This window comes from Hibiscus syriacus, unplaced genomic scaffold, assembly GCF_006381635.1.
Source record: "Hibiscus syriacus cultivar Baekdansim isolate YM2019G1 unplaced genomic scaffold, ASM638163v2 tig00117048_pilon, whole genome shotgun sequence".
In the NCBI taxonomy this organism is placed as follows: domain Eukaryota; kingdom Viridiplantae; phylum Streptophyta; class Magnoliopsida; order Malvales; family Malvaceae; genus Hibiscus; species Hibiscus syriacus.
The window spans coordinates 8,266,153-8,338,241 of NW_024063538.1; the positions used below are offsets into that span (position 1 = coordinate 8,266,153).

General features: G+C 33.3%; 2 protein-coding genes across 3 annotated transcripts; one reads left to right on the forward strand and one right to left on the reverse strand.

Moving 5' to 3' along the window:
- The first annotated feature begins 19,770 nt into the window (after positions 1-19,770).
- LOC120197611 (protein NDL1-like) lies at positions 19,771-21,662 on the forward strand. The gene is made up of 6 exons (XM_039199080.1): positions 19,771-19,863; positions 20,407-20,506; positions 20,737-20,834; positions 20,941-21,029; positions 21,345-21,405; positions 21,501-21,662. The coding sequence occupies exons 1-6, from the start codon at positions 19,771-19,773 to the stop codon at positions 21,645-21,647; spliced, it is 588 nt and encodes a 195-aa protein (XP_039055011.1). The 3' UTR covers positions 21,648-21,662.
- Positions 21,663-26,174: 4,512 nt separating this feature from the next.
- On the reverse strand, positions 26,175-29,530 carry LOC120197549 (homeobox protein ATH1-like). Of its 2 annotated transcripts, none has more exons than XM_039199044.1 (5): positions 29,459-29,530; positions 27,393-28,639; positions 26,831-27,180; positions 26,689-26,749; positions 26,175-26,580 (listed from the first exon to the last, which is right to left on the reverse strand). In XM_039199044.1, exons 2-5 carry the CDS (start codon positions 28,494-28,496, stop codon positions 26,416-26,418), a joined length of 1,680 nt encoding a protein of 559 aa, XP_039054975.1. In that variant the 5' UTR covers positions 28,497-28,639; positions 29,459-29,530; the 3' UTR covers positions 26,175-26,415. The 2 variants fall into 2 exon arrangements, with proteins under 2 accessions (XP_039054975.1, XP_039054976.1); XM_039199045.1 differs by lacking the exon at positions 29,459-29,530 and adding an exon at positions 28,796-28,833.
- Between the last annotated feature and the right edge of the window lie 42,559 nt (positions 29,531-72,089).

Consider the following 72,089-nt stretch of genomic DNA (forward strand, 5'->3'; position numbering starts at 1 on the left):
AATCTTTCAAAAATCATTTTTAATCCTTACTCAAGTGTAAAATTAAGTTTTATTCTTAAAACAATTTCAAAATAATTTTATAAAGTATTTCAAACCATTTCAAAGCCAAAAATTCCAGATTGCTCAGAGGGAACCGATTCCCCCCTGAATGGTTTGGTTCCGAGAATTCCAGTATGCTCGGAGGGACCCGATTCTCCCCCAGGGGGTACCGATTCCCCCTTGTATAACGGTCGAAATATTTGAATTTTACACTTAGGGAACCGATTCCCCATAGGGGGTACCGATTCTTCCCATGCTCCAAGCTGTTTTATTAATTGTTTTCACACTAAAACGGCTATATGATCTTCACTAATCATCCCCAATGTTCAAAAGTGATTCAAGGTGTATTTAAACAAGTTCTGAAGCCTTTGAAAGATAAGAAATTATAGAGAAACAAGAGTGAAAGCATCAAACACCAAGTTTGTGCAAATCAAGCCAATTTTCCTTTCAATATTCATTTTGCTTTGAAAGAACACCATTTGTGCTCATTTGTAATTATTTGTGAGTGTTCTAGAATTGTTCTAGAATTGTGCAAACATCTTACCTTGTGAGGTTTTCCTTGTAAGTTTGCAAATTTGTAATCTTCTCTTTGGGAAAGAGTGTTCTCAAGAATTGGGGTATATTCTTGAGGGTGTTGTAAGGTTATCTCTTTGGCCTCAAAAGAAAGAACAAATTAGTGAATCTGTTGGAAAATCCTTAGTGTGGATAGCTAAGGTGGACGTAGACTTTGATTGAGAAAGTCGAACCACTCTAAATCGCTGTGCAATTACTTTCAATTTTCTGCAAAAGCTTCCACCAAATTTTTAATTGCCAATTCACCCCCTCTTGGACAATTTCGTCAATCGATTAACTCAACAAAAACTTTTCAAAAAAATTATTTTTGTCGTCAATGAACGGCGGCCGACGAAGCGGCAGCCGGCGAAGTGAGGGTGGCTGATTTCTGGTTTCATCATGAACCCAGGCGGTGGCTATTCATCAAATGGATGAACAATTGAGAGTAAACATAAAAGGGGGCTTTTGTTTGGCAAAAATGAAAAAAAAAATGAAATGTATAGGGTTAATTTTTGGGTTTTATACGACCCTTAGGACCGACCCACAACCCATCCCACGTGCTTTTGAATAAAAAGGGGAAATCCCCATTTTGGTCACTCGTCATTTTTACACCCTCATTTTGCCCTATAAATTCTCATTTTAACCTCAATTTTCTTCAAAATTTACCCCCAATTTGTATTTATTTTAATTCAGTACTCTATTACTAATATAATTATATATATATATATATATATATTATTTATCTAATTTAGCATTAATATTTATATATATTTTGTCTATTTTTTATTTTATTTTTTATTAATAATATGTTTTATGTTGTTTTTTATTATTTTTGTTTTTTGTTTCCATTATTTGTTTCTGTTGTTTTAATTTTTGTTTTATTTAATGTTGCTTTATTAATTTTATTAATTTTGTTTTATTTTATCTTTATTTATTTATTTATTTAATTTTATTTTTATTATTATCTTTATTTTATTTATTTTAATATCTTTTCCATTTTTTTTATTATTTTATTTTTTATTCTTTAATTTATTTAGCTAATTTTTAGAGTTTTTTTATGTTTTCTATTTTTCCCCTTTTCTTCATTATGGTATTTGTTTACATTTAATTTTGCAATTAGTATTTGCATTTTCTATCTTAATTCGATTATGCACTTTATTACAAATCTAACATTTCTATCTTTTTAAAGGCATTCGTTAAATCGATCGGGGGTAAGTAATTAGGATCATATTTTACCTTTTAATTTAAATTACAATTTTATTAATTAAAGATAACTGGAAATTAATTAGTACCGAAAGGGCAGTTCAAGGGTGTTAATCCTTCCTTGACTGTAATCGACTCTCGAATCCAACATATCTTAGGTAAGATGCAGATCAGGTAAAAAATCAAGGTATCCGACCCATTTTGTTTTTAAAATAATGATCGGTGGAGACTTTAACACTTTCATTTCAAGTCGAAGCCTAATTTTGGGCCTACCTGAAAAACGGTTCCGACAAAGCTTATGTGGACCGAGTTAAACTCGAGAGGAAACGTTCTCTTACGTCTGTACGAAGCATAAATTTACACGAAGACATAAGTTATATGAATCTCGAAGGTTACTTGCTAGACCTATACGGAGAATAAATTCCCACGAAGGCGTCGGTTTTACCTCCATTTACGAAAGGGTTTGGAGATCAGGCATATAGCCTGGGACGAATTTTTGAAAAGCTGAAATCATTAGAAAACATTAGTACGACTATTTATTTGAAAAATAATAATCAAAGGTAAATAATAAGGATCGAAAAGTTAGATTAAAATTTAAACTTACAATTTTCGCTTAAGAAGACAACCGGAAATTAATTTTAACCTTACTTACCTATCCCTAGTGGAGTCATCAAGCTGTCGTAACTGTCCTTTGGGTGGGCCTGAAATCAGGTTTTAACTTAAATCTGATGTGATGGATCCTCCACTGATCATTTAAAACCAGGTGATTAGATACCTTAATTTACCATTTTACCTGATCTGCTTTTTTACCAGAATTGAATCGGATTCGGGAGTCGATTACAGTCAAGGAAGGATTAGTACCCCTGTACTGACCTTCCAGTATTAATTTAATTTCTCGGTTATCTTAATTGTGAAAATTAAAGGTTAAATTAAAATTTAAAAGTTCGATCTGAATTCTTTCCTTTGATCGATTACAGTTATTCCTAAAAGAATAAAAAGGTTGAGTAATAACATAAAAGAGTTAGTATTATGGTTAAAATAAAGTAATTAAAATAAAAAAATATATAAGTATTAAATATATAAGATAAATAAAGAAAATTTAAATTAAATCACTTAAAATTAGAAAGAATAAAAATATTTGAAGACCAAATTGAATTAATTGAAAGTTGCAAGGAGAAAAACAAAGGTTAGGGGGTTAAATCACAAAAGTACCAAAAACAAATAAGACTAAATCGAATTGATTCGAAATTTCAGGGTAAATTTACAATGAGTGACCAAAACAAATTTCACTTCAAAGTTAGAGGGACTGCAAAAATAATTAAAATATTCATTATTTACACCCAAGCATCTCTAAAAATACCCCAAAATAACAAAAAATCTCAATTTAACTCATAACCCAAAAAAAGGGTTTTCTTTCCTAAAATGCTCTCCCTCGCTCTTCAATTGCCCTGATGGTCGGTCACCACCTGGTGGCTACTGAGCACCACTCCAACCACTATCGCTGGTGGCCGGGAGAACTCGAAACACCCCGAAGTGCTCATCTCACCCTCGAGACCCCAAATTCAAACACCAGAACAATAAAAACAAATCCTCTCAATGTAGATCTAAACTAAAAGGTCTCATTTTTTTACCTTTTATCTCCGGTGACCCCTCGATCTTTTGAATGGTCGTTTACTCCTCCACGCGGCTTTGCAAGATGTTTTTTTTTCTTTGGCTTGGTTTATGCTATATTTTGTTGAGTATTACTTTGGTAACCTTCGATTATTGCTTTATTTTTTGTTTGACGCTCTCTTCAGTTACTACGGATACTCCTTGTTTGTGTTGTTCTCTGTGTTGTTTGTTGGGTTTTTTCTGTGGCTATTGTTGTTGTTCTTGATAGATTAAGTGGGGTATTTATACCCCATCGCCAGTGATTGTTTTCACTCCCAACGGGGTTGTTTCCCTCGTTCCCGTTATTTTCGGGCCGTTCGGTCGTTCATGTGACCAGCCATCATGGGATGGTTCAGTCCCGGGTCGTTTGGCCATGTAACATCCCAAAAGTCAGGTAAATGACCAAAATAGAATTTTTGGTAATTTAGTGACCAATCTCAAAAAAGATTGAAAGTTTAGGGACTTAAATGAAAAGTGTTGAGGTTGGATTTAATAACAAAGTTTGAAAGTAATAAAGGTATTATGGTCATTTTTTAGGAAAGATTTTTATTTCCCTTTATAAAGGGTAATAAGCACGTGCAAAGGAGATAATCTCTCCAGAGCATTCTTCAGTCTTCTTCTTCCTCCTCTCCACCGTTAAGTCTTGTATAAGGTAAGTGGGTCTTCAGTTGGTTAATTCTTTCGTTTTAAAACTTGTTTTGATTCTTGGGATGTTAAGAAAGATTAAGGAAAGCTTTAGGTGGCTTAAAACTCAAAGATTAACAAGTTATGAGAAATTAAGAAAAATTAGTTTTAAGTGAATATTTGAAATAGAATGAGTTAATAGATTTTGAAGTTGAATTTGACTTGTCAATGGTTAAATTAAGAAATATGAAGTGTTAGAATTAGAATTTGTACATGTTACAAAGTTGGTGTAATTCTTGAATTACATATGGATGATAGAATTTTTAAGTTAAAGATGTGTTGAATAAGTATAAATGGGCTTAAGTAGGTGTATTTGAGTTTAGCATATGAAGGAGGAGGAAATATGAAGTGTTTGAGAAGAAATAAGGTAATTATCGTACTGAAAATATGATTTCTGAGCCAGGGGTATCGGTACCCACTCAACAGGTACCGATACCCTCTCAAACGAAAAGAATCACATAATACAATGAGGGTACCGATACCCTAAGAAGGGTATCGATACCCCCTAAAGGAAAAAAATGAATTATAGTTCGATAAATTAGTTTAAGTTATTAGCATCAAATTATAATGTTTAGGCTTCTAATAATCGTCTTGGAAATTATATTTTTATAGATTTTGAGCCTAAACAAGTTCCGGAACATTTCGCAAGTAAGATCGATTAAGGGAAAGATGAGAGATCGGTATTGACTAGTGAGGCCAGGTGAGTGCATACTCTTAGAATATATTTATTTCTATATGGAAACCAGACTTGTGATAAGTCTGTTTCAATATTTTGAATATATGATAGTATAATTCAATGCATGATTAGGATTGTGTAATATGTGAATATGCTTTCCTTGTATTACATATTATGTGATCTGCATTTATATGATATGTAGTGTATGATAATGATCTAGGAAACATTACAAGAATGTTACATGAGCTACTTGATAATAAGTTGTAAAATTATATGCACATGTAATATAAATTACAAGATGAGAAAATATATGAATGAGAAATAAGTCATGTGATATGTGAATATGAAAATGATATATGTGTATATGTGATATATAAATATATAATATACGGGAAACATATGTGAACAAGAGATGGAAATGATATACATGTTATATGAACACATGGGAAGTGCTATAAGATAAGTAACATATGAATATGAAATCATATGAATAGTGATATGTACATGTGAATATGTGAAATGATAAATAATAATGCCTATGTTATATGTTATGAGGGCTAGAGGTATAGTTGGCATGCCAAGAGTCGAGGGTTCATAGGTCCTTCGGGACATACAGAGGTCCTTCAGGACATACATAGGTCATTCAGGACAAATTTCTTATGCCACTCAGTGGGACTTATACGAGCTGTGGTGATAGCATAGTGCACAACCTCAATGTACTCGTATATCTATAGTTCTCACATGTGTACATGAGCTAATAAAGATATAATAAGTAAACTTGAGATGATTGTTATATTTGATTGAGCACTTGAATATGAGTATGTTGGTTGGATGTATTTCATATGTTATATTATTTATGTGGAAATATGTTTGTGTGATATATTTGAATATAAGAGAATGAAATGAACTTATATGATGTGTTACACGTAATTACATGAAAAATGTTGTGAACTCCATAAGTATAGGTATATGTAATGATATGATGAACTATAGGATTATATGGATAGAATAATTATGATTATACTACTATAATATAATTTGGGAAGGAAATCGTATAATGGAATTATATTAAAATCGAGATAAAAGAAATAGGATATCAAATAGGAAACATGTATATGATTAAGAATAAGAATATACGAGTTAATTTGTAAAGGAAGGGTTATATGGTTCAATGAAATTATGATCTAAAACCTGTTAAATTCTTAGTTGATATAAAATATAGTACAAGGATCTAGGAAAGGAAGTCATGAAAATTTCATAAGAATTAAATTATGAAAAGTGAATAAAATATATGTGTCTATGTGACAAATTAGATGAGAAATGAACTAATAGAACATATAACAAGAATTTATGGGTTATATGATAAATAAGAGCACATGGAAATAAGGGATAAATTATGTAAATTTGGGATATAAATTATATGATTAAGAATTTTATAAAAGAAATGATTTAAATGATAATAGGAAAAATATGATATAAACTGAGTGGTGTAAATATACAGGATTATATGGAAATGAAAAAGTATGCAAATATATGTATGATATGATGATTTGTATGTATATATAGGTTCATTATGTGGAAGTGTATTGTATATGAGGTTGCTTATTATAATAGTAGAAAACATGCATTCATTGTTAGAAGTCATGGTTACTTTATAAGTTTTATATGCCTCACTAAGTCATCGACTTAGCGTGTGAGTGTGTCACACGTAGGTTCCAGAAAGCGAGAAGCGAAGCAATGAGGAGCAAGACAGGTCAGATTCTCCTTGCCATAGATCAGATCATAATTGTTGTTGAATATATGCATTCTGGTATATAAAAATCTAGTTGCCATGTATATAAAAGAGTATATTACATAAGCTCTAAACAATTTTGTAAACGTTTTAAGTAGTTATATATAAATTATTTATTATGTTTATATTGAGTTGAAAATTCATTTTCTATTTGATACAAGAAAATGTTTTGAAAGGTTGATGTGACATCTCGGACACATATCAGGGTCGGATACGGGTTGCGGGTGTTTCATTTAATGATATCAAAGCTAAGGTTTAGTCGATTCTAGGCTTAAACCGAAGTCAAAGAAGTTTTAGAATAGTACATGCCAACTTAAAGTAGATAATTTCTGATATAATAGTGTGAGGAGTATGTTGTCTTGCTAATATAATAAGATTAGTATAATATAGTATAAATTCGATTATTAGAATTTTTTAGGAATAGTGAGAGGTGATAAACCTGATGGTGATAGTAATTCACCTGCCCTGGCCAGGAAGGATGGAGAGCGGACACCTCAGGAAGTATCTCATAAGATCAAAGATTGATTTCAGAAAGTTGAAATCATATCATAATAGTGATAGAAGGTCTTCGCTGTTTTGAATCAGAAAATCGATATGGAGTAGTTTTATTATTATTACGTGGATAAGATAGAATATGGTGAACAAGTGTCAACATAAGAATGATAAAAGATAAAAGGATGTGGTGAGTATTTGTATAAGAGTTTAAGAATAGATGCATCAGTGACAAGTGTATAAGAGATATGGAGATAGAGTTTATGAATTTAAGACAAAAGGATAGTATTATGCTTTAGCAAGAATATGGATACGATAAGGGTTTGCAATCTAGATGGGAAAGTTAGTGTTGGCTAACAAGATTATGTGATAAAAAGTGTATTGGAGTTAAAAGATTTGAAGATATTATTAGAATAAGTTAACCAAATATGAAACGGATATGGATATAGTTGTGTATCTCGATCATGTAAATATGACGTAGTGAATGAGATAAGGATTCATATGTTTAAGAAAAGTTAAGGAGTAATAGAAAAGTTTAAGAATTAATATATCAGCAATCAGTTTATAAGACAAAGAAAGTTAGAATGCTTGAGTTTGGAAACAGAGGAATCGTAACATGTAGGGATATGAATGTAGTTTGATAAGTTGAAGAAATTGTTGTTAAGTTATTCAAAGGAAAATGATGTATGTAAGTGAGGTATAGAGGGCTTGTGCCTAAACTAAAGGAATATTATTGGTGTTAAAATTGTTCTTTTCAAGAAGTGATGAATTGTGTTAAAGATCTAGAGGGATCTCAGAGGGATTAAGAGAATTCGTATCTCACAAAAATCAACACTATCGAAGAGATACAGAGATTATGATTTTCAATTACATACTCGGTTTGAATTAGTTGTATTCCATATCAAATGATCAAATTTGATGAAAGAAAGATACACTTGAATAGTAGAGTTTGGTACTGGATGATTAAATAAGGAGTTAAGAATGAATATGAAATTAAGTTTAGAAGGGAAAATAATGGATTGGATTAAAATTGCTGCTAGAAAATAGGTAAAGTAAAATTATTTTAAAAGGATCAAGTGATATAGGTACTATTTTGCAAGGGTTTAAAATGGGTACATTGATGATTGATTTATAAGATAAAGGAAGTTGTAATGAGTGAGTTTGAACCCAGGAAAATTGCATTGTGAATGAGTAAGAATGTGAGTTGAATGAGTCAAATAAATTAATGTTGAGTTAGTTTCGACCGTAAAGAGTGTATATGATTGGAGGAACTGTTGCTGACTGACAAGGTTAACTGATGAAGAATGTAGTTAAAAGATTAAAGATGATATCAGGTTAAGCTAACAGAGTATGGCGTAAATTTGTAAATGGTTATGTATTTGATTATGTAAAGGTGATGTAGTGAAAGAGTAAATGATTAATATGTTTGAAGGAAGTCAAGGATATGTGTATTGTGATTTGAATAAGGACTTTACGAAGAATAAAATTTGTGCAAGGAGTATTTATTATCAAAGTTATGAAGATGTGATAAAGATCAGTAATCAGAAATGAGCATAAGTGAGGAAAAAAGTATGTGAGCATGAAAGAAAAGATATGATTTGTGTATAAGGAGATTTTGCTTTTGAATGAATAAAGGAATAATGGAATAAGGAAGTGAAAGGTTAAAGTTTAAAGAGTCAGATATGATAAAGGTTATGTTTCTTGGTCAAGTAGATTTAGTCAGAGAAATAAAGAATAATTTATATGTATTAAGGAAATTTAAGAAGTAATTAAGTGATGATGGAATAAAAGTTGGTTATTATTGCAAGGTAATTAAAGATTGCTAAGGAATTTGATTGATTAATGATTTTGAGTGATAAGAACTGATGCTACTGGTTATATGATAAGTGACATGATAAGGATGTATAAAGGAAAAAGATAGTTGAAGAACTAAAGAAATGAAAGATTAAGTAAAGGAAACAACATAAAAACATTAGAAGAAATGTTCTTATTGTGTGTGCAGTTTCTTTAAATGAGGGGAGATTTGTAACATCCCAAAAGTCGAGTCAATGACCAAAATAGAATTTTTGGTAATTTAGTGACCAATCTTAGAAAAGATTGAAAGTTTAGGGACTTAAATGAAAAGTGTTGAGGTTGGATTTAATAACAAAGTTTGAAAGTAATAAGGGTATTATGGTCATTTTTAGGAAAAAAACTATTTCCCATTATAAAGGGTAATAAGCACGTGGAAAGGAGATAATTTCTCTAGAGCATTCTTCAGTCTTATTCTTCCTCCTCTTCACCGTGAAGTCTTGTATAAGGTAAGTGGGTCTTCAGTTGGTTAATTCTTTCATTTTAAAACTTGTTTTGATTCTTGGGATGTTAAAAAAGATTAAGGAAAGCTTTAGGTGGCTTAAAACTCAAAGATTAACAAGTTATGAGAAATTAAGAAAAATTAGTTTTTAAGTGAATATTTGAAATAGAAGGAGTTAATAGATTTTGAAGTTAAATTTGACTTGTCAATGGTTAAATTAAGAAATATGAAGTGTTAGAATTAGAATTTGTACATGTTGCAAAGTTGGTGTAATTCTTGAATTACATGTGGAGGATAGAATTTTTAAGTTAAAGATGTGTTGAATGAGTATAAATGGGCTTAAGTAGGTGTATTTGAGTTTAGCATATGAAGAAGGAGGAAACATGAAGTGTTTGAGATGAAATGAGGTAATTATTGTGCTGAAAATATGATTTTTGGGCAAGGGGTATCGGTACCCACTCAACAGGTATCGATACCCTCTCAAACGAAAAGAATCACATAATACAATGAGGGTATCGATACCCTAAGAAGGGTATCGATACCCCCTAAAGGAAAAATATGAATTATAGTTCGATAAATTAGTTTAAGTTATTATGTTGAGTTAATTGATCGACGGAATATGCCAAGATGGGGGTGAATTGGCAATAAAAATTTCAGTGGAAGATTTTGCAAAAAATTGAAAATATTTGCACAGCGATTTATAGTGGTTCGACTTTCTCAACCAAAGTTTACGTCCACTACCTTAGCTATCCACACTAAGGATTTTCCATAAATTCACTAATTTATCTTTCTTTTGAGGACAAAGAGTAAGCTTACAAATCCCTCAAGAATTATACCCCAAATTCTTGAGAACACTCTCTCCCAAAGAGAACAATACAAATTTTACAAACTTAAAAGAAAATCCTCACAAGGAAAGATGTTTGCACAATTCTAGAACAAAGAAAGAACACTCAGGAATGATAAAATTGAGCAAAACAAGTGTTCTTAGCCATAATCCAATATTCATCATTTAATGCTTCTTTGATATTCTTAGGCTCTATGCATGAAATAAATGCAATATAATTACATATATTTCTAAGAGAAGATCGAGTTGTTACCCCTTTGGATGGATCACCTATTATTTCACCATCCTTGACATAGTTGTATTCTCTTGGATAAGAGACTTCCCTTTCTTCAATAGTTGGATTCTCAAGAGGATCTTGAGTTTCCTCATCTTTTGTTTCTTCCTTTGATAATGGTTCTCCAACGTCATGTCCAACGTCATTTATGTTTATAATACCTACATCATCATTCACACAAGAATCCTTCCTCGGAAGGGAATTATCGTCGAAAACAACATGTATAGACTCTTCTACAACTAAAGTTATTTTATTAAATACTCGATAAGCTTTAGAATTTAAGGAATAACCCAGAAAAATTCCTTCATCACTTTTAGCATCAAATTTGCCAAGATTTTCTTTACCGTTGTTTAAAACAAAACATTTACATCCAAAAGGATGAAAATAGCTAATGTTAGGCTTTTTATTTTTGAAAATCTCATATGGAGTTTTCTTCAAAATAGGCCTAATCATTACTCGATTTATAACATAACAAGCGGTATTTGTGGCTTTCGCCCAAAAATATTTTGGCAAGTTGTTTTCACAAAGCATGGTTCTAGTCATTTCTTCTAAAGTTCGATTTTTCCTCTTAACAACTCCATTTTATTGAGGGGTTCTAGGTGCTGAAAAACTATGGCTAATACCATTAGAATTACAAAATTCAGTAAATCCAAGATTTTTAAATTCAGTTTCATGATTACTCCTAACACTAGTTATAGAGTAACCTTTTTCATTTTGGATTACTTTTGAAAATGTGACAAATTTTTCTAATGCTTCATCTTTAGTACTTAAAAATAGAACCCAAGTATATCTAGAATAGTCATCTACCAAGACAAATGCATATTTTTTTTCCACCTAAGCTAGTCGCTCTAGATGGCCCAAAAAGATCAAATGGATCAATTGTAATACTCTACTAGTTGATACATCAATAATAGATTTAAAAGAAACTCGCTTTTGTTTTCCTTTAGCACAAACATCATAGATTTTATCATTGTGAAATTTTAGTTTAGGCAACCCTCGAACTAAATCTCCTTGAATTAACCGTTGCAAAACAATCATACTAGCATGTCCTAGTCTCCTATGTCATAACCAACTATCATGCTCATCCTTAGCAACTAGGTATAAATTAGTCATATCTATAAAATTTAGATGCACCATGTATATGTTTCCTATTCTATGACATTTACAACCATTAGTTTCAAACATGACATTGAATCCCTTATCGCACAATTGACTAATACTCAATAGATTATGCTTTAATTCATTCACATATAAAACATTTTTAATTTGTATGGAAGAGGTATTACCTATTGTACCTATACTTTCAATGTGACCTTTAGAATTATCACCAAAAGTCACCTCTCCTCCATTTTTGGCATTAATCTCTATGAACTGGCTCTTGTCTCTGTCATGTGTCTTGAGCATCAACTATCAAGGTACCATGAGTTTGAATTTGTTTCCCGTGCCTTATAGCAATGCTCATTTTCCTACAAACATAGATTAATTTTTTATTTTTGGTACCAAAATTCTTTTGGGTCCATATTCATTAGTTTCCAAAATCCTAGTCCCTTAAGGTATCCATTTGTGTAAGATATCTTTATCTTTAGTAGTAATGAGTTCTTTAGGAACCCATATACTTCTAACGATTTTTCAATTAGAGATTCTTCGGGGACCTCTATGATTGTAGTTTTTAAAACTTTTTCTAACAAAGTTGGATTTTGAACTTTCTCCATTTCCAAAACATTTCGTTCCAACTTTATCAAAAGAAGCTTTAAGATCATCAATTTTCTTTTGATGATCATCATTGACCTTTGAAAGTAAATTATGCAAATCAAAATTTTTCTTTTCAAACTCTTCTAGTTTGATTTGCAAATCTTTGATTTTACTTTCAAGCTCATTGTTGGTCTTGGATATGAGATTATTTTCATTTTTAAATTTTGTAAAAATAATTTCTTATAATCTGAAGACAACCCAGTATATTCCTCTAATAGCTCATCAAATGAATAATCTTCAAAATTAAATGCGCTAGAGGTTACCTGAGAATCTTCCTCAAATGTCATCAAGCACAAGTTTGCTACTTCTTGTTCTTCTATATCATCATAACCTTCTTCATCGCTCCATGTAGCCACGTGAGCCTTGTGCTTATTCTTTGATTGACCATTTTTCTTCAATTATGGGCAATCATATTTGACATGCCCCAGCTTTTTGCATTCATAGCAAATGATCGGGTCCTTCTCTTTTGGTTCATTCTTGAAGCCTTTATTTCGTTTGAATTTTCTTCCTCGGTTGGGCCTCATTAATTTTCTGAACCGTTTGGTAAACAATGGCATTTCTTCGTCATCATCATCTTCATCCGAATAACTCTCATCTTTTTGTTGATTTAAGAGCAACTCCCACGTTCTTCTTCTTTTTCGGCTCCTTCTTTGGCTCTTCTCTTTTCTCGAGGTCTTCCTCTTCTTTAAGCATCATTTCATGCGTGAGGAGAGAGCCAATAAGCTCATCAAGGGTCAAGGATTTTAAGTTCTTAGCCTCGATGATTATCATCTTCTTTGATTGCCAAGCTTTTGGAAGAGAGTAAACTAACTTCCTTACAAGCTTGTCATTTGGAATAATTTCTCCATATGATTTGAGACTATTGACAATCATGGAGAATCTATCCCTCATAGCTTTGACATCTTCATCCGGTTTCATCCTGAAATTTCCATAGCTATAAGTTAGAAGACTAATTTTAGATTCTTTTACCTCGTTTGTTCCTTCATGGTTGACATGTAGTTTATCCCATATCTCCTTAGCGGTTGTACAAGATGAAACTCTCCTGTATTCATCCGATCCAAGAGCACAAAAGATAATATGGATAGCTTTAGAGTTGAGCTGGAACATTCTTGTCTCTCCTTCACTCCACAATCTTGGATGTGTTGAAGGTTTGATGTATCCGTCTTCTATGATATTCCATTCTCCCATGTCACTTGCTTGAATGACGTACATCATCTTATTCTTCCAATAAGAATAATTAGCTCCATTGAAGAAAGGAGGCTTATTGACGGGCAATGAATCAAGACCGAAGTCGGAGTTTGAAGTGGAGGCCATTGATGACTTGATTATCGATGTAACAATTCCCAAATCGACTCAAGAGGCGATTAAACCTTCAAATGAGTGAGGCTCTGATACCAATTATTGAGTTAATCGATTGACGAAATAGGCCAAGAGGGGGTGAATTGGCAATAAAAATTTTGGTGGAAGCTTTTACAGAAAATTAAAAATATTTGCACAACGATTTAGAGTGGTTTGACTTTCTCAACCAAAGTCTACGTCCACTACCTTAGCTATCCACTAAGGATTTTCAACAAATTCATTAATTTTTCTTTCTTTTGAGGAAAAAGAGTAATCTTACAAATCCCTCAAGAATTATACCCCAAATTCTTGAGAACACTCTCTCCCAAAGAGAACAATACAAATTTTGCAAACTTACAAGAAAATCCTCACAAGGAAAGATGTTTGCACAATTCTAGAACAAAGAAAAAACACTAAAGAATGATACAATTGAGCACAACAAGTGTTCTTGAAAGCAAAGATGAATATTGAATGAAATAGGCTTGAAAATGCTCAAACTTGAGGTTTGATGCTTTCTCTTTGATTCTCTCTTGATTATTGTTTCTTGTTTTTGATCAATGGCTTCTAAGCTTGTTTAAATACTCCTTCAATTGATTCTAAACGTTTGGGGTCATTAATGGAGTCAATAGAGTCGTTATTGTGTGAAAAAAATTAATAAAACAACTTGGAGCGTGGGGGGAATCGGTACCCCCTCATAGGGAATCGGTTCCTGCAGTGTAAAATTCAAATATTTTGACCGTTATGAGATGGGGGAATCGGTTCTCTCTGAGTAATCTGTTATTTCTCAGAGCCAAAACCATTCAGGGGGAATCGATTCCCTCTTTGAGGGGGAATCGGTACCCTCTGAGTAAGGTGTAATTTTTTTTTGGTTTGAATAGTGCTCAAAATACTTTAAATTTGTTTCAAAATTATTTTAAGATTGAAACTTAATTTTTTTACACTTTAGTAAGGATTGAATTTGAACTTTGAAAGATTTGGAGTAATTTTTTGATATTCAAATATTTGTATCGAATATTCTTAGAAAGGCTTTTGTAAAATCTTAAAAATCATTTATTCTTAGTTTGTTATATCAAAACATCAAAATGTTTTCAACATATTAGCATTAAATTATAATGTTTAGGCTTCTAATAATCATCTTAGAAATTATATTTATGTAGATTTTGAGCCTAAACAAGTTCTGGAACATTTGTAAAGTAAGATCGATTAAGGGAAAGATGAGAGATCGGTATTGACTAGTGAGGCCAGGTGAGTGCATACTCTTAGAATATATGTATTTCTACATGGAAACCAGACTTGTGATAAGTCTGTTTCAATATTTTGAATATATGATAGTATGATTCAATGCATGATTAGGATTGTGTAATATGTGAATATGCTTTGCTTGTATTACATGTTATGTGATCTGCATTTATATGATGTGTAGTATATGATAATGATCTAGGAAACATTACAAGAATGTTACCTGAGCTACTTGATAATAAGTTATAAAATTATATGCACATGTAATATAAATTACAAGATGAGAAAATATATGAATGAGAAATAAGTCATGTGATATGAGAATATGAAAAAGATCTATGTGTATATGTGATATATATATATATATATGATATACAGGAAACATATGTGAACAAGAGATGGAAATGATATACATGTTATATGAACACATAGGAAGTGTTATAAGATAAGTAACATATGAATATGAAATCATATGAACAGTGATATGTACATGTGAATATGTGAAATGATAAATAATAATGCCCATGTTATAGGTTATGAGGGCTAGAGGTATAGTTGGCATGCTAAGAGTCGAGGGTTCATAGGTCATTCGGGACATACAGAGGTCCTTCAGGATATACAGAGGTCCTTCGGGACAAATTTCTTATGCCACTCAGTGGGACTTATACGAGCTGTGGTGACAGCATAGTGCACAACCTCAATGTACTCGTATATCTATAGTTCTCATATGTGTACATGGGCTAATAAAGATATAATAAGTAAACTTGAGATGATTGTTATATTTGATTGAGTACTTGAATATGAGTATGTTGGTTGCATGTATTTCATATGTTATATTATTTATGTGGAAATATGTTTGTGTGATATATATTTGAATATAAGAGAATGAAATGAACTTATATGATATGTTACAAGTAATTATATGAAAAATGTTGTGAACTCCATAAGTATAGGTATATGTAAGGAAATGATAAACTATACGATTATATGGATAGAATAATTATGATTACACTACGAGAATATAATTTGGGAAAGAAATCGTATAATGGAATTATATTAGAATAGAGATAAAAGAAATAGGATATCAAATAGGAAACATGTATAGGATTAAGAATAAGAATATAGGAGTTAATTTGTAAAGGAAGGGCTATATGGTTCAATGAAATTATGATCTAAAACCTGTTAAATTCTTAGTTGATATAAAATATAATACAAGGATTTAGGAAAGGAAGTCATGAAAATTTCATAGGAATTAAATTATGGAAAGTGAATAAAATATATGTGTCTATGTGACAAATTAGATGAGAAATGAACTAATAAAACATATAACAAAAGAATTTATGGGTTATATGATAAATAAGAGCACATGGAAATAAGGGATAAATTATGTAAATTTGGGATAGAAATTATATGATTAATAATTTTATAAAAGAAATGATTTAAATGATAATAGGAAAAATGTGATATAAACTGAGTGAGGTAAATATACAGGGTTATATGGAAATGAAAAAGTATGCAAATATATGTATGATATGATGATTTGTATGTATGTATGTATAGGTTCATTATGTGGAAGTGTATTGTATATGAGGTTGCTTATTATAATAGTAGAAAACATGCATTCATTGTTAGAAGTCATGGTTACTTTATAAGTTTTATATGCCTCACTAAGTCATAGACTTAGCGTGTGAGCGTGTCACACGTAGGTTCCGGAAAGCGAGAAGCGAAGCAATGAGGAGCAAGACAGGTCAGATTCTCCTTGCTATAGATCATATCAGAATTGTTGTTGAATATATGTATTCTGGTATATAAAAAAATCTAGTTGACATGTATTTAAAATAGTATATTGCATAAGCTCTAAACAATTTTGTAAACGTTTTAAGTAGTTATATGTAAATTATTTATTATGTTTATATTGAGTTAAAAATTCATTTTCTATTTGATACAAGAAAATGTTTTGAAAAGTTGATGTGACATCTCGGACTCGTATCTGGGTCGGATACGGGTTGGGGGTGTTACAGGCCGGGAATCTCGATCGATTATTGTGCGTGGCTTTCACGCGCGTGCCGTCAGTTGCTTAGGGTTTACATAACCCTAACCTACTATTTACTAGGCTTGGTCTGGCCCCCTAACCGGGCTGATTTGCTGGGTCAGGCTTGTTGGCTCGGTTGAGCTGCACTTTGGACTGTATTGGACATGTTAAAAATAAAATTAAACAAACAAATAAATAATATATATATATATATATATATATATATATATATATAATAAATAGCATAAATAATAATAATAATAATAATAACTATATATATTATATTTCCAAAAACTATATAATATGTTTTCAATAATTATATATATTAATATATTTTCAAAAATCATTTTCAAAAACCATATTATACGTTCAAAAATTGTTTTCAAAATCATATTATACATTTTCCAAAATGTTTTCAAAGCTATATACTTTACGTTTTCAAAACTGTTTTTTAAAAAACCCTATTTTATACATTTTCAAAACTATTTTTTTAAAAATTATATATTATGCGTTTTCGAAAATACGTTTTCAAAGCATTTACTATATACTTTCAAAAAATTACATTTGAAATTATTTTTTATATATTATACTATATAATAATAATAAACCCTTAATATCTCGAACAAAAATAAATGTCTACAATATCTACTTATTAAAAATAAATAAATGGAAAATATTTTTCAATTAGAGTAAAACGACATGAAAGTAGTACGGAAAGGGACTCGTCTCGGACTCGGGGTTATTGTCGGCCTTGTAGTTGAGAGGTAAATGACATATACCAACTTAAGTACAAAACCACGCCGTATTGTTTGCATGAGTTGGATTACTGATGTGGTTAATTGGGCCCCACTTTAGCAATGATGTCTCAACTGAAGGATCCTATTCCTATGGCTGACAATAATTTATGAAATACTATGGGGGTGTTTGGTTCAAGGATTGTGAGATTCCCATGGGATGGAAATCCCACATTCCCATGTTTGGTTGGTCGGGAATCTCATTCCCGGTAATGTTTTATTACCAATAGTAGATTTTTTGGGGTATATTACCGGAAATGTCATTACCTCCATTCCCTTAGGTATTATAACATTACCAGTATTTTGGACTAAAATGCCCTTAAATTTTTATTTTTTTTTCAAAAATATCCTTTTTCTGTCATTGAATAATAAAAATTCTACGAAGGTTAAATTACAAATTTATCCTTAAATTATTTTAGATTTACAAAAAAAAATATATAATTAAATTTTTATATAAAGTTCAAGGGTTAAAATTTTTTTACCCTTTCATTAAACTTTTTTTATATTTTTAATTTTGTAAAAAAAATTATATAAATATTATGAATTTAATTTTTTAAAGAAAATATATAAATATTTTACAATTTGTAATATTATACAAATATATAATAAGGACAATTTGGTCAAATATACATTCTAATAATCTTTTATTCCTTTAACCAAACACGGTAATCTTACATTCCTGTTAAACCAACCAAACACAAAATACAACATTCCCAGTAATCCTATTCCCTGGTAATCTTTTATTCCCACTGGTAATCTTACATTCCGTGAACCAAACGCACCCTAAGAATATATATAAGCTATGTGAATAGTCTTATTTATTTTTAGTTTGATAGATCATTAATTTAAAAAATAATTGTACATTTTCCTTAACGTTATCGATTCATTCGATTTTAGTTTCTAACGTTATTGATTTGTTCAATTTTAATCCCTTGGCTATTAACTTCCGTTCGATTTTAGTCTCTTAATTATGTCACATATTCGTTAAGGGTTAACGACGGAGGGACTTAAACTAGACGGACCGATAATGTTAGACACCATTTATCCTTAATTTTTAAATTAGTGATCAAAGTTGAATAGACCCTAAACAAAAGGGACTATTGACATAATTTGCCCTAAAAATATATATATTTAATTAAATTCTAAAGGAATCATTTAGATATTTTTTAGTAGAGAAAATCAGAATCCTTCGTTATAAGTGGGAACAATTCTTTCTTAACAAATGCCAAATAAATATATATATATATATATATATATATATATATATATGGTTAATGACTCGAATTTTTATTTAACACGGTTAAAAATTTATAATATATCTCTTTTAGTAAAGAGTTAAATTTAAGAGAAATTAAAGGATATATAATATAATAAATGCGAATTGAACCATAATATTTTTTAGATTAAATCACGACTTATCATTAATTTAATGAATGAATTGCGTAAAATTTAAATTCGTTCAATAGTTTATGTATTATACATAAATTATAAATTTAGTCTTTGTATTTGAATTTGATCATTTTTAATCTCAATAACCATTCAAATAATACATAAATAATGTGATTAAATTATAAAAACATAAAATGATCAATTTAGAGGGTACTTAATCTACAACTTTGATATATTATCGAATTAATTGTAAAGGTTTCCTTAATAAATTTAATAACTACAGTTTGGGTCAAAACTAGGTGATCAAATTATATTATAGGGACTAAATCCACAACTTTAACACAGTACAAGGACTAATAAAGCAAATTGATCGCAAATAAAATAGCTTGCAGAATTCATAAATGGGTAAACGATTGGGAAATGGATTGAGGGCAATATCGTAAAATGGAAGAAACTGTCGGCCTCTTAACTGGGGTTAAATAGACCCGAGACTCGGGTTAAAGCCCGCTAGTAGGGCATCCTTGTGAATTATGAGTTTTTCCGACTCTGAGTCTTGGAGCGTCAGTGACTCGGTAGTTACCCACGAGTTAAACTCGTAATTTCGAAGATGAAAGATAAAAAGTACTTATAGTCTAATTTTCTCACCATTATTATTAATTTAAATCATTTTTAATAGCATGAGAAAATTCTGAAAAGGAAACACGGAGGGAAATTTGGTATACAAGGAATGGAACCCAATTCCTCAAATGCGTCTTCGTTTTGGTATGCACGGAGCGATTCAGTTTTCATTGACATGGAAATGATCTCTCTAGGCGGCAAGGTAACCTGCATTCATATTGTATCATCTTGTTTGGTTACCGAGAAAAATCTGGAATTGAAGAGAAAACGGAATGAAAAAAAGGTTCAATGCAGAAGCTATCTATCTTTTTTTCTTTAGCAAAGCCGGATTGTTCGTTCACTTTCTTGTTTAATTCTCTATTTTTAAGCTATGTAGCTGATCTATTTTTTGGTTTTTTATCCTTTGATTGGTGGCTTTTGATTCTTCTTGTGCTCACTTTAGAAGCTGTTTTTTTGTACAAGAAGAGAAGTTTGACAAGTAATATCATGAGTTTCATGTCAATGTCTCTTAAAATCATGAGTTTTGGCGATGAAGAGCATCCTTAGATGATCAAAATAGTATTATGCTAGCTAAATCTAGTTAGATTTTACTTAACTTGGATTATGCTTTTGAAACATTTCTATTTTGAAGTAAATGAAACCCTAGTTGGATTCTCCTTACCTTGTGATTTGTTTTGATTAGGTTGGTTGTTTTCCTTGAAGGTTTGTTAAATGAATAACAATGCATTATGAGATCTATCTGCAGGAGTACCTTGTGAAAACTCGCCTCGGTTCGGGTTCTGTTTTTGTGTTTGGAGACCAAGATAAGCCGGCTCTTGTAACCTATCCTGATTTAGCTCTAAATCGTAAGTAATGCCAGAAACATTATCGTTTCGTCGATTTTCCTTATGCTTATGAGTTTTAGATATTCATTTGTGTTCTCATCATGGTGCATGAGATTTCGAGGCTGTAATGCTTTTATTCCAAAATATGTCGGAAGTTCATGACATTATTTGTTAGATTTTTGTACCAACCAAGATCTTTTTGCGGTGATACATTTTGTATCTCAAACTGTTAATCATGTGACATTGTGCAGATATCTCATGTTTTCAAGGCTTGTTCTTTTGCCCAGAAGCTAGTTCCTTACTCCTGCATAACTTTTGCATATATCATATAAGTCCTCCCGGGCACGAGGTCAGTTCTATTCGTGTTTTAATTAGCTGTTTTAATCTTCCTTGTTTTAGTTGAATCCTATAATTCACACCTTTTTTATCCGAACTTCCTTCAAGAAATGTTGCAGTTAGGAGCTGTCCCGATTGGATCTGATGACCTTATTCCTTCGGTTGATGACTTGGCAGATCAGATTGTTGAGGTTCTCAACTTTTTCGGGTAAAATATAGTTTCATTCATTACTTTATTTGCTTTATATTTCCAATTGTCGGCCGATTAGAAATTTACTTTACTATCTTATGCTCTAGACATTGTATGGCACATATTATGTTGTCATGAAGGCTGGAAATTGGTGGGCTGTAGTCGTCTGAAAAGGATGTTAATTGAGGCACCTACCACCCTTATATAATTTCTTAAGCTGTCGTCTTCGTTTATGTAATACCACCACCAACAATTTATATTGGAAAGAATAAAGGCAAGCAAGCTGATATTCCTTTTCTTTTAACTCTCCTCTTTTTAATGTTTTAATGGCAGGCTCGGTGCTGTAATGTGCATGGGAGTTACAACCGGAGCATATATTCTGACCCTATTTGCAGTAAGTCAATTATCTTGGCATCGTTTGTGGAAATTTTGTTCATCATTCTCTCTTGAATTGGAAATAAATATGTCTGCCTTTTTGCCCCTTAATAGATGAAATACAGACAACGTGTCCTTGGGTTAATACTCATTTCACCCCTCTGCAGACTGCTTTCCTGGACAGAATGGTTGTTGAATAAGGTTCCTGTCCTAGACCATTTTATTTTCTCTCAGGGACTAAATAATTACGTGCTTAGATAGATAGATGGATTTTCGTTTTATTTCAGTGATGTCGAATTTGCTTTATTTCAATGCCATGTGCAGCATGGTGGAGTTATTGCTTAAGCGGTACTTCAGTAAGGTATTTTTCTTCTTCAATAACTTGTTCCGTTTGTTCGTTTTTGTTCCTAGAACCGGATTAGCCAAGTGATGAGGCTGTGAATCACAATTGCAGGATGTTCGTGGTAGTGTTGTGGTTACCAGAATCCGATATAGTTCAGGCATGTAGAAGAATTATTTCTGACATGATTAGTGTTTTTTGTACCCCTGCAGTTGTTAGATAAAAGGCAGAGTATAAATGTTTGCCGATTCCTTGAAGCGATGAATGGGTTAGCCCAGTCCGACGAGAGATCAATCTTATTTCCTTTGAGCTTGCTGTTAATGCTTTAATCCAACATAAAAATCTTAATTCCCATCTTTCAGGAGACCCGACCTTAGTGAAGGACTGAGAAAACTGCATTGCCGTTCGCTAATCTTTGTCGGGGAGAACTCTCCATTCCATTCCGAGGTTCTTCACATGACATCGAAATTAGATAGAAGATACAGTGCCCTGGTGGAGGTAACATGCCATAACATCATGCACCCAACTTTCAAAATCATATTAACAAAGCAGTGCCATGAACTAACAATCTCGAAACGACAGAACCTGCAGGTTCAGGCATGCGGGTCAATGGTGACGGAGGAGCAAACCCATGCCATGTTGATACCAATATAGTACTCTCTTTCAGGATACGGCTTAAACCGGCCAACTCTAAGCATTAGCCCGAGAAGCCCTTTGAGTCCATCATTCATCCGTCCCGAGCTTCTTTCGCTAGAAAGCATGGGCTGGAAGTTGAAACCGATTTAAACCCAGATTTCTTTTTAAGTTGTTGAGGTAAGACGAAGAGAAACTGCAACGTCACCTTTTCGTAATGCGCGCACGCGCATATATATATATATATATATATATATATATATAATATAAAAGGTGTTCGTAGACATCTTTTGACAGTGTAGACATTAATTTTTTCATAATAATAATTATAATTATTATTAATATAATATATTATTATTATTATTTATTATTAAATATATATATATATATATATATATATTATAAATTACATCAAATGCCCAATCCAGTACATGCCCGATTAATCGGCCCAGACCAAAATAAAACCCTAAACATTTAGGGTTTCAGCTAGGGTTTCTAAACCCTAGCTCCCAGCCGCCGTTTCCAGAAGCCCCACGTGGCGCCGCCTCATGTTTCCAGAAGAGCCCAGTTGTCACCTCCAGGTGTTCCACCCTGCTGTAGCCACGACATCACCGCCTCTTCGAAGACTCTAGAAACATCACGTCGGTCGTCCACGTCTCAGCTATGGGGTGAGTCACCACATAGTTTGGTGACTCACCGAAGTTTCCACTCTTTAACCAGTCCGAGAGGAGCGCCGTGGTGGCTATAAAATCCACCGTTACCTGCAAAATAAAGAACACACACAGCCACGGAGAGCAAGAAAAAACTAGAGAGGAAGAACCGGAGATAACAAAAAACAGAGGGGTAACCAACAAAAAGGACAGAAGAAAAAAAAATGAAAAGAAGAACGGAAGACAGAACCACAACAACCACCAACCACAGCAATACCAAACAGAAACGAGAGAAACCGAGAGCAACAGAAAGCAAGCAAGAAATAAAAAGGAAGAGAAAAAGAGTAACTTACCTTCGGAGTACTCCAAGCGTCACCAAAAACCTTCGAAAACCGAAGGTACTTTCGTAGATTTGCTCCGATTGGGAGCTTTTTAGGGAAAAAGAACACCGGAATTGGCATTACACGTTTCGATCTATATTTTGGTGGGTTTTAAAATTTTTCGGCCACCATCAACGGTGGCCGGCGGTGTCGGAGTACGGCTGCCGGCCGGAATTTATCTCCCTCCGGTGGAGAGTTTAGAGAGAAGACAGAGAGAAATTTTTTTCTCTCTGTTAGAGAGAAGAAGAAAGGAAGAAGTGAGAAGGATGGCCCTTGGGGCCGGCTTAAATGGGTATAAATACCCTCATCAAAACGACGCCGTTTTGGTGAGGGTATCTGTGTAATTTCTCATATGGGTAAACCCCATCCACAGTCCATCAGTTTTATAACTTTATATTTTAGTCACTAAATCAATTTTTAAATTCTTTTAATTCGGTTTTCGAATTTCACATATATGTATTTTAGTCCTTAACCGTAATTATAAATATTTTAGATAAATAACATATTTAGTCCTTTAATTTTAATAATTAATATTTTAATCTGAATAACATGTTTTAATTTATTTTAATTTGACATTCGAATTTAATGTAATTTTATTTTAGTCCATAAATTAATAAATGAGTAAAATAACATGTTTAATCCCTGTAATTTTAAATAATTAATTATGAATTAGGTATTTAATTCTATTAGGTTATAATTTAGTCACTAATTTCAATTTTTATTTATTTTTTTACAAGTTTTATTTATTTTAAATATATAGTTTTAATTTTATTCATTGTTTAGTTATATGTTAATTTTATATGTTAATTTTTAATTATTATTATTATTTAGCCATAAATATATATTTATATAATAAATAATATTTATTTTATTACTTTTAACTTATTTTAATCATGTTTTAATATTTATTTATTTTTTAATATTAAGAAAGGGCAGTCTTAAAACAACTGTATGTCCATTTTCTGATATTTTTAAATAAATAAATATCCTATTTTATAAATTATATAAATTGTTTTAATTATTTATTTATTTTTAATATCGAAGAAAAGAGCTGTCTTAAGGCACCTAGAAGTTCTTTTCTGATATTTCTGAATAAATAAATATTTTATTTATAAATATATATAAATTAATATTTTTTTTATAATTATAATTTTGAAATAATAGGATTATAAATTAAATATATTTTTGAAAATTTAAATTTCTAATAATAGAGACAATTTATAATTAAAAAGTACCAATTTTGGGCGTTGTAGGGGTGCTAATCCTTCCCTAAACGTAACCGACCACGAATCCCTTTTTATTATTAAAAAGAACGAATTTTTAGTTAAAACGCAGACTAGTTTATCTTTTAAATGATGTTTTCTTAAAAACTCTTTTAAAAGATGATTTTTTAGGTATTCGACCTACCTGACCCAAAAGGCCGATGGCGACTCTCAAATTATTTTAAAAACTATTTATTCACTTTTCCCGCCAAATAAAAAATTCGTGTTCGGACGAAAACTGGTTACGACAAGACAAGTTGGTGAGGGTTGTAGATAGAGAAGTATGATCAATTCTTTTATTTCTAAACCATAAATTTTAGCCGAGGTGAAGTCGTTTTGTAGATTTGTCATAATAATTAGGGATGAACAAAATCGTTTGATTTTTTTTTAATTTTCTAATTATTAGTAATTTAAATTTTTAATTTAGACTTCGAGTTTGAATTGAATTCGGATAATCTAAAAATTGAAAACGTAACGTTTTGGTATGTAGTTAAATTATTTAATTTTTATACAATTTGATCATTAGTTTTTATATTTTTATAATTCCTCTTTTGTTTTAAGTAATTTTTTATTAAATTTAAATTGTATGATTTTCAACTGTTATAAAATACAAATGTAATTTTATTTTTTCCCATAATAAACTTTTTAATAATTTAATCTCTTAATTTTACATTTTATTTAATTTAGTTTTTAAACTATAACTCTTTACAATTTCTTTTTCAATTAATCTTTTTAATTGTTTATACTCGTCAATAGTTCGCCCCAAAATCTTTTCTTTAACAAATGATATTAAAAGTATTATATATATATATTAAATATTTTTATTAAATAATATTATAAATCTTATTTACACATCTAATATATATGTCGTATGATATTGAAAGTATTGTTTAAATTAAAAATAATATGATCCATAAAATTATAAATAATGATATTTAAATTTGACAATAAACTCAAAAAATATATTAGATTCAATCGAGAAAATAAATCAAATAAAATTTAGATGATAAAATGATTTTAAATTTAATTAATTCAAATTTTACTATTCGATTCAATCTAATACTTGTTTTCATTTTCTATCTATGTTTACTATTGAAGATTCAATCATTCAATAAAAACAAAAAATTATGGGGTCAAACGAGTGTGGTGCAGTGCCTGATCATCCGGCTAGGGTGAGCCATTGAAAATGGGTTCATGTCACTTTCCACGAGAGTGATGGGAAAACTTTTAGACTGGTTGCTGTCACATTGTCACTGAAACAGTCATCTTTGTCCTTATCACCAACTTTCCAGGAAAATAATTTGATTCCCCCATCAAATTGTTCTTCGTTAGAACTTGCTCAATCCAATTACTTTTACAAGTTTCTTTTACAACATACATTAAACGTGCAAGTGTTGACCAAAAGTTTCTGTAATGTCACTAAATAAAGGAAAAATAGTTCGAATCAAATTTAAATGTAAGACGAAAACGGAGATTTAATATATATATATGCATGCAAACAAAATTGTGCAATTTACCCATCACGGGGCGTTCAACGTAGTCAACATACCAATTAATTCCATGAAATTTTACTATGAATTTCATAAGATTTTCAACAAGAGGGTTCCCTGCTTGAATTAGGACCATACCCTTAAAAGCTAAAGGTCCCAACTACAGTGGAGCATTAAGCACAGTTGTAACCTTGACTGAGGTGGATGCATTCCTTTCCAACCGGAAAGGTGCTCAAATCCGGATTCCGATCGATATACTTTCTTTCTTGTGCTTTTAGTTGATGTTAAACCTTTGATGGTTGATGCTTATCTCGCTCCGGGGGTTGCTGCTGTTGGTTCCTTTGTTTTGTAGCGTTTTTCTCTTGTTCATCTCCAAGTACATTTCCTCTATCATCGGCTTCCATAGACGAACACGAGCATTTATGAACCAATTAGAGACCTAGTCATCCACCGATCAACATGAAAATTATAAAAACAACCGAATCATATGAAAGTCAGGTAAGAAAGCACCGGTTATGTCGAAAGATTTATCGAATGCTCCAAGTACCTGGCTCCTGGTTAAGCCACTTCTTATTGCAAGTAAATGTTTCTCTGCATCCCTGGGGTACCTGTGAATACGACATGTCAAGAAACGCATAACTGCTAGAGATCTCTTGTCCTAGAAGCAATTCTCCGTAAAGAAGGCTTACGGATGAAGGAAGTTCTGAAACATCCATGCACGTAAAATCGAGACAGACTTCTCCGGCAATCCTCTCTGTGGTCTCCATATTTGATCCTTCTTCAGCTGCTGAAGGGCCAATTGCTCCTGGATGAATGAATTCTGAAATGAGTCATCGCTACTTCTCTTACATCCGCCTTCGAAATTTGCTCCCATGGCTAGGATTTGGTTGCTGATCCTCTCCCTAAGGTTCTTGTATAAGAAAGAGAAGGTATGTAGAGCAAAACTAGCATGCACTCGAGGGTCCAACTCGGTCGCGGCATGGAATGCAGATATAACCGTATGGATCTCATCCAAGCATTGACTGTATCTGTCATCGACCTGGTCTCGATCAAAGCAACGCCATTCGAGTAACCCAATGCGGTGTTAAACACACCATCAAATAGAGAAAAGCAAGTAATTGGATAAACAAATCTGTCTTATCTTATATATTCGATAATTGAGAAAATTATGCAGTTCATATTTCAATATAGCAACTGAAGCAGCCAAAGGGATAATTCATAACACTACAAGCATAATCTAGATCAACATACCGCTTGGAGCAAAGTCAGCAGTTGGGATTTTTTGGCCTCGACAGGGAGTGTTTGTACTTCTGCCTCTAAATGTACCTCAGAGTTACCATTAACATCAGGTAGATCATTCGAATCAATCATCGCCATCCATCTTCTGGCAAGACAGCTAGAGGAGAATGCCGTAGAGGCTCTGGCTCCGACACTCATCTGCTCTAGATTTTCAAGAGAATAGCTTGCAATTTGAGCAAGTATTTCTTGAACAGCATGAAGATATCTCGATCCTGATATCAAAAGCGATACTTGAACCGGTTTGTCAGAACCGAAACTGAGAGAAAGCTCCTTAGCATTGCAAGAAGTTTGTTCTGAGCCTAACCTTGTTGCATTCAAGCTACAGTTTATTTCAGAGGACTGATCAGGTATATTGTTCCCACTGATTACAGCAGGAAGTGAAGTAGCAAGACTTAAAGATAGCTCGTTACTATTTTTTGAGGAACCACAGGGAAAATCCAGCCCCATATTTGCACCATTCGACGCTATCCAACCATTCGAATCCGGACATCCGATCAAAGAATAAGGTTGAAATGCCGTCTTCGATGGGGTACAATTCCATTTATTTTCCATACTACCAAAAACTTCATTAAACACACTATTTACTGAAGCCATCATTGTAGAATTCATGCCATCAGAGCATTCAGTTGAAGAGTAGGTCCTACAATTCTGAGGGTATATCAAAGGCTGCACGTTTGCTAACTCTTTTAAGCTTTCTTGAAGACCGCACCTTGCAGGTGGACTCGAAACGGGTGTCCTCCCCATGAATTGCTCATGAAACTCAATGTTATGTTCCGAACACGAAGCAAAACTCGTAACCTTCGTTGCAACCGATGCATTAGGGTCAAAGAACCGGACATGATTCGGACGGCAATCAGCACCTAGATCGCCACTAAACTCCCCTTGCATCGAGGGGAGCACAGTAAATCCAGCTAGTGTCTGGTTTTGGTTGATCTGGTTAAACAAATTGGACTTGACTATTGAATTATTAGAGACCGTCCCCCACGGGATCAAATCGATAACAACGGAATTTCGACTCACCGTCGCCCGTGGAACACCGAACATATCATTCTCCATTATACTTTGGCCACAAAAATCACATGGCCTTAGGCCTATGAACCTCCTTCAACATGTAGGATTTCATGCCAATATAAGTTCACTAAACAACTTCCTTGAGTTCAACTATAATCATTCCAATGATCCACCATGAACCTGGATAACTGGTAAAAAATGGTAATGAAACAAAGAGAGCATGTGAACAAATAGAGTAAGTTCATGTACTAGAAAGTAGAACATTTAGAGGCTTCAAAGTTCACCTTCTTCAATGCTTGTGTCTGAAACAAAGAGAAAAGCTGGAAGAAAAAAAGATGAACTACCTGAGATTTTATGAAGGGTAAAGTATTTTTCATGCTTGAAAATCTTATCTACAAGGGAAAACCAGCTTCATTATAACTATATTGACTGAGAAATAAATATGGGGTGTTCTCAGATACACTCAACAGAAGCCATTGTAATGCAAAGTTCACATGAAATCATTAGGTTTCTGATTCTCCATAAAAATAAAAAGAGCATTGTCAAAAAACATCAAAGAACTGTTGTGAAAAAAGAACCCCTCGTTTTCTTCTTTAACATAAAGGAATATAAAGAAATGATAAAAGGAAGCAAACACAAAAAAGGTGGGGTTAATTTGTTTGCATGAACAGAAAAGTAGAGCTCTATTAGTCTCTATCAAAGAACTCAAACACCAAGAAACTGAGATTCACAATTTCAGACACCCAACAAGATAATACATAATCAGTCCAACAAAGATTTTTAAAGCTCTAAAAGCACACATTGGGTTCTTGGGAAAATGTACTAGAACAGCAAAAGTCATAGAGAGAGAACCCCACTAAAAAGGGCGGTAGAGTCCAAAAATGCCCCAGAAAAAATGGGGAAAAAAGAGTGCAGACGATAAAACACATATGGAGATGGCCCCCATTTCCTTAAGATGGAAAGAGAAAAAGATAAGTAAAAAACAAGAAGGTAGAGAAACACGTTACTCTTTGGTGCAGTGCCACTCATTTCTGTTGCAGGCTTTAGAAAGAGGGCCCCTCTCTTTATCTCTCTTTCTTTCTCATCATTTATATGTTTTTTCGAGGCGGATTAATATATTATTAATATACAGTATTACCAGATACATTAAAAGATATTTAATAAACTTAGTTTAACGTTATCAGAAATGTTGAGTAATAATAATATAGTAGGTCTAAGTCATGAAAAATATTAAAAAATTTGGCAACCGACAAACTTAACTTGTCGGTTTGTGTCGATCCAAATTAAAAATGTATCGATCCATATTAGTATAGGTAAAAATGTCGATAAAACCGGTTACGAAAAGACAATACCGGTAAATCCTTACCGGATATATTGAACGTGTCGATACTTTAATATAAGGATCGACACTTTGTGAATTTAAAAGATAAGCATTTTTAACGCCTATAAAGTGTCGATACTTTATTAAAATGTATCGATCCACAACGATATAACATATAAAAATATGACGAAATCGGTATCAAAATGATAAAACTGGTAAAGAGCTACCAGATATATTTAAAGTATCGATACTTTAATATAAGTATCGACACTTTGTGAATTTAAAAGAGAAGCAGTTTTAACGACTATAAAGTGTCGATACTTTATAAAAATGTATCGATCCACAACGATATAACAGGTAAAAATATGGTTAAACCGATATCAAAATGATAAAACCGCTAAAGCGCTACCGGATATATTTAAAGTGTCGATACTTTCATAAGTACGTGTAATAAATTATCGATACTTTCAAAGAAATAGATAATTATCATATCGAAAGAATCGACACCTGACATAAAAGTAACGATACTTTGGTAGTTGTATCGATTAAATATAAATAACATATCCGATAAAAATATAAAGGTCATAGCTAAATATCATCTGAAAATAGATAGAACAGACGAGTTTTTGAAATCGAAACGTAATTGTTGTTGCATTTCAGAAGGCGTTTCTAAAGCGAAGTTTGTTTGTTTGTTGCTGTAGTCGAATCGAAAAGTATGTTGTTGAAACCCTAGTTTTTTATTATTACATTAATTGTAAATAGGGTTTTTATGTGTTGTTTAGGGTTTTAGAGTAAAGAAGCATTTAAGACCGATTACAGGTAGAAAGTGATATTCAAGGTAAAATATAAATGTCGATACTTTTATTAAATATTATAGGTAGAAAATGATATTATAGGTTGTATAAATGTGCTGACACATTTTGTAGTGACCATTTAAATTCTTTTGAAGAAACCCGTTTTACCATAAGAGTAGTTATCTATATTTGTATATCGAATAAAGTGTATGTAACAAGTATTTGATTTGATTTGCGTAAACTGATATATGAATGAAAAATGGAGTTAATGGGTGAAAAAAATTGTTGGTGGCGCAGATGACTTTGAAATTGAGGCCGAGACTCGAAAGCAACCAAAGGGTGGATATATGTACTTCTAGTAAGTATCAATGTCTTTTTGTTATTATTGTTGAAATGGTAATTGGATTAAATTATTTAAAAACTTTAAATTGATTACAAATTTTAAATGTTGACAGTATGGCCGAATGCAAAATGATGAAGGAAGATGGCACACAGAGCGGTTCGGTATGTAAAATGAAATTGACATTGAGTATTATTTAGTGTTAATGTATTGATTAAGAAACGTTTATGCTTAATATTAGGTGACAAAATATATGAGGTCCAAATGGAATTCGATGAGTGATGCTGAAAAGGAACCTTACATCACACAGTCAAGAAATGATAGTAAAAAATACAAAGAACGGAGGAAAGCACATGAAAATAAGGTATTCATTAAACTTGTAAATACGTTGATACAAAATATATAAGAACTATAACATTATATATTGTTAAAAAATGTAGGAAGTGTCGATAAGGTGCAGCATTAAAAGGGTGAATTCATTAATTAAACACCTTAAGGAGAAGGGTCAGTTGAATGTGCTGGGAGAAATAGGTTTTGTATCGTTGGTAGGAGTAAGGGATCGACATATTCGGAGGGAATTATGTCGATCCTTGATGGAGCAATTTGATGTCAAACAATGTATTGCTAAGTATGGTGATTTTTCATTTCCTCTCGGGATCCCATGTGCTATAGCCGTATTGGGGGTAGAAAATGAAGGTAAAAGTGTTGTAGAAGTCTGTAAGAGTAAGGATTGGAAAGCACTTGCCTCCAAATATGATTTGAAGCAGAATGTGACATATGCTGAAATTGAAGAGGAAATCAAAAGTGGATCTTACGGGGGGATGAGTTGAAGGCCAGAGTTCTATTGTATCTTGTCGGTATATTTCTTTGTCCAACGGGTGATACGTCAACGAAAAATGACTATATGGAGCTCATTTGCGATGAAGGCTTGAAGGGTGAATTCAATTGGGCTGAATATGTCCATTCGAGATTGATTGAATCAATAATCACTTTTAAAAAGGGCAGCAATAGATACCTCAAAGGGTGCATAGCAATCTTAGAGGTAAATGAGTTGAAGAACTTTTTTGTGTTTTTATATAAAATGATAGTATAATTATTATATAAAATTATAAATTTTATTATAAATGCAGGTTGCACTGTTCGATTTTTGGTCGGACTGTGAGGGAGTGCCGGCTTATGAAAGAATTGGAGTGGCACGCATCCGTGCATGGGGGAAGCAAGAGGTGGTTAGAGTGATGGGGAAGTTGAAGTTGGATAGATCAAGGAAGCAAGAAAGGGTAATAAATGTAATTAAATAATATTAAGAATATAATCAATGTCTTAATATTGTAATTTAATTTTGAAGGTTATTGGTAAGGAGGTAGAGGAGAAGAAAGAAGAGATGGTTGTATTGGGGGATAACGGTGAGGGAAAACAAAGTAACTTCGACATTTTGATGTCTGAATTGGCTGATATCAAAAAAATCCAATTTGATAACATGCAAAGACAATCAAGAGTCAAAGAGAAACTTGAGAGAGTCGAAGATACACTTGAGAGGCATAAAGGAGAAGTGGAAGGAAAAATAGATGGAGTGGTGAAAGAAGTAGAGGTGTTGAGGGGTGAAGTGGTGAAAGAAGTTGAGGGGTTAAGGGGTGATCTTAAGATGGTGATGGGTGAAAAATTTGATGGAGTGGTGAAGGAGGTTGTGGAATTGAGGAGTGAACTTACGGGGGTGAAGGGGGTGGTTGATCAATACTTGGATGAAGGAGATCAATTGAAGGGTGAAATAAAAGAGATGAAGATCTATGTAGAGAAAAAATACGATGAACTGAAAAAATATGAAGAAGAAAAGAGGGAGGAGGAAGAAGAAAAGATGGAAGAAATGAGGAGGAAGGAAGTCGATGTCATTTATACACCGGAAAGTGTTATAGCAGCAGATTTGGATTCGGAATGTCCTGCACCTCAGAAGAAGAAGTAGAAGGTAAGTTGAATAAAAGAAAACTTAATTTGATCTTTATCATGTTGTTGTGACAAAAATTTGTATGCAAAATTGTAGGTTGAAAAAGTGGATATTCCAAGCGGAATTGATGACATCGAAGCTGCAATTTGTGATTATTTATGGAATAGTGAGTTAGAATCGGGGTAAGTGAAATATATTGCTTTGTGAGTGATATTTAAGTATTTCATGACAACATATTAATCCTAATGATTCGTACAGATATTCTATAATCTCAATGGGAAATCAATTCGCTAGTGTATACGACGTTGCAACGTTGAAGCCTACGGAATGGGTTGGCGGTGTGGTAAGTAGAAAGTAGAAAATGTTAAAACTTATTGAATATGTTCTGATTGTGTAATTAATTTTGTTAGGTTATTGATTTGCTCGCCTGGACAGTATGCTACGATTCTCAAAAGTCACTCCGGAGGATTGACTACCTTCCATACCTCTTAGCGGTGAGTTAAATTAATAAATATTGAAAAGTAGTGTTATAGACGGTAAATTAATAATGTTTGTTGTGTAATTACAACAACAGGCATTGAATGCCGACAACAAAGAAAGTGTTGAGAGTATTGCTACCTTTTGGGGTCCTATATTGGATAACTATGTGAAATTCACCGACTGTGAGAAGGTAAGACACCATACAAATTGTAAATGATGTTTTCGGATATAGAATGTTGAATTTTGTCAAGTTGGGTGTGAAATTTGTTGCATATCATGATCATAATAAACTACCATAATTCACATTGATATATGTTGATGTTGGATATGGTAGATCGTGTTGCAACAATATATGATAGTATGTTTACATCTAAAGCAGCTAAATAGAGTGTGAAGGATGCTAAGAGATTGGTATGTATGTATGTATGAAAGGACATTATGTAAATTATAATGCATAATTTATTTGGATTATAACTTCTTTTTTTAATGCAAATTAAAATATTAGATTTTTATAATAAGAAACGCATTTGGGTTGAATACTATGGATCTCTAGGAAAGTTCCCCTTGAAAAATTTCAAACTTTTGGAGCATAAGAAGAATAAGCAATTGAATGGGTATGAGATGTTATCATAAATAGAAAGCTTAATTTATGCAGGATTCATAATTGACATGTGTTGCTTTCAAATTTTGTAACAGATATGATTGCGGCATGTATCTGATGATGTGGATGGAATCGATCGATTCTACAGGGGCAACTGGTGATTTTGTAAGTGGAATTAAAAATTCGTTTGTGGTAAAATTGTTAAAAGTCGTAGATTGAATGATGTGATTTACAATACTTAACATTCTGACAATTTGAATATAGGTTGTTGGAGAGTGGGATCGATCGCGAATATTAAACGATCTCGTAAGCCACAATCAAAATCAACGAAGACAGGAGATAACAAAAGCTTCCATAAGACACAAGAATAACATAAGGATGCAATGATGTAAATGTAGGGTTAATTTTTTATAAGATTTATAATTTTGTATAAGATTTATAAATTTGTATGTGAATGTAATTATGTATGAGATGAGAAAAGTTAGCAGTAGGTTGTTGTATATTTTCTTATACACATTAAGAGTCATGTTGATACGTACGATATATGGAGATTGTTGTAAAAGGTAAATTTACAATATAGCTGGTAAAAATAGACTTTTTACTGAAAAATTAATAAACACTAATTTGTTTCCAACATTTTGTCCAGTATGATTCCCAAACGTTAAGTTTCCAAAAAATAAGTCAGCATATGTGTAATGTAATAGGTAAAATTTATCTATCCTAGAAACATATGCATCCATAAGTATAATGTAATAGGTAAATTTTTAATGTAACCGGTATAAATATATCAGTTTTATGAGAGAATATGTCTACAACATGTATCATCACTTTTTAAATTTTGTGTCGATACTTTTGGTCCAGAATGGATGCCAAAAAGGGTGAACGCATAAAGTGTCGATACATTTTCAAAAAGTGTCGATCCTAGAAACATCGAAACCCATAATTATAATGTAATAGGTAAATTTACAATGTAACCGGTATAAATATATCGGTTTTATGAGAGAATAGATCTACAACATGTATCGACACTTTTTTAATTTTGTGTCGATACTTTTGGTCCAGAATGGATGCCAAAAAGGTGAACGCATAAAGTGTCAATACATTTTCAAAAAGTGTCGATCCCAAAAGCATCGAAACCCATAATTATAATGTAATAGGTAAGTTTTCAATGTAACTGGTATAAATATACCGGTTTTATGAGAGAATAGGTCTACAACATGTATCGACACTTTTTTAATTTTGTGTCGATACTTTTGGTCCAGAATGAATGCCAAAAAGGGTGCAACCATAAAGCGTCGATACATTTATAAAAAGTATCGATCCCAAAAACATATACATCCATAAGTATAATGTAATAGGTAAATTTTCAATGTAACCGGTATAAATATACCGATTTATGAGAGAATAGGTCTACAACATATATTGATACATTTTTAATTTTGTGTCGATACTAATTTAAATATCGCGTGTTTTCCCCCTTCATTATTTATTCGATACAAACTCCAAAATTGACAAACCCTAAACTTAAAGGCTTCTGAACTCTTCCTCTCCGACGAATACTAGCATTATCATAACAGTGACAATCAGATATTCAGGTAAATTTATCGATATTTTATGGGTTTGATTGATTTGTATATTGGAGTTTTTTTTCCTGAATGTGTTTGTGTTCCATTGTAATAACATCCACACCCAAAATGGCTCCAAAACGTCAGCTTCAGAAGCGCGGTCTTTCTCAAAGCTCTTCTCAACCCAGTTCTTCTCAACCACAACCTCATTCTCATACAAACGATTCTTCTGAGGAAATCAGGTCCTTCGAAACTCTTAACTTTAGATCTGATATGGAGAAACAAAGATGGCAGATGTGTTTTAAAGTAAGGAAGATTCGTCCCGAATGTGTCATTGACCTGGGTTTCTTATTTGATGATAAATATGCATTTAGTTTTAAATCCATATTTACATCTTAGGGTTGACTTGAATTCCTTGGTGTAGAACTAAAATATTACCCCAACCTAGTTAGAGTCTTCTACAACAATGTTTCCTTACAGCACGAGCCTAATAAGACTAATATAATAGAAATTAATACCCATGTCATGGGGAAGGAAATATATATATCTCTGGAAACTATTGTAGAGGGTCTAGGTGTCGAGAATAAAGGGGATTCAGATAAAAATAATTTAGATACTACAATACAACGGGTTGCTAGAAATAGCTCAATTCACCTAGATGTAGAGTCGAGAGTGTTTCACAAAATGCTCACATGGTATATCCGGCCTAGTGGGGGAAAACATTCAATGCTTCGAGACAGCGATTATTGATGGATAGTAAAATATAAATCCAAATCTAAAACGGCTCCAAACATTGCTAAACTGATATTTAATACAATTGTATATATGGTCACAAAGGGAGCAACAATTTCAACTTCACTACCATATGGATGTGTCATCACACATCTGTTGAAGAAGAAAGAAGTTTATTTTTCGCATGGCGCCCCTGTTCGATTAACCCGCAAGATTGACATGTTATTTATTAAAAAAGAGGGATATGATTTTGTTGAAAAACTCGGTTGGAAGCGTGACAAGGAGGTCGGATTAGATCAAGAGAGGGAGGAAATGGACCCCATTGGCCATGAAGATGAGCAACCAATTGGAGACGCAATGATGGAAGAAGCTCCAGTTGGAGAGGATGTCACAATTAAGACCGTGATGAAATACATGGTCAATTTTCGGGAGCATATTGATTCCTTTGTGAGTGGAATGAGAGCCGATATTTCATCATTGCGCGATGAAGTCTCCATGTTGCGTGACGAATTACGTCAACAACATCAAAAGAGTTAGGTAATTCATTATTTATGTTTCTAAACATTTACACATTCTGAAATGTATTTTATTTTCTTTTAACAGATGTGGACAACCAAGCGGTCAATGAAGATGAAGATGACGATGATGATGATGATGATCCAAACAAGTATATCGTGTCTGCAACGTCGCCTTCAAGAAAACTTTTAATTTTTGATCTCAATGATGTCCTTGCCTACATCCCAAGACTGCCTGCAGGTTTTAATTCTGTTCTTTTGTATCCATTATTTTAACATATAAACGTAGAACTTTAATCTCATTTTCTTCATGTTGTAGATGTTGTCCTCAGAACAGGATTATTTGAATTTATGCAATTTTGTGTAGACAATTTTGTTGTTGCCAGTTGGTCTTCCAAGATGAGGTTAGAACTGTTGAGCAATTGAATTACTGTAGCCAAAATTGTTAATATACAATTGAATGTTAACATTTAAACTTGATTACAATCTCAGGCATAACGTCGACCGTGTACTTGAGAAGCTACCTTTATTTTCTGAGCATTTTCTATTCGTTTGGGTAAGATGAATGTCATTACAGTTTACTGACTTTTCTTTGTCTACGATTCCTACATATTTATGTTCGACTGTTTGTGAACAGGGTCAAGAAAAATGGAAAACATATGATAATGTTACCTACTGTAAAGATCTCAATGATGTTTGGAACGCGTGTCCTGATTTTAACGAGCTGATTCAGCGGAAAAAATGATTTATAATTCGGTAAGTTGCATTTATGCAATATGTTTTTCCAGTTAAACAGGTGTTCATACATTGATTATTTTAACAATTTATGTGTTTATATAGAAATACAATTACATATGTCCACATACCTTTGACGCTGCTTCCCATTCGAACGACAGTGCTCTAGGTATGACACAAATTTATTCATGCTTATGCGAATTTAGTTTATTGTTAGTAAAATTGCACCTCATTAGTTTGATAATTGAAATTATTTATGTATGTCCTCAGAAAAAGGCGGAAACATATGAGAGTATTTGGAAAATTTGTTGAAGGCGCCTAATGTTATGGACTTCGTTAGAAATAACTCTTTTTCATCGGATTAATTTCGTTGTCGGTACATTATTTGAACATTGTTGTGTATGTATCTTTTGGTTTGATTATATTGTGTGTATATTTTCATTAATTATTCCATATTTGCTTCTCTGTATACAAATACATTTGAGGATTGTTGAAATATCAATACTAGTTATTAATGTATTTTACATATGCGTGCAAATGTATCGAAACACATTATTAAAGAATTGTTTTCTATGATCTCCACAACAAAGTTTTCATACTTAGAAATATCGGTATATTTATAATCGTTTTTTATAATGTATCCAAACTTAAAGTTTCCCATAAAGTCGATCCATATATAAAAAGTAACAACCCGAAAAACATCGAAACCCATAATTATAATGTAATGGGTAATTTTTCAATATAACCAGTATAAATATACCAGTTTTATGAAAAATATGTCTACAACATTTATCGACACTTATTAGTATTGTGTTGATACTTTTTGTCCAGAATGGATGCCAAAAAGGGTGAACCTACAAAGTGTCGATACATTTTCATAGAGTGTCGATCCAAAAGGGTTGCACGCATAAAGTGTCGATACATTTATTAAAAGTATCGATCCCAAAAATATCGAAACCCATAATTATAATGAAATAGGTAATTTTGTAATATAACTGGTACACATATACCAGTTTTATGAGAGAATAGGTCTATAATATGTATCAATACTTATTAATATTGTGTCGATAATTTTTGTCCATAATGGATGCTAAAAAGGGTGAACGCATAAAGTGTCGATACATTTTCAAAAAGTGTCGATCCCATAAACATCGAAACCTATAATTATAATGTAATAGGTAAATTTACAATGTAACCGGTATAAATATACCGGTTTTATGAGAGAATAGGTATACAACATGTATCAACACTTTGTTGAAAAACCCCAGGTTTTATTGGCTATGCTGTCAACATGATTAACCTGGATAATCCCAATTACAAAACTGATTCCGGCCATGATTGCGGGAGACTATACTCTACAGATTATTTGGCATTTATGTGATGATGCGGATGAAATATTAAACGGTCTCGTAATCCACAATAAAAATAGACTAAGAGAGTAAATTTTGTAAATATAGGGTTAATTTTGTATAATTTACATTATACTCAAACTGAGCTTGACTTGAGGACATGTTAGTTTGTTATGTCCCTCACCGTTACAGTACCCACATCGCCTAATTATCTTCTCGACCTTGTTCTTCGGTACTTCTTTTCGCTTGCGTTGTTTTCGTTGAGGGTCACGAACGTTGTTTACTACAATGCTCTGGTTGACTGAATCAGTCAAACCAAACGAGTTTTCTAATTCTTCTATTAGTCTTTTCATCTCATCTCTTGCGGTTTTGAAAGACTCGTCTATCTTTGATGCAATGTAGCATAACCTACTTGACGTTGAACGTAGAGCAGCGAACCGTGCCATTTGCATCACTTATGGAGACACATTCAAGTCAACATAACTGGGTGCAGAAGTCTTCGCATCATTAGTCCACCTACTTTGAATCAAAGTCCCGTGCAAATATGTGTAATCCAAGTGCTTCAAAATGTGAAGTTGATGGCGACACGGAAGTCCAACGGTCTCGAATTTTTTGCAGGAGCAAATTAGGGTTTTCGTACGAGAATCAAAACTAATTTCAAATTTCCTATTTTTTTCTTTGTACTTTGACAAAATATAATGTTGATATTCATCTGATAAGGACTGAATCTCTGCCTCAATCCGATACAATGTCTCCCGTAGAAGTTCATCTTGGAACGCACGAAAAGATTCGCGGGTAAAAATCACAGCAGCATGGCTTTCAAGGTCGAACAATTTTGTGATCTGGAAGGGCTTCGTATGGGAACTTAAGTAATCCGCTTTCAACTCGTTCATACGCATTCTACTAATTCCATCTTCAATTGCACGAACAAAATCTAAATATGTCTTCTTGTGTTTCAGTGCAATCGGTAATAAAGCATTTATAGACTCGCACCTTTGTGTTGAGCGAATATTGACAAAGAAATGATCGGTTAGATATGCTTGTGCCCCATAAGTGCCGTGTATTTCCCTTCTCATTCACCTATGGATGCTTTTCGACTTTGAATTCTGAAACAACCGAATGCCATTGAATATCAAATTCCTCGGTTGTCCACCAAGAAGCCATGCATTTTGAGAATGCTGCTGTAAATTTTGGGTCACCAATGTTAGCTTGTGCACTGCGAGAAAGATGCCCAGAACATAATATGTGCTTAGCATAAGGGATAACAGATTTGATAGCCCTCTACATTGCCTTATCCCCATCGGTGACAACTGAAATAGGTGATTTATTCATCATGGCTTCTAAAATATTCTGTAGCACCCACTCGAAAGATTGAGACGTCTCGTCAGCGATTATGGCAGTGGCAGACACAATTGTGTTATGGTGATGATTGACACCGACAATAGGCATAATTGGTCGACCATACAAATTATCTTTGTACGTTGTGTCGAACGCAATTACATCACCGAAGCATGTGTAATCCGATCTCGATGTAGAATCCGACCAAATAAGATTATACAATACCCCTGATTCGTCTACCGAGTATGTCATAAAAACCCCGGGATCATATGTTTCTTATAATCAAAGTAGGCAATAAGCGCATCCACATCCCCATCGACGATTTCCTTTCCTTTACCTCTTTGAAGTGCATTGTAGAGGTCTTTATGTGTAAATCCAACATTATGATAGCCCCCTGCCTGCTGCGTTAAATAGTTCATTACTTGTGACGTGCCAACACCGACCTCTTTCAATGTTGTTGCCTCATCGATATCAGCCTTATTTACAGCTCTATTAGAACCCATAAATGGTGTCATAGCAGGTGTGCACAATGTATGATTATGTTCCTGATAAGACTTACTTATAACCCACTGATCGTTTGTATTTGTTGCTGTAACTACGACTCTAGCCTTACATCCTGTTCTTATGACTGGCGTATGAGCACGTTGACGATTAACAATATTGACTTTTGATGCTCGAAACCCTTCTTTGGAACAACAAAATTCTTGTGTCTTCACATTCCCTTCCACATCAAGCCGTGTTGTTCCCTTACATGCACTAAACCCATGTTCCCGTGCGAATCCGTTGTAAAAGTACCAAGCTTGATCACGTGAACAGAAGAGCTGACCAACCAATCTGTCAGATTCATCAACATTATGTATTTCATGGTATTCCTCGGTTGGCTTAACATTGTCTGCATCAGTATGATCCATGGCAAAAATTTTGTTGTGCAAGTTCAGTGGTCCCAGAGTTGATGGAGATGTAAGCAAAGGTTCATTGAACATGTTTCAGTCGGCTACTTTCAATAGGATGTGGTATTGGTAGTGGCAGTTAAAGGGTGGGTACAACATTAAATTCGCAGTACATATTTAGGTATGTACAATAACTACCTAAATATGTGTCGATACATTTTATACAAGTATCGACCCAAAAAACATCAAAACCAATAATTATAATGTAATAGGTAAATTAACAATGTAACCGGTATAAATATACCGGTTAATTAGAAAACAAGTCAACATAATGTATCAACACTTGTGTAATTTGTGTCGATACTTATTGTCCAGGATGAATGCAGAAACGAGGTGCACACATAAAGTGTTGATACATTTATTAAAAGTATCGATCCCAAAAACATCGAAATCGATAATTATAATGTATTAGGTAAATTTACAATGTAACTGATATAAATCTACCGGTTTTATGATAAAATAGGTCAACATCAAGTATCGACACTTGCTAAATTTGTGTCGATAATTTTGGTCCAGAATGAATACCAAAAAGGGTGCAACTATAAAGTGTCGATACATTTATAAAAAGTATCGATCCCGGAAACATCGAAACCCATAAGTATAATATAATAGGTAAATTTTCAATGTAACTGGTATAAATATACCAGTTTTATGAGAGAATATGTCTAAATAATGTATCGACACGTTGTTAGTTTGTGTCGATACTTTTTTCCAGAATGAAATATGAATGCCCAACCAGATGCAAGCATAAAGTGTCGATACATTTAAAATTGTATCGATCTAAAAAACATCGTAACTGATAACAATAATGTAATAGGTAAATTTGTAATGTTACCGGTATAAATATATCGGTTTACTTCGAAAATATGTCAATATAAGCGCTACCTATTACATTATATAAGAGTTACCTAATATGTTATTGTATTTGATAATATTTCCGGTTAAATGCCTATTTTATTATATAAGCGCTACCTATTACATTATATAAGTGCTACCTAATATGTTATTATACTTGGTAATATTTTCGATTAAATGATATAACATTACCGATCAAAATTTTAACCGATCACTTATTTAACCAGTCATTTTTAACCGCCACACATAACTACCCGTTTTCTCTACAATCATCACAATTAAAATATCTGCATTCTTTGTAGAAAACTTCTGTTTCATGTCAGGCACCGTTTTTCAGATGAAAGTCTTTTGCTTTTTTAGCTAATTTTGGACACAATGGGGGTAGTGGTTAATGTGTGTTTGATGAGAAAGGTGAGTGAAGAAACACAAAAAACCAACCAAAACTGCAAAATTTTGTGAAGGGTATAGCAAGAAAACACTGTGTTTCTTTGCAGTGTACTTTGAACATATATGATGATGCGAGCTATGCCAAAAGGTGACGAGAATATCTGATGGGCAAAGATTTTGACGCATTTATTCAAGCAATTACCAACCTTTATTCTTTTTCACCTTATTATTGGCTTATTGCCATCGTTGGCCACTAAAAACTCCAATAACTCGAAAAGCAAAGATTAATGCTAGCACTAACAGTCTAGTTTAGTCTAGTCTAGTCTAGTCTAGTCTAGTCTAGTCTAGTCTAGTCTAGTCTAGTCTAGTCTAGTCTAGTCTACTTCTAGTGTACTTACTTCAAAGGGTCTTTTACTCTTTAGGGAGAGACATAAGGTCCCAATCTAAATCTCTCGACTACTTATTACTTATGATGTCTATGGAGGAAGAAGGCAGACCAAATCTTGTGTCATAATGGACATTTTTGAACTGCCTCAGTTGATCATTCTGAGATCTGATCCTTGGATTTTTTCAGTAATTGCTGGTGTTTGAAGGGGGTTTAGCAACAATTTGGTGTTGTTTTTCTTGTGGGATCATGATGTGACGATACAATCTTTTCTTGCTCCTCCTGATCTGTGTTGTTGTGGACTTTGCCATCTTCAGTTCTTATTAAGATTTGGTTTAAAACAATACTGTTGAGCAACCACCAACAGATTTAAATGAGCTTTATCATAATAATAAAAAAAGTTAACTATACATATGATCATTTATGTTTGTGTTTGTTCACTTTTAGTCACTTATTTAAAAAAATATAAGATATAATAATTTTTTTTATTTAATTAAAATTTGATCATTCCCAGTTAACTTCCGTTAACAACAATTAAATATTTTGGTATAATCAGACATTTGGTCCATGTTATTTATATATTCTCTCAATTCAATCATATTTTTAAATCAATTATGTTAGTTTGTTAAGTATAAGATTTATTTGACTGATGTATATGATAAAGTAAGTCTAATTATACTATTTATCAACTATTATTTTATAACATTATCTTATATCTTTGGTCACTTTAACAACTTATAAATTTGTTTTATTATCGTTTATCAATTTAATTTTGTTAAAATATTTATAAAATTCACAAAACTTTAACGCTTATCTCTTTTTTTCTTAGAGGGATAAAAACTTTTTCGGATTTAATGGTTTTGGATGTGGTCAACCAAAAAATTAAATATTAAGTTACATATTTTCAATAAGAAAAATAATATATTATGAAACTAACTTCATCGGACCATTATTGACAGAGATTTGAGCATTAGAAGATTAAAATTCTGACTTGATTTTTAATGAATTTTGAGAAAAAAAATTATTGAGAAAAAAATGAGGGATAAAAGGTAAACATCGTTGTACCATCTATGCCACGTACGCTGGTAGATGATAATTGAAAAAGATTTAAGATCTTTTTACAAAAGAAAAAAATCACATCATAAACCGCCACTACAACAAATTTACTTATTTGTGACATCTAAAATATTATCACTAAAACTTATATTTATGTCACTATTTGTATTTTGTAACGTAAAAATTGATGTCACGACGAACGTCACCCTAGGTGTGTCACTAAATATCAAATGTGACGATTTATATATTTTTGTCATGTATTGCTAAATATATAGTGCCATTAATGAATAACGTCATATTATAATTTATATTCAATGACAATTAATTATGTCATGAAATTATATAAAATATTGTCATTATTTATTTATATCGTCACCAATAATACATTAATTTTATTCTATAAATAATGAAAATAAAATCGTCATAATTTTTTATTAAAATTTTTAAAATAATTAAATATTTTTTTTTATAAATTACATTTAAGGACAAAGATTTTTAAAAATTACAATAATGGATAAATCTTTTTATAAATTATAATAATGACATATACTTTTTACAAATTACAATAACAACTCATATTTTTACATATTACAATAACAACCTATATTTTTACAATCACTGCATTTTGATCCCTTCTGTGTAGAATACCAAAAACCAACCCACATATCTCAACCTCGGTTGTCGTCACTTTATCTCGGTCGCCATTCTAAAATCTTGTACATACAAAAAAATTAACTAGAAGCAAAACATATTAATGAATGATCTTTATTAAATTTAATTAAAGTAATGCATTAAAAGAAAGAATATTATATATTTTAGCAGTGCATATATGACCATAAAATAATAAAAAATTGTTTGTTCAAATAATATAACATAAATCCAACTCCGCTTCCAAGCTCCATCAATCATTGATAGTCTCACTGCTTTTATTTACATGTGTCTAATAAGATTATCAAAATATTATGGTTATAACTCCAACCAATAAACTTTTCTTAATTTGATCAAAATATTGAAAAACAAGAGAAATCAAATTTATAAAAAGTTAAAAGAAATACATTTATATGCAACAACATCTGATATACAACACAACACAAAGACAAAAACAATCCTTCAGATTTCACTATACTGACCACTTTTCCCCCCGGTTAGAATTAGTTCCATGGGGAAGATGATGGTGGTTTAGAAGGAAAAAGAACAAAAGAAAAAAATAATAAAGAGAAAAGCATATGCCATTGTGAAATCAAAAAGACAAGTTTTTTATTGATGAATTCTGCCAAAATCTTAACGAAAGTGAACTCAAATCTAAAAAATCAATAATGAAAAATAGAAAAAACTATGCGTGAAAATTTTAAAAACACATGAAAAAATCATAAAATAAATTATCATGGTCTCAAAAGAGGGAAGATAATGAAGAACAAGGAAATGAAAGAAGAAAATAGGAGTATAGATGAAGAACAAAAGGGGAAAAAAGAAAGGAGAAAGGAACATACGTGGAACGACAAAACAAATGAAGAAGTTAGGAAAAAAACCCTAAATAACATATAAATATGGAGTAGCATTTTCTTAAATAAATTTATATTTAATTTAAAGTAAATGTGCTATGATTTAAATTTGATATCATTGTTATTTTATTGAAATGAATTTTATATTATCTTTGTATCTCTTATCAATTATATGTTTATTGTATAGTTTAAATTAAAAAATTTATATTATGTATATATCAATATTTTTAAATAAAGTATTTTACCTTATTTTAAATAAATAAAATCATTTTTAGTAAGGTTTAATTTTAGAGATCATTGTCTATTAAAAAAGTAGAGATTATTGTCGAATTGTTGATAAGATTTTTAATAATAACTTATTGTATAAAGTAATTTATATTTTTTTAACAAGTATATTACTCAAGAATTACCAAAAGATTTTTGTTAAAATTTTTGTGTTAAAAATTGTTCATTTAATATGAATTTGTGTTATTTTAATAAAAAGAGAAAATTTTCAATATGTTTATTAATATTAGTATATATGTGAGCAAATAAATTGTTTTAATAATTGGACACGAGTAAAAAAAAAAGACATTTTTTTTTTCTATCAATGAGATTAAAATGAATGATTTAGTTTTTTATATATAAAAAAATTATTCTAAGGTGACAGGTCAAGCTCAACACGTATATGATCAATGTCAGGACCTATAGATGACCAGACCAAAGTCGCTAATTTATATTTTTTAAAATAAATAATATTATAATATTTTTTAATTAGTCACAATAAGATATAAAAAAATCTTGGCGCAAAACATTAAGTGACATAATTTCATGACGTCATTTAAAATCGTCATATAAAAAATAGGGATAACAATAAGTAGAAAATAATTAGTTTCATCATGCTAAATATTTTTGGAACAATAATAAAATGTCACTTTTAGTGTCTTCTAAATTATGACGAATCAAATTGTCACGAATAAAACTAATTAGTGACAAATGTGCAACATCACTAATACAAATTGAATTATCATTATAATAAATCGTCACTAATACCTTTTTTTTCATTGGAGACAATTTTACAACGTCATCATTTTATCTAAATGTCATTAAAAGGTTTCTCACCAAAATTTTTGGAGGGAATATTTTAGTGCCAAACATATAGTGACAAAAATCAATGACTATTTTTAAAATTTTCATAAAAGTTATATCATTAATCACTAAATATGATGAAAATAAAAAAGCGTCACATTATAGTATATATTGTGACGTTATATGCAATGTCATAAAAAAATTCCATCAGAAATTAATAAATTTGTTGTAGTGCACATTAAAATATTAACGGTTTGATGACTAAAAAAATGAATTAGAAAACTTTAATACTATAATTTTAACATTTTATAGCTCAATGATAAAAAATATGGTCAAAGTTTAATATTTAAGAATGTATTTTACCTTTTAAAAAACATCAATAAAAAATTAAGCATGTTAAGGGACTAAAATGAAAATTCGACCTTTAAGATTTATATCAAATTAGGACTAAATTAAGAGAATATGTAAATGATAGGGACCAAATGTGTGATTATACCAAAATATTTAACTGCTGTTAACGACAATTAACTCAGGGTGATCAAATCTTAATTAAATAAAAATGAAAGTGGCCATATCTTATGTTTTTTGAAATCAGTAATAAAAAGTGGACAAAACACAAACATAAATGATCATTTATGTAGTTAACCCTAAAAAACCAAAAAATTATTTATTGGAATAGTAATCCCAAACATCATTAATTGAAAAAAAAATAATCTTCAAACTGTACACGTAGGATTATCTTGCATCCTACAAAATGTGTTTAAAAGCATCGCGTGCTATAAGGCGCGAGACTCCTTCAACGTGGAAATATTTTTCAGAGAATACAATTTAATATTTCAAAAAAAGACCTTGCGTTCTGCATAACGCGAGGTCCTCGAGATATTGAAACGTTTTAGCAATTTATCGCTTGTGGTGTTTAACATACCTCACGTTCTGTAGAACACGACTTATATATATTTCCAACCCAAATCTCAAGTGTTTCTAGGCACGTTCGAGAGGTATTTTTGGGTAGTTAATCTAAAACTTTTCGTAATTTATAAGATTAGAGGCGTAGTATTGGAGTTTACCTTTCAATTAAGGCCAATATCGACACATAAGATTATAGGTGTAGTATTAGAATTTATAAGTTGATGTACTAATCTTGAATGCATTGTTGGAATACTTGAATATGATATTAGGTACTTGTATTGAAGTTAAATAGAAAGGGACCATTTTGAATAAATTGAAAAAGTTGATATGAATTCTAAATGAATTCATATTAGTGGTTGAATTGTGAAATTTGAAATTGTAATGTGAGCTATTGATGGATATGAATAGTAAAGGACTTGAAATGTCATTTTTAAGTATTAATGTCAATATTGATGTTGTAAAATGGAATTAGAATCAAATTAGTATCGAAAGGGTTTTTAAGAAGTTTATTTATAATATGTGCCTATGTTAAAATGATACTAACATATGCTTTGAATTGTAAATGTTCCAAAAATGATGTTCGTGTAGTTTGTGATCGAAATTGAAATCGAAATCAAAGCAAGCTTAAAGCTAAGGAAAAAAGTCCAAGAGTGAAAATTTTTAATCACTAATAAAGTTTTCAAGCTAAGTATACCAAGTGAGTGCATTACTATTTTATACCATCGAATATGATATGAGGACGGCTTGTGATGAGCCAACCTCGAATTGTTTGAAAAGAGAAGTTTTTAAATAGTATTTTGATATATTTTTTATACTGTTTCACAAAATGGTATTTAGATGATTTTGGGTATGAACTGCCCAATGCACTTTTATATGATATTTTACTAAATGGTTTATGAACGATTTTCAGGTATAAATTGCCCAATGCACTTGTATATGATATTTTGATATGTTAATATCTGTTAATACTTTTGGATAAATGATATTATATGATATTGTTTTAATAGACCCAGTGTATATATATTGAGAGTCTTAGGTACAATTGGCATATCAAGAGGTGGAGTGATCATTGATTACAATATTAGTACGTAGCACAAAATAGTACTTGGTTCATAATGTACTTTCAGGATACATTATATGGAATAACATAATACATGGTGCCTGCATAAAATAATACATGGTGTAGTGTATTCTTGATTACTGGTACAGTGATGTTATGTTCTACAGTACATGTACGTCGTCTGGCACTAAAAGTGCAATATGTTACTGGCAGTAAAACTGCATATAGTGCGCACTTTTGTCTAACTCACATACCTTGCATTCTCATATGTTATACATTGGGCATATGAATTGAATGAAAATGAAAAGTACATGTTTGATTGATTTGTTGATAGTAAATCTTTCATTGAATACTCTGATTTGATATAAGATGTTTTATGTCTGAACTGCTGAATTGTAGGTTACAGTATAAAGAAAATGGTTTGAAAGTAAATTTTATATTATATGTTATTATATGATATTAATATTATATTTTATACTTTGCTATATATATATATGTTTTGATATATTTATTTTAAAAGTTATAAAATGTCTTATTAAGTGTATACTTAGCGTGTAATGATTTTCACGCGTAGGTAAAGGAAAACAAGTGGAGTAAGGAGCTTAGCTTGGCATCACTTATCAATGATCACTTACCGGTATCAGTAATGACATTTTACTGTTGTTTTTATTTTCTACTTGGCATGTATACATATAATGTGTCCTTAATATTTTAATATGGTTATATTTTAAAATGGGCTAGAAAAGCTCTGATATGTCTATAATGCTTAAATGATTTGTTATAGATTATATGTGGGGAGTATAGTAGGTAATATATATATAGTTAGAAATATGTATTTTAATGTATGTTATAATAAAGCTATATTTTTATAAGCATAAAGATGAATTTTTATTTAGGCTGCTTTTAGGCAATTTCACTATTTATACAAAACAACATTAAAATGTCATGTTGCTGCCTGAAATCATATTTGATTTATATGTTAAAATATTATATTTCGATTTTACACGATTTAATATTTTTTATGATTAATGTTAAATTTGATGATTTTTAAAGAAACAAAATTTTATCACTTTTTGAATAAGAAATGTTTGATGTGACATCTTTAACTCATATTTGGGTACATGTATGGGAAAATGGTGTTATATTTATTGATATTAGAGCTATAGGTTTAGCTGATTCTAGGCCTAAACCGAAGTTGTTTTGTATAGAAAAGTGTATACATGACACTAGGATGTCATTGTTACTGATCCAGTGTTTATATGATTTGGTTGATGCCACTACTTACTAATGAAAGTGGATAAGTGTAGTATATATATTAGATATTTGAAATAGAGGGTTCTAGGTAAATGATTGAACATGAGGTTCGAGAATAAGCAATTAGTGGAAGTAATACAATTAATCACAATCTTCTTGCTCAGTATGATCATGGTGGTGCACTGGCACAATAAGAATTGTCAGTGTAAAATTAAGGAACCTTCATTCGTACATAAGTATTGAGTTGATTAAAAGAAGGAATATTTTGATATAATCGATCTTAAGTGATATATATGCTACTAACCCTTTAGCCAGAGTGTGAGGGTGAGCCATATTTATAGAATCCGCCTGTTAAAGATTCAAGGAGTTAAGTTTTAACGGATTTGACAGAGTTACCTTTCAAGGAATTTGATGTAATTTTTGGGTATGGGTTGGTTATTCCCTATCATGCCACAGTGAATTTTCGCTCAAATCAATGAAATTTTAAAGGACTTGAAAGGTTTTGAGATCATAGTGGTAGGAAAAAGAGTAAATTTGCTGTTTAATGTGATGGATACTTAAACTTCCAAAATTATATTGGAAGATATTTCGATTGTCTAAGAGTATCTAAATGTATTTTTAGATGAGCTACATGGATTACCTCCAAATTAAAAGATAGAATTTAAAATAGAAGTATTATAGGGATATGCGTTTATTTTATGGCCCCGTATAGAATTGCTCCGACTAGGCTTAGAGAGTTAAAGGCACAATTACAAGAATTGATTAGATTGGAGTTATTTAAGACCGAGCGTGTCACCCTAGGGAGTGTTGATATTGTTTGTGAAAAATAAAGATGGGTCTATGCAATTATGCATAGATTATTGTTAGATAAATAAAGTGATAGTGAAGAATAAGTATCCTCTTCCAAAGATCAATGATCTTTTTGATAAGTTAAAAGACGTATCAATATTTTTTCCAAGATTGATCTCATATCTGAGTATCACCAGGTAAATATTAAAGAAGAAGATATTCCAAAGACAATTTTTTGGATTCAATATGGACATTATGAGTTTGTAGTGATGTCGTTTGGATTGACTAATATTCATGTGACATTTTATGGTTTTGATGAATAAAATATTTCAGCCATACTTGAATCAGTTTGTGGTGGTATTTATCAATGATATTTTGGTCTATTCTATGATCGCAATTTCACATAGTTCTCCAAACTCTGTGAGAGAAAAAGTTATACGCTAAGTTGTCAAAGTGTGAATTCTAGTTGTCTGAAGTAGCTTTTCTTGGCGACACAGCTTCATCAGAGGGGATCTGATTGGATCATAAGAAAGTACAAGCTATTGTTGAATGAAAAATTATGAAGAATATTTCTGAGGTTTAGATTTTCGTAGGACTTGTCGGCTATAATCAAAGGTTCATAACGAACTTCTTGATAATCCCTTCCAACATAAAAATTATAGAGAAAAGATTTGCTTTTTATTTGGAATGATAAGTGTCAAGAAAGCTTCGAAACATTAAAGAAGATATTAGTAGAACCCAATGTTAGTACAACTAGAATTCGAAAAAGATTATGTGATTTATAGTGACACATCTCATAATGGTTTGGGATGCGTATTAATGTAAGAAGATAAAGTCATGACTCATGTTTCAAGACAACTTAAGACACATGAGAGGAATTATCCTACTCTTGACTTAGAATTGGCAGTAATCGTGTTTGCTTGAAAATATGATGCCATTACCTGTATGGTGAAAGATGTTACACCTACATTGATCATAAAAGTCTAAAGTATATGTTGACCAAAATGGAGTTGATCCAAAGGAGATGGATAGAACTCCTTAAAGATTATGATGTAATTATCGACTACCATCCAGGAAAGGCTATTGTGGTAGCTGATACACTTAGTCGAAAGGTTTTTTTAGCTCTGCAAGCTTTAAATGCATTGTTGTCTTTGAAAGAAGATGGCACATTGATTGCAGAACTAAAGTTAAAGCCTATGTTGTTGGATTGAATAAAGAATCTTCAAAGAAAGGATGAAAAGTGCATGTTAAGGATCAAAAAAGTGTAAAAAGGTTAAACCAAAGACTTTGAAGTTAAGTCTAATGGATGCTTATATTATCGAGGAAAAATTTATATTCCAAATAATGAATTGAAGGAAGTAATTCTCTTTGAGACGCATTACAATCCTTTGACTATGCATATTGCATGAAATAAGATGTATCACGGCTTAAAGAGTCAATATTGGTGGCCAGGCATAAAAAGAGTTATAACTGAATTTTTTTCCAAATGCCTAACATGTCAACAAGTTAAAGAAGAGTATCAAATGCTTTTTGGATTGTTGCAACTGATTTCTATTTCTCAGTGGAAATAGGAACAGTTACAATGGATTTTGTAATAGGACTACTTTTGACACCTATCAAAGAGGATTCAATATGGGTGATTGTTGGCAGAATGACCAAATCAACTCACTTCATTCTAGTTCAAACATATTAATCTATGGATAAGTATGCTAAGTTATACATTAATGAAATTATTCGACTATATAGAATGCTAGTATCAATAGTATCCAATAGAGATCCGAGGTTTACTTCGAAATTCTAGAGGTCTTTTCATAAAGCTTTAGATACTGGACTCAACTTCAACACTGTTTTTCATCCTTAAACGGATGGACAATCAGAACAAGCTATTCAAATTCTGGAAGATTTACTAAGGACATGTGTGGTTGAATTTAAAGGTTCATATATTGCCAATATCTTTATCGGCTCCTCCTTGTAGGTCATATCTTGACTTACTTCAATTTACTCTAACGGTACGATGTGGGAAGGGTTAGAATGATATTTCCTCAGCATAGATACGTGAAACACGTTATGGATATGCTCCAACTCTGGGGGTAAGGGTAACCGATATTCCACAAGTCCAATCCTCTCGAGAATCTCGTATGGTCATATGAAATGCGAGGTTAACTTTTCTTTACGCCCAAAATGAACCACCTTTTTCCATGTAGACACTTTAAGGAAAACCCTTATTCCACGACAAATTTGATGTCCTTACACTTCAAATTTGCTTACGACATTTGCCTATCGGAAGCTTCCTTCAACCGACTTTAAATCAACCAAACTTTCTCCTCACTTTCTTTAATCAAGTCTAGACCCACTATCTTCCCTTCACTAAGCTTTGTCCAACATAGGTGAGTCCTACATTTGCGTTCATACAAAGCCTCGTACGTAATCATTTGGATACTAAACTAGTAGCTTTTGTTGTATGCAAACTTTACTAGTGGAAAATTATCCTCCCAACTACCCTCTAGGTCTATGATGGTGAACCTAAGCATGTATTCTAGGATTTGGATAACAAGCTTGACTCGTCATCTGATTGAGGATGAAAAATGGTGCTAAAGTGTAGTTTGATGCCTAGGGATTTGTGAAGAGCTTTCAGGAATTGAGAAGTGAAACAAGGGCCCCTATCGGATATGAATGAGGTCAAAACTCTATCCAACCTCACTATCTCATGGGCATATAACTACACTAATTTCTCTAAGGTATAATCCATTCGTACTGGTAGAAAAAGGGTTGATTCGGTCAACCTATCCATAATAACCTATATTGCATCGTGTCTCTACCTATTCATTGGTAAACCGGTCATAAAATTCATGGTCACCCTATCTCATTTCCACTATGGTATCTTGATTGATTGGAGCAACCCTAGAGGAACCTAATGCTCCATCTTCACTTTTTGACACACCAAGCACTTCGCTACCAAATCAAATACTTCTTTTTTCATACACGACCACTAATCCAATAATCAAAGTTCTTGATACATCTTGTTACTACCCGACTGAACTGATAGCGGACTACAATGTGCTTCATAGAGAATCTTTCTATGAAACTTTTTGTCTGTAGGTACACATAAAATACCTATAAAAAACAATACATCTACATCGCGCAATTCAAAACCTGAAGCCTAGCCACCGTGTACTTGCTCCAAGCGAGCACTTAGGCAGTCGTTTGTACCTTGCAACCTCTTGAATTCACTCACTAATTTGGGTTCTACCTGAATCTCAGTTAACAATCATCTATCATATGAAAACCTTAAACGAGCTAACAAAGCCCTCAATTCTGACATCAACTTCTTGCTCAAAGCATCCACCACCACATATGTTTTCCTCGAATGATAGTCAATCACCCAATCATAATTCTTTAGTAACTCAACCCATTTACGCTGTCTTAAGTTAAACTCCTTCTGGGTAAACAAGTACTTAAGACTCTTTTGGTCTGTAAATATATGACGCTCCTCTCCAAACAAGTAGCGTCTCTAAATCTTAAGCGCAAAAACTACTGTTGCGAGCTCTAAGTCGTGGGTAGGGTAATTGTACTCATACGACTTGAGTTGACATGATGCACAAGCCACTACTTTTCCTTTTCGCATAAGTACACACCCAATACAATTTAGTGATGCATCGCTAAACACTATGAACCCATTACCGAATTCTAGTTGGGTTAATACGGGTGTTTGGGTCAAAATGGTCTTCAAGTGCTCAAGGTTTTTTTGACACTTTTTGTCCCACACAAAAGGAACTCCATTATGAAGTAGCTTAGTCATAGGAATGAAAATTATTGAGAACCCTTTTACAAACTGACAGTAATATCCCGCGAGCCCTAGAAGCTACGAATTTCTGTATCATTCTTCGATGGTTCTCACTCTAACAATGCCTAAATTTTATGAGGGTTAACCCATATATTTTCTATTGATACTATATAACCCAAGAAGGATAGCTCGGATAACCAGAACTCACACTTCCCAAATTTAGCAAACAACTAACGATCCCTCAACCTTTGCAAAATTATGCGAAGGTTTTCGTTCTTGCTTTTTCTCTGATCATGAGTACAGGAGGATGTCATTTATAAACACCACCAGGAATTGGTCTATGTATGGGTGAAAAACTCAGTTCAACAAGTTCATGAATAACGCTGGGGCATTGGTGAGTCCAAATAGCATCACGAGGAACTCATAGTAACCATACATCATCCTAAACACCATCTTCTCTATATAGGTGTCCTTAACCTTCAACTGATAATACCTGGACCTAAAGTCTATCTTAGAGATAACACACGCTCCCTTAAGCTGGTCAAAGAGATCATCTATCATAGAGAGGGGATATCTATTCTTGATGTCAATTTGAAAATCTGACCATGGATCTCAACTGGACAATGACGGTGGATCTTATCGACAAGAACATCTAACCTTAGAGGACTAGACACTCTTACTCTTATTTCTAAGTCCTCGGCTGGAAGGTTTCTTTCTTGGACTAAATTATAACATATGTAAGAGTCCTAGATCTACTAATGTTGTAATTGGAATAGAAAACACGATAAAAGTACCTGATATCATATCAGTTGTGTCATACTCCTCCTAAGATCGGACGATGTACTAGAGGGAGGCTACTCGAGTCTCTGAATTGGTTACAAATCTAGCATTGCCTCTACTGTGCTGTCTGGAAGCAAAATTCCCACTTCTCAAGGGTCCTCGGCCTCTTTAAACTGTCTGAGTTGACCTCTGAGTTTTAACCGGGGTCGTACTCTGTGTCTCTAGACAATATCAGATAAAATAGTCTAGTGAGCCACAACTAAAACCCCTCTAGTCCCAAAATGACACACTCCAAGTTGCATATTTCCACATGTCTGATGGGTGGATAAGGTGTCCTCACTGATCCACTAGAACTAGCCACTGAAACAATCACTAATGGTCTCTTTTAGGACCTTGATCTACCTCTACGATTTGAGCTCTGAATTAGTCTTTTAGACTGACGATTTGGGGTTCTCCATAAACCTTGAGAGTCTTTGGCCCTCTTGGCCAGTGTTTGAGTGGATCTTGATGACACTATCATTCTCTGACTCTGCCTTGAAGCAAGAGTGGATGCTTTAGACCTCATCCCTAATACCATCTCGATCACTTTCTCCTGGCGAGTCAACTCGATGAAGATTCTATGTGGGTCAGTAGCAAGGTAGAAAGAGGCCCTCCATGAACTTCCTTCAGTGGTGGTACTCAGGTGCTACTAACTCTGGCACATATCGACTTTACCAAAAAAACTCTCTCGTACTTCATCATTGATCGATCTCCCTGTCTCAGATGGAGAAAATGTACCATCAGGTCGTCCATATGAGCCTCCCAAATATACTTCTCTATGAATTATGATAAGAAAAAAATCTCACATCGATCTCTCAGGTTCCATACTTAAGTCGATCGTCTCACACCAGTCGATGGAATCACCTTTCAACAAGGAGGTGACACACTCTAAATTATCCTTGGGGGTCAAGTGCAACTATCGGGGTGTACGGAGTATCTCTCTGAGCCACTAATACGTCGTAACGGGGTCATCGTACCCTGAGGCAAAGAAGTTGGTCATCTTATATCGACATAGTTTCTCGACTAGAACTTATATGGTCGTACCACCTGAGGGGCTGGCGGTGCAGGAGGAGGAGGTAATGCAACAAAAGTCTTAGCGATGGCCCCCACTATTATATTCCTCAAAGTCACATTCAAATCTCTAAAAAAAGTTCCTTCGTCGACCCCAATATCTCCCAAAATCTCAAACCCTGAGTCTAGAACAAACTAATCCTTAGAGTCGGCTACTAAAGAGGTATGACTCTCCTCTCTACCCTCATGACTAGGGCTGAACCATCATCGATAATTTTACTCTGAAATAACAAGGAAAAAAGAGGTCATTATAGCTATTCCAGACACAAAAGTACATATCAATACTCTAACCCACGGGTCATAGGAACGACTAAACCTAATGCTCTGATACCACTAAATGTAATGTCTTAATTTAGTATGACCCAAATATTCATGAACCAAGGCGTCATACAGACCACCAAAGAGGCTTACCCAATTTTTCTTTTAAAACGACATAAAAATCCAGTTAAAAATTAATCCATAATGATAATAATAAATAAATGTATAGTATTTAATTTACAAAGTATGAGAACCCCCAAAATAAGTTCAATTGAAGCTTAACAATGGTCTTAAAAGTAAAATTACGACTCGAAAATAAAAGGATTCATATACATTACATACCCACTTAAAATATACTGGAGACGTACTAAAAAGCTCACGCCGATCTGGAAGACGGTCTATGTGATGGCTCTTCAAACGCTCTACCTACGAATCTACGCAGGGAAACAAATTTCAAATGCTAAGCTTAGTTCTACACTAATAATAAAACTAAACTACATGTTTCCTCAATATGCCCATGCTAGTAAACATAACCATTAGCATACAAGTATGCTAAACTAAACATACACATAGAGGTAGGCATCAAGATGTGGTCGGAGGGTTTCACTACATCTCAGAGACACACCACTTTAGCCTGCCTAGGGTGAGTTTTAGAATTTCTACATCAAAAAATTTGCCCTACCAACCAACTCCTTTCAAGTACTTGGGGTATCTATGTAACATACTAATCTGGTTCGACCCGAATTTCGTACGGTTAAAGCATTACATGGACCATCAAAATGGCTAAACCAAATTTTTTTGTTCAAATCATTTTCTAAAACATCCATAATCATTTACCACCACATGAATAAAATCGTAAATCACAGTTTACAAAATGCAAGAGACTCCCAATCAGTACAAATACAACCAATACATTGTAAATTGAAATAGAGTTATGACTCAAATAAATACAAGGTCCACATAAATACATGCCCTCTAAGTAACTCAAGACATTCTTTGAAAATCGTCTGGTCTGGAATATAGCTTCACGATAGGCTCCTCGTTGATCCTCTACTACCCTACTCACAGAAACACGTTTCAAATGTTGAGCTCACAAGCTCAGTGCCATGAAAATAACTATAAAATACTACATGCATTCATTACATGAACATGTCGGTGTGTAAAGTCATGAATATGCGAAAGTACATCAACATACATGAGATAAGCCTAGTGATGTGGTCAAAGGAATTTTACGTGCATCTCGGACAACATACCAGCCTATTTGGTAACATGATAGCTTTAGGGTAAGAACTAGAATTTTACATGCATCGAAACTTATAGCCTTAGTCTATCTCGGATGCTCGAGATATGGGGTGAGGATCGAAATTTTAGGTGCTTTGGAAGCTCATATTCTAAACCTATTTGAACATTGGGGTATGATCTAGAATTGTACGTGCATCGAATGCATACCTGGTCAAACAATATCCAAATATTTCACAAAGAGGATGATTTTCATAATTCTAAAGTAACTTGGGTGTCTTAATCGTTTAGTGAGCATCACACAATGCTCAATCTTATTCCATCATACTTGCTTAATTTATAGGTGAGAACTTAGTTAATTTAATTGTTTCCACTTGTATTTAGATACATAAAGCTTATACGACCTCCAAGCACCCAAATTTGATCACCCAAACCAAAAAAACCAAATTGCCCAAAATATTATGATGGTATCGATACTGTGCTAGCATTATCGATACTGACCCTATGTACCAATACAAAAAATAGATTCGATGTTTGATAAAAACATTTAGTATCGATACTCTTATGGTAGTATCGATACTCCTATTGGTGGATATTGATACTACCCTGAGTATTAATACCAAAAAATGGATTTGATGTTTTAAAAAATACCTCAGTTTCAATACTCCTATTGGGAGCATCGATAGTCTACCCTGGGTATAGATACTTATAGAAGTATCGATACTAAAATTGCACACTAGAATCCTTAACTTACCACCAATATTGATACCACCCCTTAAGTATTAAAATTAGACCACGAATATCGATACCTCTTTAGAGAGTATTGATACTCCTTGAGAGAGTATTGATACTAACCTCACAAAATGCCTTTGTTTTTACCCTTCATGAAAAACAATATTGGTATTGTTCTTCTAGTACCGATACTGACAACCTGAAGTGTCCTATTTTTGGCACGAAATTGCATCCAAAAGTCACCCATTTGTTAAACTAAGGCTAGCACGCATTATTAGAGTCTTTTTTGAGGTCCTAGGAGTCAAAAGGAGTCACCTTTCATACTTACAAACATAAAATATAGAATTTACCATGGATTTACTCTATCATGCTTCATGAACAAAATTAACCTTATAAGCACATTTAACAACCTACATGTGGTATGCATATGTTAGAAACGTGTTACCTTGATTCCAAGCTATTGAAAAATGTCCTTAACTCACCCAAGGACTAGCTTCTCTTTACTTATTGCTTTGGAACTCTCTCCCTTCTTTTTCACTAATCAGGGCAAGATAAATGAGTTACTAATTGAAATACTTGAAATGAGGTTAGAAATGTTTCCATGAACTTAAATCTTTCTAAAACGAGATGAAAATACTTGGCTTCCTAAAACCCCATTAAAACCTAATTTTGGAAAACTAAACCAAACTTGCTAATTGGGACTTGAAAGGAAGCTTGAGAGATATAGAATGTGATTCTTGCCTTAGAATTCTCAAAGGATGCCTAGAATTCTTAAACCTTCAACCTTTGTCTAATTCTTGGAGAGAAAAGAAGATGAAGAAATGGAGAGGAAGAAAACAAGCTTGGGCGTGAAAAAGAGGGGGGAAAATCAAACGATGATATCATCAACAACTAAGGGGTTTCAGCCTTTGTTTTAAAAAATGGTCTAATTACCTTCCTAGTCATTCCTCTTTTGGTTCATAATCAAATACACCCTTTTTAACACTTATTGTGCTCGTCCAAGCTCAATTACCCATTTGGGTTAAGCTTTCTATAAACTAAGAAAATGTATTCTAAGGCCCAATTGGATAACCCAAAACTCCTAACACGAGATTAGGGTTGTTACAATTTCCCATCCTTAGAAGAAATTTCATCCTCAAAATATACCTAAATAGAAGATGTAAGGATACTGAAGTTTTATATCCTCTTCAGGTTCCCATGTCGCCTTTTCTGCACCATGGTTTCTCTACAAAACTTTTTCCAATGGTATTCTCTTATTTCTCAATTCTTTGACATCTCTGGTGGTTCTTCCTTGTATGTCAGGTCTTGACTCACTTCAACTTGCTCAAAGGGTATGACTTGGGATGGATCAGATCGATATCACCTAAGTATGGTCACTTAAAACACATTGTGGATGCGTTCTAACTTTGGAGGTAAAACCAAATGATAAGCTATTGGTCCTACTCTCTCCAACACTTCGTAGGGTCCTATGAAACGTGAAGTTAACTTTTCTTTATGCCCAAACCGGAGTACCTTTTTCATGGGGAAACCTTGAGAAACACTTTGTCTCCTACTATAAACTAAATATCAACATACGACCTCTTTCTATCCGAAGCTTCTTTCAACCGACTCTGAATCAACTAAACTTTTTTCTCACTTTCTTGAATCAAATTAGGACCTACAATCTTACCATCACTAAGCTTTGTCCAACACAATGGGGTTCTATATTTAAGTCCATATAGGGCTACATACGGAGCCATCTGGATGCTAGCCTGATAACTATTGTTATATGTGAACTCCACCATGGAAAATGATCCTCCTAACTACCTTCAAGGTCTAAAATGGTACACCTGAGCATATCTTCGAAGATTTGAATAACACATTCAGATTGTTTGTATGTCTGAGGATAGAAGGCGATGCTGAAATGTAGCTTAGTACGAAAACTTTATTTAGTTCTTTCCAGAATCGTGAGGTGAAATATAGATCTCTGTCGGATATAATCGAAATAGAAACTCCATGTAGCCTCACTACTTTGTTGATGTACAACTACGACAATCTCTTTAAAGTGTAATCCATCCAAAACGAAAAATGAGCCAATTTGGTTAATCAGTCCACTACAAGCCACACAACATCATACCTAAATCTTGTCATCGATAAGCTGGTTACGAAGTCCTTAGTCATTATTTCCCATTTCCATTACGGCATTTGAATTGGTTGTAGTAATACTGAGGGAACCTGATGTTGTGTCTTGACTTGCTAACACACCGAGCACTTGGAAACAAACTCAGATACTTCAATCTTTATGGTCGACAACCAATACAATGTTTGGAGCTCTTGATACATTTTTTTGCTACCAGGATAGACTAAAGGGGGGTAAAATGTGCTTTGTGTAGGATCTTGTCACACAGTTGCTGGTCTACAGGCACATATAATTGACCTCTAAAGTATAGCATGCTCTCATCGCGTAACTTATAACTTGGAGCTTCTCCTTGTGGGACTTGCTTTACTCGGGTCTTAAATGGATCATCTGTAATCTACAACCTCTTAACTTCACTTACTAACTCAGTTTCAAACCATATCTCGGTTAACAAACAACCCAAGTCATTCAAGCTTAAACACACAAGCAAGGCTTGCAACTTCAATATAGATTTCCTGCTCAACATATCTGCAACAATGTTAGCCTTGACAAGATAATAGTCGGTCACGCAATCATAATCCTTTAGTAGCTCTACTCATCTACGCTACCTCAAGTTCAACTCTTTCTGGGTTAGTAAGTACTTAAGGCTTTTGTGGTCTGTAAAGATGTGACACTTCTCCTTAAACAAGTAGTGTCTCCAAATCTTCAATGCAAAAACCATCGCTGTAAGTTCCAAATCATGGGTAGCATATTTTCTCTTATGAGGCTTGAGTTAATGAGACACATAGTCCATTACCTTCCCTTCTTGCATCAAGATGCATCTTAAACCGTTTAGTGACGCATCACTAAACATGATGAAGTCTTTACCTGATTCCAGTTGAGTCAAAATGAGAGCTTGAGTGAGTATCTCTTTCAATTGGTTAAAACTCTCTTGATACTTCGTGTTTCATATGGAAGGAACTCCATTTTATAATAGCTTGGTCAACGACACCATTATCATCGAGAAACCCTTGACGAAGCGATGGTAGTACTCTATGAGGCCTGAGAAACTACACACCTCAAATATATTCTTAGGCGGTTCCTACTCTAATACTACCTGGAATTTTTGGGGATCTACTCGAATATTGTCTGCTGTTATTACATGACCTAGAAATATAACTTTTGTCAACCAAAATTCACACTTCCTGAACTTGGCATATAATTGACACTCTAGAAGTGTCTTCAGAACGATGTAGAGATATTGGTCATACTCTTCCTCAGACAGGGAATACACAAGTATATCATTGATAAAAACACCACAAAATGATCTAGATAGGGATAAAAGATTCAATTCATCCAATCCATAAATACCATCAGAGCATTGGTGAGTTCAAATGGAATTATGAGAAACATATAGTGGTTGTACCTTGTCCTTAAAGCTGCCTTGGCTATGCCGACATCCTTGATTTTTAATTGGTAATACCATGTCCTCAAGTATATATTAGAGAACACACATGCTCCTTTAAAATAGTCGAAGATATCATCTATTCTGGGTAGAGGGTAGGGGTTCTTAAAAATCAACTTATTAAATTATTGGTAGTCGATGCATAACCTTATTGAACCATCATTCTTCTTGATGAAAAAGGTCAACACTCTCTAAGGCGAAACGCTCGGTCGAATGAAACCTTTTTCCAACAACTCTTGGATTTGTTTCTTTAATTTCTCCAGCTCTATTGATGCTATGCGATAGGGAGAAGTAGACACCAGAGCTAAACCTGAGAATACCTCATTACTGAACTCAACCTTATGATCAGGTGGAAACTCCAATAGTTCATCCAAAAATAAATCAAAGAACTCTCGTACTATATGACTATCCTCAAGAGTCAAAACAGAAGCTCGCGTTTCCACAACATGAGCTAAAAAGTCTTCACATCCTTGACTCAATAATCTATAAGTCCTAACAGTGGAAAAAATGATGGTAGTGTAACCCGATATCTCGCTGGTCATCACTACCTTGGTCTTGTTGTCCTTGCAAATTATAAGCTGTCTCACCTTGCACTTCAAAATAACATCGTGTTTTGAAAACCAATCCATGCCTAAAATCACATGCAAATTAATTAAAATAAATAAAGTACTGAAAAATAAAATAAAGAAAACATGTTATTTATGAACAAGAGTAAAAGTAAAATATCAAGGCATTTTCAAACTTAGTCATTCTGCAAGTAGAATGTTGGATTGTCTCGCACAATGGGGGCTCTAGTTTATGCCTTCAAACATTAGACGTTGACTTTGAAAATTGTTCCATCATCCAGACTCTTGATTTCTACAACTCCGTAGGGGTATACTTGGTGTACCTCGAATGGTCCAGACCATCTTGATTTGATCTTTCCCAGGAAGCGTTTCAATCTTGAATTGTAGAGTATAACATGTTGACCAATATGAAAATATCGTGGAAAAAGAGCTTGATCATGCTACTTCTTGGTATTTTCCTTGTATAGCTTGGTATTTTCATAAGCTTCCATAAACTCCTCCATCTCATTGAGTTCCAATATCTTCGTTCACCAGCTAATTGAGCATCACAATTGAGTCTCTTGATAACCCAATAGGCTTTGTGCTTCAACTCAACCGGGAGATAGTACCCTTTTCTATGTACCAATTTAAATGGGGATATTCCTAGCGGGGACTTAAGTGTTGTACGGTACACCTAGAGCGCTTTATCAAGCTTTGGTGACCAGTCTTTCCTCTTGGGGTTCACCACCTTTTCCAGAATCTACTTGATCTTGCGATTTTAGATTTTGGCTTGCTCATTGGTTTTGGGGGGTGATATGCCATGGTAATTTTATACTGCACCTATACCTCTGTAATGCTTTAGCAATTAAATTGTTGTCAAAGTGGGTACCTTTGTCACTATTGATAGCTCTAGGTGCACCAAATCTTGTGTAGATGTACTTATGTAGGAACTTAAGCATTTAAATCATTCTTTGGCGTGGAAATTGCTTCAACCCCCTTGAAAACATAGAACACTACCAAAAAGATATATAAGTCTCCAAATAAAGATGAGAATGATCCCATAAATTCGATACCCCACACATCAAAAAGTTATATCTCAAAGATATTTTGCAATGACATTTCATGTCACCTGGAGATGTTTCCTGTGCGTTAGCATCTATCGCAAGCCTTCTTAAAATGCATTAGTATTCTTGGAAAGGGTAAGCCAATAAAAACCTGATTGGAGGACCTTTGCAACAATCCTTGCACCTCCGAAGTGGCTTCCCCATGGACCCGTGTGACAATGATATAAAATTCCTTTTTGCTCCTCTTTGGGTACACACCTTTGGATTATCTGGTTGGCACACCGCTTGAACAAGTATGACTCATCCCAAAAATTGAATCTCACATCATGCCTGAATTTCCTCTTTCTCTGGCTATTCATGTAATAAGGCAAAATACCACTAACAAGAAATTAACAATGTGAGCGTACCAAAAATTGTTGTGGCATATAATATTTTCTCATAAGTAATTCTTCTTTAATTTTCAAATTGTCATAACATTCTGAATTGTTTTCTAGCCTAGAGAGATGGTCAACAACTTGGTTCTTAGTGCCTTTCCTATCTACAACCTCTAAGTCAAATTCTAGCAAGAGTAGTATTCACCTAATAAGTCTAGGTTTGACATCCTTCTTATTCACTAAGTATTTGATGGATAAGTGATCAATATGAACAATAAATTTGGTGCCTATCAAGTATGCACCAAACTTATCAAACGTAAATACCACGACAAGTAATTCTTTCTTAGGGGTGTATAGTTAAGTTGTGCATCATTCAATGTGTGGGTAGCATAATAAATAACATGGAATATTTTACCTCGACATAGTCCCAACACTATTCCTACGGCAAAATTGCTTGCATTGCACATCAACTCGAATAGAAACGTTCATTTAGGAGGAACAATAATAGACATTGAGATAAGGATCTGCTTCAGCTCCGTGAATGCACTATGACAAAATTTATCAAACAAAAAAGACTGATTTTGCAATAGGAAAGTACACAAGGGATTAGAAATTTTGGAGAAGTCCTTATTGAACCTCCTATAGAAACCAGCGTGTCCAAGAAAACTCCTAATGCCCTTGAGAAATATTGATGGAGGCAACTTCTCAATCACCTCAATTTTAGCTTTATCAAGCTCAATGCCTTTGAGTGAAATCTTGTGGCCTAACACAATGCCTTGAGTCACCATGAAGTGACATTTTTTCTAATTTAACATAAGGTTAGCCTCTTCCCAACACTTCAGAACCTTTGCCAGATTGCCGAGACTTTTTTCAAATCTGTCTCTATAGACGGAGAAATCATCCATGAAAATTTTTAGAAAATCTTCGACCATGTCAGAGAAAATGGTTTGTATGTATCTTTGAAAAGTTGATGAATCATTACATAGACCAAAGAGAATTCTTCAAAAAGAAAAAGTGTCATAAGGACATGTGAATGTTGTCTTTTCTTGGTCCTCCGGTGATATGACAATTTGGTTGTACCTCAAATATCCATCTAGAAAGCAATAATACGCTTTACCCGTCAATCGATCAAGCATTTGATCGATGAAAGGTAGAGGAAAATGGTCTTTCTTTATAGCCTGTTGAGCTTACGGTAATCCATACAAATCCTCTATCCAGTGACGGTGCGCGTGCGTAAGAGCTCATTGTCTTCACTGTTCACCACAGTTGTGCCTCATTTCTTGGGGACACATTGTACCGGGTTTACCCACAAACTGCTAGATATTGGGTAAATCACTCCATTGTCAAGCCACTTAATAATCTCTTTTATGACAACCTTCTTCATGATAGGTTTTAACCTTTTCTATGGCTCTATGGAATTGCCATGACATTCTTCCAACAGAATTTTGTACATGCAAATGGTCAGACTTATCCTCTTCAAGTCTATCATCGTCTATCCTAACACTTTCTTATGCTGGGTTAAAAAAATTAGCAAACTTTGCTCCTGATCAGATCTAAGACTAGAGGAGATAATCACCGATAATGTTTCATTATCATCCAAGTAAATATATTTGAGATACTATGGAAAAGTTTTCATCTCTAAGGTAGGCACATGATATAGTGAGAGCTTAGGAGAAGTAAATTCATCAAAATCAAGAGGTTTAAAGCATAGACCTGGTCTAGCTAAGAGTTAGCTAGACTGATGTACCTCCAAGGAAAATTCCTCAGTCTCTTCTTATCGTCCACTTTAGTGAGCTTTTTATACTCTTCCAGCTGTATGAGATTATTGTGGTAAATTTGTTCTACTTCCTCTTCTATCATTAAGTCTATTTCCAGAATGCTCTGACATTCCTCATAACCATCCACATACTTGAGAGAACGAAAGATATTCATGGTCACACTTTGATCGGCTACTTGTATAGTGAGTTCACCCTTATCATAATTAGTAAGGATGCGACCTGTGGCTAGGAAATGTCTCCCTAAAATTATGGGTGCATTGGCATCAACATCACAATCAAGTATAAGAAAGTCGATTGGAAACACAAATTTATCCACCTTCACTATGATATCTTCGATCATTCACTCGGAGCGAACATGGGATCGGTCGGATGGTTGTAAAATAACAGAGGTAGGTCTTGCATTTCCCATCCCAAGCTTCAAAAGCATTGAAGTTAGGCATTAGATTCACACTTGATCCAATGTCATATAGTGCCTTCCCAATATAGTTGTCTCATATAGAATATAGAATAATAAAACTTGCTCAATGCAGAGAAGAATTCTTTTGCCATGGCAATTGTCTCAAACTTCTCAACTTTTCTCTTCATGGTGGCAATTTTCTTGAGAAATTTAGCATATGCAGGCATTTGATCAATGGCCTCCAGGAGTGGGACATTGATATAAAGCTGGTCGAGAATGTCAATGAACTTCTTGAACTTGACATCATCATTATGCTTTTTTCAACCTTTGAGGGAAGACTAGTGGGGATCTAACATCTTCTACTAATGGTGTGGGAACTACTTTTGCTGTGGAATTTTTGTCTGCTCCCTCAGTAGGCTCACTAGTTGTGCCCTCATCTTTTTCCTTCTTCTTAAGTGTCTCTTCTGGAAATTCCGATTATGCTTGCACATTCATAAGGTAGTGACTTCATTGTCACTTGGTAGGCGACCTGGCTGGCGTTCTTGTAATGCAACAACAATTAAGCCAACCTGACCCTCCAAAGCTCACAAAGATGAGTTGTGATTTTGCAACAATGTTCCTTGATTTTTGATAGTTGTAGAATGATCTTGCAGCATTGTCTTTATGTTTGCTATAAATTCTTGTATAGTAGTATCTAGAGAACTTGTATTTGATAAAGACGCTTCCCCTTATTAGAATTATGCCAAGGTATATTTGTTTGAAAACCTTGGGGCTCTTTTACATTCTGTTGCTGAGAAGAATGACTAGCATTACTGGATCCTTGATTCCCCATGAGAAATTTGGGTGTTAACGTCAGCCTGGGTTGTACGTGTTGGAGTAGGGATTGTTGTTGCTTCGATTTTAATGCCCCTCGTAGTTAATGGATTCTTGATTTTCAGGGCACTTATTCTAATGGTGATTGACACGACATAAGAAACATACAGAGCTGGCAACTTTCACTTCGTTCACCTTATTGGAGCGTTACAAGTTCTTCATCATATTTGTGATATCTAAGAGTTGGGCCGAGTCCTTAGCATCTAGCTCAAATGTCCCCGGTGATCTCCTTCCTGTTCCAAGACTTGAAGAGGAAAACTGCTAATCATTGTTTGCAATCCTATCAAGGATGTCAAATACCTCTTTAGGTGACTTGTCTAACAAAGCGCCATTTTCTGAGGCATCTAGCATCTTCCTGGTGGGTGCATTGACTCTATTGTAAAACATCACAACCTGAGTACAATCCTGAAATCCATTATTAGTACACTTTCAAAACAATCCCTTATAGCGATCCCAACACTTATACATAGACTCATCATCAGCTTGACGGAAAGATGCTATGTCATTTCCGAGTTGAGTGTTCATGTTCTGCAAATTATACCGCAACAAAAAGCTTTTACATATATCATCCCAAGATTCCATCGACCTGGATGAGATTCCACTTAACTAAGCCCTCGCTCCGTCATGCAAAGAATAAGGAAATAATTTAAGCATAAACACATCTTCATTCACTCTTTCTTGACTAAATGAATCACAAACTTCCAAGAAGGCACGAATGTGTTGCCTTGCATCTTCATAAGACATGCCACTAAATTATCCCATTGAGTTCAATATGTTGAACATGACTGGTCTGATCTCAAAGTAGGATGCTTAAATATCGAGAGCTATAATCCCTAGATTGAGATCATCCAAGATAGGAGTTAAGTGATCCTGAATAATTCTAGGCAGAGGTACAATCCATCATTTTGATTTGCAACAACATTTGGATCTGTTGGATCTTGCACTCGCAAAACTCCTTAGTTCTGAATGTCGTGCATGGCTTTATTAGCACGTATAGCACGTCATCTTCTACTAAATAAATGTTCAATCTCAGGTACTAGAGGATGTAGAGGTTCCTCAACAATCCTTCTGGTCATGGAATGGCAAAGCATGAAAAATGAAAACAAAGAAAATAAAAAATACAACTATAGACAAAAATTAATAAACAAAGTAAAATAAAAATGTTATAACAAAACCGTTAAACTTCCAAATATCAATCCCTGGAAATGGTGCCAAGAACATGTTGCGTGTTGTAAGTACTATGAATTGGTCGCAAATTATGTGCAAGTATACACAGTCGTACAAGTAATAAAGAGTGAGTGAGTATCATTCCAACGAGGATTGGAGGAAATTGCAAGTTAAGTTAAAGCACTAATACTAATTAATCTAAGTATAGTTAATGTGGTGGTATGCAGAAATAACAATGTGATGGCAAAATGGAATATGTGCTGAAGGGGGTCTAATGATATTGTGAAAATATGATGGCAATTTAGTAAATTGAAATGTCATGACAATTGAATATGTAATTGAACTATAAACAACTAAAAATTCAAAGGAAAACAAGTTCAGAATTCAAAAATAAGTAAGCAAACTTAATAATCCTCATATGACAAGCTACTGCGGGAATGAATGGTGGGGTTACTAAGGAATCCTGAGCCTTGCCTCTTAGAATGATGTTGAGACCATCGGTGCACCCCATGGCATAGCGAAAACAAACTCGACGCTCTCACCAGCGATCCATGTACGATAAAATTGAAATCGGGAGGAAGGGATACAATTACTTACATTGGTTTCCTTGAAAACAACTAGATTGCAGAAATGATAATAGTCATCATGAACGATTCAAATCGTATGGCTCCACGAAAACGTCTTGACCTCTACTCAGTTCATCCGATTGAGAGAAAATATTTTCACTTTTTTAAAACAATTTTAAGAAAATTGGCTAAATGATAAAAGCAACTGCTAGACCCTTGCTTATCATTTTATATAGGAGTTACCCTAACCTTTAGGGTTTGTAATTATGAATTTATTAAAATTTTATTTAATTATTTCGAATTAAATATTCATTAAAAGAGTTGTAATCTAAAATTACATTCTTTTAATGTTTACTTATTATATTCGGGATAATTAAATTATATGTATAACAAATATACATATATTAATTCAAATTATATTCTTTAATTATTGTACACTAAATTATACAATAAAGTTGGTTTAATATTTGGTCATTTCAACACTAGGGTGTGACCCTGTAGGTTCTTGTACCATTAGTAGTAATTACTAAAACCATTCTAATATTACAAACAATGAGTGACATCTAGCAATATATCATTGTCACCTAAGTTACAAGAAATCATGATTGAACATATCATCTTTATGACTAACTCTTTTATGTATTACATCATTTTTTCCTTTTATATCTTGGATAGGCACAAGTCTTGGAATAGTCACACTTGTATGACCCATCTATTCTTTCTTGATATTTAAAGTAGACTATAATCAACGAATAATCTGTGATATCTCATATCAACTTATTCGAGCATGGCCATGCATTTTTAGTCTCACTCAATCAAGTGGTTTGTGAAATATCTCCTATTATGTAGGAAGAAAAAAATCCAATCTTAATCATTCACACCCCACTACACATATTGAGATATGTTTAATATCAATCTTTATAGTGTAACCAGTTACGAAACATGTTTAACTGTATAAAAACATACAACAATATATGTGGAGAAACTAATGATCTCAAGTCTGAGGATCATACATATAGTTGTCACCATGAGCAATATCAAGATCATCACATAATAATCCAATGCATATACTCATGGTGGGTCAATCCAATACATTGTTTTCTAACAATATATTCATTTATCGATTCTGATATCTCTATGTCAATGACAACTCATTGTCATCAATCAATAACACATTAGTCTTAAACATATTATTATTGTCCATACCCATAATAATATTCGACTAAGGATATTTAATAATAATCATATTATTATATGGACTTTATTATTTTTAGTTTATGTTAGACACATATATATAACTAAAAATAATAGTGGCAATGCCTTTATTTAATAAAATTGGTAAATAAAATGTATCATAACAATCATCTTATGATTAGTCTTTGTGCGTACTCTAACAAATGATTCAAACTTCTATGGTCTATTTGCTTGACAAAGTTTACTAAGAGTGCCCCTATGCTATCTCTAGTCATGGAACCTGACAGATAAAAATGCCATGGCAAATCCTCTCGGCCTGAGAAGCAACATCTAACCTATCGAATAAGCTCAAATCCTATCCTTATCTCTAAGGGGGATTAGGTCTTAGTTAGTAGCTAAAACCCATTGCTCATGTTGATTGTCCCTTAGATTCTCTTGAACACTAAGGATCTTTCACCTAGTTTCTCTCGAATACTAAGTGTTTTACCTAAAAAAAGTCTAGTCTCATAGCTCTTATAATCCTAAGTTATTAACCACAATGAGTAAAACAAATAGATAAACATAAAACGTCAAATCATTCACTAAAGAAAATTCTTAATCATCCATCAAAACCCATACCATATAAGGTTTAGTTCATGGTAGGTTTCGAAATAATTGAAAGAATAATCCGTTCCATATAACCCAAGTAATCAAAGGAAAATAAAGGCATAAGGATGGAGGAAACTCCCAACGCGTACTGCGGGTTACTCTTTAGACCACCACGAACGACACCTTAATGTGCCAGCTCCTCTCAGAAGTCTAGCTCGTCACTCCCTCTAGCTTAGATATGGAGGTGCCCTTTGAAAATATGAAAGGGGAAAGAAAGTTGAGAACTTTCAGCCGTCTCTTCCTTAGCGTACTATTCCCTTAAAGAGTCATCTTCTAATTTTTGTGGCCACATTTTCTATTTATACTAGGAAATGACCTAGGTTTTAGTGTTAAAATTCCCATAGTACCATAGGGTACATTCCCCTCGTGTGAAAATGGATACAAAGGTGGTAATGGTCCCCTCCTTGGTGGTTGGAGCAGAAAAAACATGAGTGCTGGACAACTGGTAGCTCCCATAAAAATATCTTCTTCATTTTTGTATTTTTTTATGCATTGGAGTCATCCCAAATTTCCTTGGCAATTCTCCTTTGATCACCATCCGAGAATGTTGTGGCAATTCTCCATGCTCACCCTTTGCTTCTTCAACCTACACATAATCAACAAAATATAATCTTCCTCGTAAAACAACACCATTTACAAAATAATATGTCACGACAAACATAAACCACCAAATGTAATTTATGTTCCTAAATGCATCTATATAAACCTATATGTGCCTTAAGACAACTAATAACTTAAATAAAAAGGTTTTAAATATAGTGTTTTATGAAGTTGTCAGACTCAATATGGGGAACTCTTTCTCAAACTCCCATACAATCTCGTCTCCCTGAGTCAAACGTACTAACTGGTCCCCCAACTCATATGCCTGGGCTTATCCTATGTACTTCCCTTTAAACTCAGATAGGAAGTACTACCCTGTGGGAATCTCTAGCTCTATTACTATTTATATGGTCTCCCACTAGTCGATTGCATCACCTTTTAAGAGGGCGGTGACACTCTCAAGCTTGCCCTCGGGGGAGAGGTGTAACTAACGCAAAGTACAGAGTGTCTCCCTGAGCCATTGATCTGTAGAGATGGGGTTGTCGTTCCTAAATCCATAGAAATTAGTAGACTTGTACCGTTGGAGACCTTCGAACAGGGACTCCTGAGGTGCTACCACAGGTTGAACAGGAGTTACGGGTGGCAGAGGTGTCATAACGGGAGTATTCTAAATAGCGCTGACAATCTGTCTATGAGTCAAAGTCATATCATGGAATAAGGTCCCTTGGTCAACTCTAGCATCCTCTGGTATCTCGTACTTAGAATCCATGACAAACTCGTCACTTGTATCATTAGCAAGGGAGTCACGACTCGTTTCCCGACCCTCATGACTAGGAGCGGTTCTATCTACCATGATCTAAGTCTGTAATTAGAAAGTAAAGAGATGTCACTATCGTCATTCCAGAAACTTAAGTATTCTTGACACTCTAGGGGCATGTACTCACACAGACGCTTACTGACTTTGACCCGTAGGTTCTAGGAATGTGTAAACCTGAACGCTATGATACCACTAAATATAACACCCTAATCCGGTCTGACCTGAAGATCATATGGTTAAAGCATTACACAAACCACCAAAATGGCTACCCAAAATTTTTCGTTCAAA

Bases quoted from the DNA above. Each gene is read 5' to 3' on its own strand.
- LOC120197611 (XM_039199080.1), top strand. From the start codon at position 19,771: ATGGAACCCAATTCCTCAAATGCGTCTTCGTTTTGGTATGCACGGAGC. The intron at 20,835-20,940 runs GTCAGTTCTATT...GAAATGTTGCAG, and splicing joins TAAGTCCTCCCGGGCACGAG to TTAGGAGCTGTCCCGATTGG. The intron at 21,030-21,344 runs GTAAAATATAGT...TTTTAATGGCAG, and splicing joins GAGGTTCTCAACTTTTTCGG to GCTCGGTGCTGTAATGTGCA.
- LOC120197549 (XM_039199044.1), bottom strand. From the start codon at position 28,496: ATGGAGAATGATATGTTCGGTGTTCCACGGGCGACGGTGAGTCGAAAT. The intron at 27,181-27,392 runs GTATGTTGATCT...GATCGAGACCAG, and splicing joins TGCTGACTTTGCTCCAAGCG to GTCGATGACAGATACAGTCA. The intron at 26,581-26,688 runs GTACTTGGAGCA...GTGGATGACTAG, and splicing joins GTGGCTTAACCAGGAGCCAG to GTCTCTAATTGGTTCATAAA.